General features: G+C 39.3%; 2 pseudogenes; both read right to left on the minus strand.

Annotated features, from left to right (window-relative positions):
- Positions 1-25,580: 25,580 nt before the first annotated feature.
- LOC147428088 (putative calcium-binding protein CML31) lies at positions 25,581-26,128 on the minus strand (annotated as a pseudogene).
- Positions 26,129-26,268: 140 nt separating this feature from the next.
- LOC147428089 (BURP domain-containing protein 3-like) lies at positions 26,269-27,030 on the minus strand (annotated as a pseudogene).
- Between the last annotated feature and the right edge of the window lie 45,059 nt (positions 27,031-72,089).

A 72,089-nucleotide genomic window follows, 5' to 3' on the forward strand; every position in this document is an offset into this window, starting at 1 on the left:
GTTTTTTTCTTGTGAGGTGTTGTGGTGTAATTTACTCAGGCTATGTTGAAAAAATACTAATCTCACTTTGATTGGTCATGACAGATTTGTAAGAAGGCATTAGTGCAACAAGCACCCCCTTCCCCCTTCTCTCTCTTTCTTACATATATATATTTATGTTTGCTTGATCATTAACGATACACTTCAAAGCATCCCGAGCACCATCTCTCTCTCTCTCTCTCTCTCTCTCTCTCTCTCTCTCTCTCTCTCTCTCTCTCTCTCTCTCGTGTTTTAGTGTATGAGAGTGTTCCATTGGTGTTAGGGTTAGTGTAAATTCCTTGCTTGTTTGTGGGTTGCTCTAACGATTCTCCTCTTTTGCGTCCTAGTTCGCTCTTAAACTAGGTGGTGCCCCTTGTGTAGTTGGGATTTGGCTGGGGGTTTGTTGTTTTGGTTTGTGTTGTGTTGTGCCCCAGCTCCATTGAGCAGCACGGGAGCCTTGAAGGGTGTCTAGAGGTTGCTCTTCTTGTTGCCCGACCTGGACCGCCTCAGCAGCTATGAAGTTCCTCTTGTGCAAATTTAGCAATTTATATGTAGTTGAAACATTCACTTTTGAGGTAGATGTACACTCAACATTCATAAGCATTATGGTGATGAACCTTTTAAGAAAGAGCTCCTATCTGCTCTTGGGTAATTTGATTGCATATATTGTGTTGCGTATGGCTTCAACGAAGGTTGTTTGTGACGTGGGCATTTCAAGGTCTCCAAGAGAAGGATGATTGGCAAACTTGCACAAAATATCTGAGCGTGATGCAACATCGAGGGCCTTTGTACGCTGATTGAAGAGTATAACAAGGTCATTGCAAAGTATTTGACACTTTGCATCATCATCACCATTTTGATCATTATCTTCCTCACGTGCTACCTCCTCAAGCTTGTTCTTAGCACACTGCTCCCTCTTTCTCCTAGAATGATATTCCTTGACCGCATCAACAACATACCTAGCACACAGTTCACAGTGAGGCTGAGAGCAGTCACATACAGTGTGAGATTCTTGCTCCATGCTAGAGAGGGAGAGATTGAGCGAGGTGATAGGCCTATAGAGAGCAAGAGAAGTATATGACAGCAGCAGATGTGTGATAGGCCTACAAAGTAAAACAACAATCTATGCTCCTACACAGAGAGTTAGAGAGAGACAAGAAAACGAGAGAGCGGGAAGACAAAGAGATGGCTGACGCGCATAGTTAAGAGCTATAGAGCCGTCTTCTATATTTGAAAGAGAGGTGTGGAAATAGTAATGGTGTAAAGAGCTGGCTGACGTGCATAGTTAAGAGGTACAGAGCCATCTTCTATATTTAACAAAAAGCTGTGGAAATTCTATATTTAATTAAAAATTTGTTTAAAAGAATATATCGAATTGAACTAATATAGATGGTTTTATGTACCGGTTATAAAACCTCCATCCAAGACAAGGTTTTTGGTCCACCTATTGATGCATCCACCCCTATCTCAATTGAGGAACATACCACATACATCAAAGTCTATATGATGCACCACTAGGTAATAACATACATACTTCTCCCACTCCCACAATTGATGAACATACCACACATATCAAAGTTTATGTGTTGGACCACTGAGATCAAGCTCTATCTCAATCGAGGAATGTACCACACCTATCAAACTACATATGATGCACCACTAGGTAATAACATACATACATCTCCTACTCCTACAATGTCCACTGGTCAAGTTCACTTGACCAAAACTCCCACTAGAGAAAGTGCTAAACCACTCATGACATGTTGTGATGTGGAAGACTGCATAATCATCTAGAAACCACCAAAAAGATGTGCCACTTGAACCATACATATAAGCATGAGAAATGCTAAAGACAAACGTGCCATCTCTACCACTAGCATATTGATCCACCACTTGCACCATACATATAAGCATGAGAAATGCTAAAGAAAAACGTGCCATCTCTACCACTAGCATATTGATCCACCTCTTTAGTCTTTGTAAAAACCTTCTCTGTATCTCGCATATATCACTAGCATTGCCTTGTATGTTGGAAGCAATGATGCCTAATGTGCCCCATGTAACCAAAATGGAAACAACAAGAGTATCGGCATGAACGAGTCATCACTGGTGACTTTGAAGTATCACAGATGTTGGATGCCATAGCAGTGAATAACGTATATATATAAAAGGTATATGGTGATAAAAAAAAACTATGATGAGAAATACTATGAGAAATTTGACAATCTTCCCTCTATAATACTGAAAAAAAACTCAATCAAAATCTCAACCATAAACTGTGTCAAAGATACCAAAGCGGGACATCAACTTGAACACTACACAATCATAATCATCATGAATGCATATGCAATATGTAGCTAAGCATGGCTCTACCAAACAATCCTCTTCCAAAACTAGTGGAAAAATATCCATAACTCAAGCACTAAGTGATAATGAAAGCACACCAAGTAGCAAAAAATCAAGATGGGATAAATATCTCTCAATTGAGCAATAAATGCATGACCACATGCATAAGAAGATAGCAAATGTAATGGTAACTATGCATCCCCCTTAAAACTGCCTACAAAATTTGACAACTATGTAAACTTGTAGCTCTAAATATGTAGACCCTCTAATGTGTGACTGCCTGTAATCTATAGCCACAATCAGTATACATAAATCTCACTCCTACAAGAGTGGATACAAGAACACCAATCTGTGTCCAAAATTGAAATTTAACCTTTCAATAGTGAGAGTCAAGTAGCACTTGACCACTACACCATCAGAGAGTAAACTTCGAATACATAAAAAATATGGCAAGAGCTTGAAGCTGGATTGTTAAATGCATGGGTTGTAACTTGAAGCTAAAAAACTAGATAAAACCAATATCAAAATCTCATGAGCAATCCAAAAGTGTCATACATCATGCTAGCATTCCTATGGCAATACAAAATTGCTCTTTGTGGTGCAGAGAGGTCATGATAACACTTGTGTGCAAGCAATGTGCAAACAATATCCCTATGAGTGTAGACTCCAACTTTGATGTTGATACAAAAAACTACACCTCGGTCAAAAGTGATCATCAATTGGAATTCCAATGCATTATAGCTGTGCTGTCGATGTTGAATCTCAATCTCTAGATAGAGTGATCAAGAAATTGTTTTGCAAGAGACTCATGAAGAGCTATGGATGTGCTCTTCTCAATCATTCCCATCGTGATGTGGGGCAGTCAAAAGGTGTCAATGATGAAGGTGGTCAAAGATAAGCTCAAATATGGAAGTTGACGGTGAGACTACAGTGCAGCCAAAAATTGGATGCCAAAAATGCTAATGCCATATTTTGCTGCAATTGAATGAAAGTGCTAAAAGCTCCAATACTGATGCAAAATTTGATGGGATGCTGGAGAGAGTCCGTTGGAGAAAAACAACTCTGCATAAATGTTGGAGAAGAGATGATGGCAAGGCTATGTTGGAGGAGAGGTAGATCACTCTTTCCACTCTTGCTATGTCAAAGCCAATGAGAGCTATGTGCCATCGAAGATCTATGCTCTTCTCTGTGTGTGTGTGTGTGTGTGTGTAGAGAGTGCCAAATCATCGATGCTAAAGCACATAACAAGTTGATGCTAAAGCCGAAGAGGAGAGATTCTGATCCACACTCTAGTTATCCATATGTGAAAGGATGCCAAAGGGATGCTATAATTCCTATCTGATGTATATGTGTGTGTGAGTAATAAACATACATGCAATCTCTGATTCTCAAAAATTGGTTTGTGTGTGTGTGTGCGTGTGGGGACTTTCCCAAGCTTTCAAACTCCATCAATGAAGAGGCAAAAGAGCCAATCTGTCAATGTTGCATTGCTTTAGTCTCTCATGGTAAATTCAAGGCTGCCTACATCTTCCTTTTGATGCAATTGCAAAACATGATTCCCAAAAAACTAAAATTCTAGCTAATGCTACTCTTTTCAATTTTGAGCAACGTGTATTGCTATAACATGAGGCTTTTTGGTCCCCCACACTACTTTAAGAAACTATTCATATAACGTGTGTTCAAAGGGTATTAAAAAAACCCCTTTACTTACATGCTTAAGGTAATTAAATGACCCCTTTTTTTAAAAACTTATGAATTTCTTTCTAAAATTAATTAAAAACCCCTTCTATTAATATAATCTTGTTAAAATTTTTAAATTGTGGCAATTGAAAACCCCATTCATTTGAACTCACATGGTAACCTACATGTCTAAGAGGTCAACCCTTTGAGACCCCACACCAATGTTCATAGAAAACTGACATTTAGTGTATTTTTGACAGACAAATCATAAAATCTATGCTAAGTTATGATTTTTTTCTTGAAGGTAATCAGTAAAATTTGACGACTTTCAATGTAAAAACTAGCAAATCCTTCAAAATTTGACCTAAAAACGGAAAGGGTTTTAAGTATGCCCTTTTTCTCTTTGGCTAGAAAAAATGTTTTTGGTGAGCCATTGTTTGGCCAATAAAACTTAGGGGCACCCTCCTAGTTGGGGACAAATGTTTTAAAGCCAAATCTTGATATATTGTACTTTATTTTTTGGGAACATTGTACATGAGCCATGTAAATTTGGATCCATGAGTTACAAATTTCATAGATGTAATGTCCGATTATGTACTCAAGCCCCATAATAGTTGAACATCTGCCATTTTGAATGCCCTAGATATAAAGGTCAAAATATCCAGTTTGAAAAGACTTGATCATTCTTTTGGAGAAAAGAGAGATCTCTTTTACATGCACTTCCCACCTGAGATTTGTAATCAACTTTTCTCATGATTAGGTATTCCTATTTCAAATCCAAAAATTGCATTGTGTTCCTAGTCTCTTGCGCTTTCATTCAAGTGTAAGCATTTCAAGTTTTGTTGTGGTTTGTGACTTTGAGTCTATGAACCTTATCTTCATTTTTGAGTGCTTAAATCATTGTTTTTTGTCATTTTGGCCATAGGAGAGTGCTACTAGACCTTAGAAAGACTTGTTTGAATAGTTGTGTTCTAATTTTTATGACATGGTAAATGACGGATCAAGATTTTGGTACCTTGTTAGATTGATATTGAAGTTTGTAGACTTGTCTCCTTAGACCTAATACAACTTCCCTTGAAATTTCATAGCTATCCGAGTCGGTTTAGTCATTGAAATGGTGTGATGATGGAGAGTGGTGAGATGGGACATAGGCATATTTGTCGATCTGGGAGTTGGTGATTTTCTTATAAAAATTGATATGTTTGATTGTTAGATTCACTTCTTGAGGATTTAGACCCTCAAAGAGTCTTCGTGCCCCATTTGAGTCACTTTCTTAAGTATTGACATAAGTATGCTAGTGCCAGATAGCTATGTTATAGACATCTGTTGTGATGACCCGCTAACATTGGTGCCATTACTGGGAAATGATCCTTAGGTGGTGAGTGATCTAGTGCATATTTAAAGGTTTTTTTATCTAGAGAATCATCATCCATTCCACACACATTAGCAGTAAAGAAACTAGACCTATTTTTAGTGCTTGATAGAGTCTAGAGTCAAGGGACTGGCTAGATATGTTCTTGACGAGTAAAGAGAGTTGTGAGTGAGAAAGAAAAAGCATTTCATTCTTCAAAATTTATCACGTACTTGGCGATATCCCGACCGCAAGTCTATCTTTGTAAAAGTAAGAGCATGAGTGAGCTTGTCAAACAGTTCATCCATGCGTGGTAATGGATACTTGTTCTTAACAGTTACCGCATTTATACCCCGATATTCTACACGCATACCATCCTTTTTCTTCACGAGTATGATAGGATAAGCCCATGGTGAAGCCTACTCGGTTGAATAAACCCTCTGCTAAGATAGTCAACAAACTAATGTTCCACCTCAGGAGCCTCAAAATGACTCATTTTGTAGAGTGGTTTACTAACTGGTTTACTGCTTGCAAGCACGTCTATTCCGTGTTGCATAGATCGTGTCGGCGGTATTCTTGATGGTAAATCATTAGGAAAACCATCTTGAAATTCCATTAATAAATCTTTTAACTGACTAGCAACCTTTGCTTGTTGAGAAGAAAGAGAAGTAGCCATTGGTGGAAGAGAAGGGAGAGAAGCATGCGGCATTGAGGAATGTTCAACATATTCAAGGTTTGAAAGAACATGACACAATGAGTAACATAAGAAAAAATATTCTATTTCATTATCAGAAGTGAGCTTCATAAGCTCTGTTGTACATATCAATGGGTGAGGAATGCACATCCTTCACTCCTAACAACAACACATGTGTGCCATGGGATTCAAACATCAAATTGTTGTGCTCATAGCTATGATTCAGTGATGGTCCTAGGCTATGCAACCATTCTCTACCAAGTACCACATCTTCCCTCTCCATGTTCTTAACTTGGAAATCCAAGGATGTGGAATAGCCTTGAATTTCCAATGGTATAGCTCTCACTTGATTATCCTATACTTCGGCATCATAGCCGTTGATCATTGCTACCTTGTAGCGGTGGGAACTTGGAGTTTGGGGCAATTTGAGCCTTTTCACTAATCCGTAGTTAATGAAATTATGCGTAGCATGGTCATCTACCAAGATATGCACCTTCTATCCTTGAATAGATTCCTGCATACACTAGCTCATGTGGACCGAATGCCTATTGCCACATGGAAGCTATGATACAGCATTCATGCACCACCTTAGTGTGTGTTACCTCCACCTTGGAGAAACGTGAGGAAGACTCAAGAGGCAGCAGCTGCACTGTGTCCACTATTTTCTCCATGCCTTGAGGAACAGATTCCCCCTTCGGACAATCCTTTTTGCCATGGCCGCTTCCCAAGCATTGAAAACATAACTTCTCTTTTTTAGCCTTCTCAAATTCCTCAAGAGAGAGAGGTCCTCGAGACCCCTTGGTTTTCTTAGACGCTTTAAAGTTTGCTACTATTAATTTTCTTTTATTGTGCCCATGCTGTGTGTGTGTATTACCAAGTGTATAAGCAGGCATGTGAGTACTATGTGATTTATTCATATGGATCATCATGAATGTGAGCTTTCACTATGGCCTCCTCAAGTGTTTTAGGGTCTTGAGCCTTCTCAAATTCCTCAAGAGAGAGAGAGGCCCTCGATGCTTTAGAGTTGGCTACTATTAATTTTCTTTTATTATGCCCATGCTGAGTGCATGTATTAAACCAAGTGTATTAGCAGGCATGTGAGTACTATGTGATTTCTTCATCTAGATAATCATGAATGTGAGCTTTCACTATGGCCTCCTCAAGTGTTTTAGGGTCTTGAGTCTTGACGTGCTTCTTAAGCTCTAACGTTAGATCACGGATAAAACCACGTACTTGTTGAAGGGTGTCTAACCCTTCCAGCTTGTGGATAACATCCCAATAGTCGGAGATATATTCAAGCAGTGATGGGTGTTGGCGCATAGAACAAGTGTTCCAAGCCGTCCAATTTCTATCTCCCTCATTTGTGGGCAAGAACTCTTTTCTAAACATAGCCTCAAAATATGTCCAAATCTATGGTATGATGTTCTTCTCCTTGAGAGACATCCACCATTTATAGGCCTTGACTTCTAGAGTCAGACTTGTCTGCAGTGCCTTGACTGCATCCTGAGTACTCTGTAAGGCGTGACTTCTGTCCCACTTGCTGAGAAAGATAATTACTGCATTCTTATTGCCCTCTCGGTCTTCTCCCTTAAAAGTTGGTGGCTTTGTACTTTTCAACAACTCGTCCACCTCCTTCGCAGTAGGCGAGTGCTGAGAATCGGGAGGGGGACCTTGTCCTTGACCAAGAGGACCCTACCCCTGATCGGCTACGTGCTCATGCATGTGTGTGTGAAGAGGACCCTTGGCCTATTGTTGCATAAATTGTACCATTAAAGTGGATAATTTACTGACATTTTCATTTAGTGATGCAAAATTTGTATCTATCATTGACATGCATGCTTGAAGTGCTCAAAATTCTTGAATATCAAGCAATTTGTAAGTGTCATCTCCTCTCGTAGCTTCACGAGTATCCTCCTTGAGAGTATCCAACCATGAGCCATTAGGGAAAATTTGGACTCTCAAAGGGGCCCTATAAGGAGATTTGAATTTGCCTCCCTTGTCCAAAGTGGGCAACCCGGTGAAGTACATAAATGCTTTGTCAAAACCCCATCAACCAACATATCATTGGAAAGATCTTATAAAGTAGGTTCTAAATCCCCAAACTCTGACAAATTTGGAGCTGATTTGTAGAAGTTGTGGCCTCTGCACTGATGTTGAAATGTGGGGAGAGATTCTATTTATAAGACGGATTCGTCCCATAAAAAAAATGGAATCTTCTAGAATATAAGGAATCTGAAGTCATGCTATATATCAATGGATGGATCTCAATGAGTACATTCTAAATCCAAAAGTTTCGACAAGTTTTGATTTTATTTGTAAAAATCTTAATGTGTGTCCATTTTGAACAAGAGGGAGAAAGTCAAAGTCCTTATAGGGCCCATTTGAGAGTTCAAAATTTCCCTAATGCATCATTGGGATGATCAGGTGTATGGTGCTCGAAATCAAAAGTCATGCTGATATCTGAATCCATGGGACAATGTGTAGTGCTAGTATGAGCAAGAAGAATAACTTGATTCCAAAAAAATTCGTCCCCATAGTATGCACTGTCGTCGTCGATAATTAGCCGTGATAATTACACCTTCAAATTGTAAAAAGTTATCGGAAGAAACCATAATGGATTCAGTTTGATATTGGAAAACTTCCCTTGATGTGTAGGTGGTTGGATATATCCAAAACTGCTGGTGGTTGATGCCAAAGCGGAATTTTGATAGATGTCCGACACCTCAACTATTGGTAGATTTTTCGAGTTTGCAAAAAAGAAAAAGACTGGTTTTTCTTAGATGCCTTGAATTTGAGTTCATGATTTTTTACACCTTGAATGGAGCTCAACCGAATACAATGGACTAATATAGAGGAGTTGGGGGGTTTTTGTGGGCACCCGCCCTTGTTTTTTTGTAAAAAATGAAACCCTAAAGGGTTGCATTCTCACATAAGACCGATGGTGAGGGCTGTGGCCCCTTCTCTGTAGAGAAAGCCAGGGGGGCAGAGGCTAGTGTGATGCTCCATGGCCTGTGACTGTGTGATGGACCTTGTACCTCACTGTAGCACGACCTCAACGTTCTCCTCAATGCATCCCCGATAGTTGCTTGACTTGCCCTCCTTCCCCAACATTAGGGTGTTTGCATGTGCGTGGCATCGGCCTTGGATCCTTCCACCTATGAAGAGAGCTTGCATGCATTTCCTCCTTGCTTTTCTTAGCAAGCGGCCTTGCATGCACTCCTTTGCATGAACATGCAATGAAAGAGTGGCTCCACGCCTTCTTCCCAAAATAGACCATGCGCTGATACCAGTATAATTCCCAGAGTATTTCCTTGTCCTGATTCACCACCCAACTCCCCATATATATCCCTTGGTCCTTGAATCCCCATTCCACATTGGAAGCCAGCCACCTGGCCCGGGTCCATGACCCCCCTTGGGTATGCCCTTGGCATGATAGTGATCAATACTTTGACAATGAGGGAGGTATGTATTCTATTATGTAAAATCCCTATATTGTGGAAAAATGACGAATGATAGCCACAAAAGACAAAGTTGATGTAGAGCTCGAAGATAAGCCACCTAAGTTAGATAAGACGAATGTCAAACAAAGGCGAGTGAATAAGCCAAAAAAAGTCAACATGGACAACGCCTATGTGGGGTTGTAGAAATACGACATTGGTGATCAAATGCACTATTGCAAGTGTGATGATCCTACATAGGAGAGTTGTTAGAGCACAAGAGATTGTATGTCTCTACATACATCGAGGGAAGAGATACCCACAGAATCATGCTTGACAAGTATGTACAAAGGTATTTGGTAGTAGATTGGAGAGAGCTTGAGAGGTATACATATTTTTCAAGTCCACTCTATCGATATTATATCACTCCTAGTACCACAAGACCTATTATATCAAAAACCAAACTAGAAGCGAGAAGGTTGAGTCCATAGACATCGAGAATGGCTGACTCAATGAGCCAACAACATTTTTTAGTGCTTAGACAGATGTGATCCTTGGGTTCCAAGGTTCCTATAACTACTTATAGGGGCAATGAAGATCCTCATAAAATACATATTTTTCAAGTCCACTCTATCGATATTATATCACTCCTAGTACCACAAGACCTATTATATCAAAAACCAAACTAGAAGCGAGAAGGTTGAGTCCATAGAGATTGAGAATGGCTGACTCAATGAGCCAGCAACAATTTTTAGTGCTTAGACCGATGTGATCCTTGGGTTCCAAGGTTCCTATAACTACTTATAGGGGCAATGAAGCTCCTCATAAAATGCATACTGCAAGAGAACCTTTTACCTTGAAAGAAGCAAGAGATATGCATCCTAAGGAGAGAGCCACAGAGAGAACTCCAACTAGTGTTCCTAGTGGGGGTCATGAGACCAGAGATATCCTAGTACGAAAGCCAGGAGTAGTGAGAATGCTTGCAAAAACATGATATATGTGAACATTTTAGGTAGCTAAGCATGTTTCCAAAAAGTACAATGGATCAAGAGATCCATATGCACATGTTTCACTCTTCAAATAGGTTTTGAGAGCTAAACAAGTGGTGGATTTCCACACTCAATACAAAGGATTTGGGTTGACATTGGAAGGAATAGCTTGACATGGTTCTATCTTTTGAAAGGAGAAAAATTTCCAAACATAGAGCAACTTGTGTACAACTTTGCTAAGGAATTCTCTAAAAGGGGAATCAAGCATAACATTGTGCCAAAAAACTATGCTTTCAAACAAAAAAAGAATGAGAAAGTGAAGGAAGCATTGCTTCTCTTTAGATAGTACAAAGAAAGGCGTCCTATGAGAGAGTTACCACAAGATGAGAGGTTATCAATTCTCTTCATATAGGGTTTGAGGAATGAAACTCTCAAGAAGGACCTGCATTTGAAAGCATGCACAATGTTTGAGCAAGTAACTAGAGAAACTCTATATCTAGTAGACAATTGTAAGGCTTATGGTTGTGAGGAAAGATGTAGACAATGCTACCAGTAGTGCCTCTTCTATGATGAGTGAATCTATGAAGAAGAAAAATGTTCAAACTTTAACCATGCCGAGCATTGATGAATTGGCCGATGAAGTGACTAGGAGGACAAATCAAGGCAATAGACAAAACCTAAATGTAAGACAACAATCCACAAGGAGGTGTGACACTTGTGAACGGGATCAATCCACCCCATAGTGTAACACTCAGCCAAGTCTAACAATTGAAAACATGCAATGTGTCTTAAATTGAGAAAAAGTGGACCAAAACATGAAACAAGTGAGTCTTTTTATAACAAGAACTATGTGAAGGAAAGGCCATATGGACCTCCGGGGGTACAACCATTGCCAACACCACTAAGATATCGAATAGGCCCTAACAACACATCCCAATGAGGAGACAAGCCTCAATGAGTGTTGGGCCAGCAACCCTCTTTACCTCAAGAAAATCCAACGATTGTGAGATACACCTAGCCTATAGAAACACTTGCAAGCCAAAGAATGTTGCCACTGAGTTCATACTATGAAGACCCAATCAAAGCTTACGAGAGAGGACCTGATAGTATTTCTTATGTTGACAAAGTTCATCCTTTTTGGGATAGTGAAAATGATGTTGTAGAACCATTATATGTTACTCAACCAAGAAAAAATGTTATACAATGGACGAGAATACGCTCATCAAACCAAAACTATAAACCTTGAGGTTATCCTCCTAGGTTAGGTTAGCAAATGGGGGCTCCACAAGTATTCCAAAATGTAGGTTAGTTCTATGAATGTGGACGTGATCATTGGGCTGGGAGTTGTCCACACAAGGTTAAATGTAAAAAAATATTTTGGGTTCTGTGATGGATGTACAGTTGATCATGTTCTTTTGGACTCTTAAAAAATTGCTAATAATAGTGGAAAAGCAACAATGAATATCATTGGGATTTTGCCATGCTTCAGTGGATCAAAAATTGACCCTACAATTCCAGAAAATGTTGGCTCAAGAAGCTTCCAAAAACACACCCTTTGAGGATGAACACAAACTGCTCATTCAAACAAAATTCAAGAGCTTATTAGTGAGGACTCAAAGAAAATCATGGAAGTAAAAAATGAGACAAAATGAAATAAAAAAGGCTAAAAGAGGAAAATGCATTAGAAATGCAATTGGAAGGAGCCAAAGAGCAACTAAAACATGAAAATGAAAACAAAGAGCAAAAAAAAAAGAGAGCAGTGTCCTCGAAGATATCATCGGGAGGTTCAATCTTGGTGGACAAAGTTATAGAATCCTTAGAGGCTCTATTACAAGCTTATATGGCTAGACTAAAAACGAATCACACATTGAAACATAGATGATTGACATATCCACATTTCGAGATTGAGAATCAGAGACTACAAATGTGTAAAAGGCTCATAGAGACAACTAGCTTTAATTGAGCTAGAAAAACAAAACATCCCCAAACAAGAAGTATTAATCCACAAAAGGGACGGGGAAATTAAGAACAAATGAGACAAAACAAATGATCACATGAGACTAGAGACATAAACACCATTGGGAAATAGGACAGTGTCTAATACCACAGATGAGTCAAAATCACAAGTGATGATGCCAATTCTTGAAGTGGATGAGCCATGGCCACAAGACTTATGGGAAACAATAAGGAATAAGAAGCATATTAGTGTAAATTTTAAGTTTGCACTATCACTGAGCTCAACATGGATCAACGTTTTATCTAAAGACTTAAAATCTCTATAAGGGGACATAGGAATTGAAGCATCTGCAAAGAGTAAACCTGAAACATGGAAGACTTTTCCATCTTTCGTAAGATAAAATGAAACAAAATCAAAGTTCAAGGTAGTTCCCTCACAATGGAAGCCAATTGCAAAGATGATGGACACTACAAGAGGTTGTGTGCTCTTGTGACGCTTTTAGCGACGGAAATACACTGGGTTTGTATAACCACCGACGTCGATAAGAGCGTCAGTATGAGCATCAAGACGGAAACGTCGCTATACGCATCGCTATGGTAGTAGCTATAAGCGTTACTATATAGCGACGGCTATAGAGACGGCTATAGCGACGCTGCAAGGCCATCAATAGCGACGTTGTAGAGCCTAATATAGCGACAGTCATAGCGACGCCCGAGATGAAAAACATTTGGTGGCAGGGCATTGAATGCCCTACCACCCATCAACCATATTGAATGTTTCATTTGTCTATTTACCTTTGAAAGAAAGTGCAAAGGTAAATATAGATCCAAAATAGTCACCCACAAGACAATATAATCATTAACTCCATCATCCATAGTAAGTATTGTTTGCAAAATAAAGATACAAAAATGACAAGCGTGAATTGATGAAAGTAAATCAATGACAATTGTACACATAGGCAAAATCACTTGATTGTTAATCATTGCAAATGTAATAGTTACAAACCATTGTCATTATTTAAAAAATATACATGGTTTTCAAAAAGACGTATAAAAGTCGTCTCATGATACATAATGTATGAAAAAAAGAAACTAATGCGATCTAGCTATCGCTAAGCTGACGTCGTCTAATCAGACGTCTCATCGCGTCGAAGCGCCGTATCTGTCAAATTCTGCAAATAAAAACAATAAGATAGCTTTTTGTAAGTATAAACATATAGCGACGTTTATAAAACAATACAATAATTAGAAAAGAATAAAACCTAATACTAACCATGCTGCTACGAGAACTCAGGATGTCTATAAGGGCGTTTAAGCCCTTCCTGCCTGTGTACTCACGCTCGTACGGTGTGGGATCACGTCCTATAAATGACCACTATCAAAACATACAAAGAATCCATTATGTTAGAATTTCAAATCTCATAAAGCCTAAACCATCAAACATAGATGCGAAAACACTTACAAAATCGGCCTCAAATGATGCCCACCCGCCGCTCCCCAAGTGGTGCGAGCTCCCTGCCTCTACTCGCGCTCTGGCTACCTCATTTTGTTGCTTCCACTTGTCGGGATTCTCGCGCGCTTCTTTCTTTGCATGCTTCCAATCTTCTTTGGCCAGCCAATCTGGTCTGCTCCACCCATGCTTGATTGCTTTTTGCACTTCGGAACCCTTATTGCTTGCAGTATTCGTGCATTCGAACCTTCATCACATCTTCATTGAAGCGGTCATTTCGTGTTGGAACGGGAAACTCGTCATGAAGCATGCTGATGACTCTGCCTTTTAATTCATTCGTTACTTCACTCCAGGTGTTTAGTATGTAGTATCTAAACACCTGAGAGCAAAGAACGCGCATGCGCGAAATCACCTTCTTGCCTTCATCATCCAAGATGATGCCGCCGCTGAACTCGACGGAGTAAGGCAAGCCCTCTCGCCACTAACGCGTGAACCTGGGTGTCTCGGCAGGGGTCTCTAGCGACGTGTCAACGGGGGTACGGAAGCCAGGTGTCTCCACTGGAGTCTGAGCCGCGAAGCGAGGAGTGTCCGCACTGGAGTGACTCCTGGAAGAATGGTAGTCAGCCACGCAAAACTTGGTGTCGATGGCCATGCTGTGGCTGGTGTCGAGATGGGCAAAGAAGGGGAGGGTAAAGAGCCTCGTCAAACACGAGGCGATGTCGAAGAATCGGTGGCGCCACCCCCAGAACAACCGCCACCGCCACCACTAGAGCATTGGTGCCTAGACGAGTGTGAAGATCGTCTCGTCGACACCGAAGCTTCCGAGCGCGCTGAGGACTCCGAAATAGAGGGAGATGCGGATGGAGTAGGAACGCGCTATGGTGCGCCAGAGCAATGACGCTCCACATACCACTGTCTCTGCTGGGGTGACAAAGAAGAAAGAAACTCCTCATCATCCATACCTGCATTAAACACACGAACATTTAAACTTAATATTGAATGAATGGAGTAGAAAACATGGACAAGTAGATAGATAGAGAAAGAGAGAGAGAGAGAGAGAGAGAGAGAGAGAGAGAGGGAGAGAGAGAGAGAGAGGGAGAGAGAGAGAGAGAGAGAGAGAGAGAGAGAGAGAGAGAGAGAGAGAGAGAGAGAGAGAGAGAGAGAGAGGAGGAGGTGCTCGTCGTATCTGCTTATGAGAACATACCTAGAGCATAGGTACCTGGAGTGGACGCAAAGACCATTAAATAGAATGACGCAAATACTTAAAGAGCCAGAGTTTTTACAAAACGGAGAATCGTACAAGAACTTGAATGTGCTTGTAGCTTTGGAATGTTCAAAGGCTAGCAGCAACAGAAAGCGTTCTTCTTCTATTCAACTTGAGTGATGGAAGAGGCAAGTGCATAACTCTGAATTTACAAAACGGAGCAAAATTGTTCAAATACAATATTTATGGCTTTAAGAGATATCTCTCTCATCCTCGCATAGCTCATCATAACTTCCTATATCTATATAGAGCTCTCCATTTAAACAGATGTCCTCTGTTTCATTTTGTAGATCCTTTGCATGCACCCCATAGAGAGTAGCAGCTTGATGTTCGTCTGGCACCACCTCCACGCTTCTGACTGAGAATCTTCTCTGATCTCCTCCATTGATGCCGTTGTGATTGGCACATGGTAGCCTTCATACGTCCGTGCACTACGAGGGGCTACCTCTATGTTTGATGCAGACTTTGTAGGATGAAATATCACCTGCCAGAGCCACATAACTTACATGAGAGCTTCCAAGCACATAAATTCTAAAATGGGATGTTAACTATTTACATACTTACTTGTTCACAATGCACGGGTAGTACAAAAGTGTCTCTTAGGTCAGTCCATTTCTTAGTTGAATCCACCTCAAGAAAACCAGACTCTCCTCTACGCACAGTAGCGTTGCGACCCTCCATGATTATCTTGAACCATGGCACGTCGAACAAGTCGATAAAAAATGCTCTATAATCGATCCTCAAAATCTCTTGTAGCGTGCCGAAGTAAGTGAGTTCCACCACCACAGGATCTGCATCAGAGGACCATCGTTGACTAGACTGTTCAAATTTTGCCATGATTCCACAATCTTGAGTAAAACGTTTTTTGTCGATCCGTTCCACCCTAAAATGTCGACCTTCACACCATGCTGCTGTGTATGACTTATACTACAACCAACAAAGATTATGAGTGGCAATTCAAACATCTAGAAAGTTACTAGTCGTACATTGCAAACTTACCTTGGTCGCGCAACCCCTAGAGTACTCCCACTCTTCCTCAGTCACTTCTTCACCGCATTGTTGTGCGCTTTTCAATTGGTTGTGCAACCATCTTAAGCTCATGAATGTTGGTAGGCTCTCCAGACCCATCATATAGTGCATCAGTGGTCGTCTTCCCCGTCTCCACTCGATTCTTGCCCTTTCTCGCTCTTGCTTTGCATCCTCATATTGTGAAATCCACTTCTGCATGACTGGATTGTGAAGCATGCAGAATTGGTTGATTTTAGCCTCTAGATCTTCTGTCATCTTCTTCTCAACACCGAGATTGCACATGACAATTCCAGATATCCGCTCATCATCTATGGTTCACCATAGCGTGTCCCGGGCTTTATCAAAAACGTCTAGCCACTCTCCAATGTACACTAGGGACTCTGATACCAGCCAACCTTCTGTCATGCTACCCTCCGGACGTTCCTTCTAACGCACATATCCCTTGAGCGTTTTCATGAAACGTTCTAAAAAGAACATCCATCTGGAATGCGCTATGCCAGCTATTTCCACCTCATCAACTATGTGAACAAGAAGATGCACCTGAACGGCTAGCATGGTAGTAGGAAAATGTTTCTCAAACATGCACACAACCTCGGCAGCGTTTAGTTTGGCGAATGGTATGGAGTCTACGTTGATCTCCTTTTGTGAGATCCATTGCACCAACTTCACAAGTTTGTAGATTGTGTTACGGACGTGAAGAGACAAACATATCTCAATGGAAACCGGTCAAATAAACTGCAAAACACGTGCAGCAATGATATTAAAGTCTACACACAAATTTTTTACACAGTTCCCGCTGTGATATACTCCACTATGAACATACCTGATACGTTTTATGCCAGTCGTGTGACTTCAAACCGGTAAGCTTTCCTTCTTTAGTAAAACACGTCCGGAGTGAGTGCATTACGCCAGTGGGACATTAGGACATTAGGACAAGCATGGATTGAATTGTAATCCATCCCCAAGTTTCGAAAAATCTTTTTTGCTTCCTCTCAGGAATCTGGCATCACATTATCAGCTGGTAGCATGTGCTCTTTGAGCAATCTACACAACATAAAAATACGGTACAATTGTGTAAAAATCTATCAGATCATTATACATTTAGAGTTTTATTAAAGTAAACTAATTATAATAGATCACCTGAAAAGCGTTGTGACGCTAGTGTCACTCCATCCAAACTTTGTCTGCATGTTGAGAAGAACTAGGAGCGCTTTCAATCTAGACACACGTGCTCCATGATAAAATGGCGTATCGGCTTCACTTTTCATATCATCATAGACAAGCCTTTCTGAATCCATGATCGTCTCTATCATTTCATCAATCTCGGGTTCAAACATTGCCTCGTTGGGAATGTGGTCTGCATGATCATCCCCCGAGCTGTCAGAGGATACATCTTGTGGCCTCACATATGCTACTTGACCAAAGTGCCTGCGAACACGTCTATTGGGTTGCAAGATTCCTGCATGTTGGCCAGTGTCAGAGTCCGATGAGTTATACTTGGCAACAACTCGTTCTATAATAGATGGATCGTACTCGCCAAATTCGCGAACGTGCTGCAAAGAAACGCGTCTTGTCCATCGCACATCATGCTTGCAATGGTTACAAGGACATAAGATCCTCGTTGAGAGATAGGTGTTTTGGTTGGACGGCCCCACATCCTCGTCAGTACTCATAATGAGGGTAAAAACCTTATAACCTAGACAACAAATGTAATTTTCTATTGGCATCCTCTATCATTTATCTCTCTCTCTCTTTCTCTCTCTCTCTCTCTCTCTCTCTCTCTCTCTCTCTCTCTCTCTCTCTCTCTCTCTCTCTCTCTCTCTCTCTCTCTTTCTTCACATTGTAAACTACCTCACATTCTCTAGTCATGTCCAATCCCCGCACACCTCAGTCTAGAGGTGCACAGAGATCAGAACCACCGGGTTATAATCTCGTCTTTATTGTTCAATGCCTATATTTGTGGGTACAAGAAATCTACACACCCACGTCTACATGATACTGCATGTGGTGGACAAAACCCCTTTGCCTCTTCTCTAGCTGTAGCATTTCACAGCATCTTAACAGCTTTTCACAGTAGATCTTTGTTTGTAGCATGCAGGTACGCCATTCTTGCAATGTAGCTGATGTGGGCTCAAGGCACTTAATTCTTACTCTAGCTTTGACAGGATGTGGTGTGTGTGTGTGACCCTTGGAATCGTCATCTTGCATCACTAATTTTTGTGTAGACTCAATTTGCTCTTCCATTAGCTGAACATGACGGCTTATTGTATGGTAGTAGCAGTCGAACATGCAGGTGGAATTGCTGGTCCGCATGGACTGTCGAGGCTGTGAGCGCAGGAAATTTTCTCGCCATTTCTTCTAACCTTATCTTAAACGATAAAAAGAAAAAAATGGTATAACCTTTCTATCACCCAAGTGTGGTAGATTTGTTATGCCAATTCCCTCTTCAATAACAGGTAAATAACCTAAATCTAATCTAATATAACGTAAATAAACCTAAATCTAATCTAATATAACGTAATCTAAATCTAACGTAAATAAACCTAAATCTAATCAAACGTAAATCTAACTAAAAATAAACCTAAATCTAATCTAATTTAACTTAAATAAACCTGAATCTAATTTAACGTAAGTCTACATCTAACCTAATCTTTAAAGTCTTTTGGGATAGTTTCCTACGACGTTAAAACTCTCTTCTTCTTGTGTGTGTGCGTGTGTGTGTGTGTGTGTGTGGATGTGTGTGTGCCAATAAAAAGAGAAAAATGGTATAACCTTTCTATCACCCAAGTGTGGTAGATTGGTTTTGCCATTTTCCCTCTTCAATAATAGGTAAATAACCTAAATCTAATATATTATAACATAATTAAACCTAAATTAATAAACCTAAATCTAATCTAATTTAACTTAAATAAACCTAAATCTAATTTAACGTAAGTCTACATCTAACCTAATCTTTAACGTTTTTTGGGATAGTTTCCTACGACATTAAAACTCTCTTCTTCTTGTGTGTGTGTGTGTGTGATAATAAAAAGAGAAAAATGGCATAACCTTTCTATCACCCAAGTGTGGTACATTGGTTATGCCATTTTCCTCTTGAATAACAGGTCTTGAGTTCAACTCCTCGTCGACTAGATTTTTAGGTCTCTTTAATTAGTTTCCTACGATGTTAAATTAAACTCTCTTCTTCTCGGGTGTGTGTGTGGGTGCGTGTGCAGGCCAATAAAAAAAGGAGAAAAATGGTATAACTTTTCTATCACCGAAGTGTGATAGATTGGTTATGCCATTTGCCTTATGAATAACAGGTCTTGAGTTCAACTCCTGTCGACTAGATCTTTAAGGTCTCTTGGGATAGTTTCCTACAATGTTAAAACTCTCTTCTTCTTCTTCTTCTTGTTCTCTCTCTCTCTCTCTCTCTCTCTCTCTCTGTCTCTCTCTGTCTCTCTCTTTTCCTCTCTCAATGTGTGTGTGCATTCTTTGTTTATGCATGTGTGTGTGCGTTTTTGGTTTATGCATGCTCTCTCTCTCTCTTCCTCTCTCAATGTGTGTGTGCGTTTTTTGTTTATGCTTGTGCTCTCTCTCTCTCTCTCTTGTTCTATCTCTCTCTCTCTCTCTCTCTCTCTCTCTCTCTCTCTCTCTCTCTCTCTCTCTCTCTCTCTCAAAAACACAATGTGTGTGTGTGTGTGTGCGTGTGTGTGTGTGTGTGTGTGAGAGAGAGAGAGAGAGAGAGAGAGAGGGAGAGAGAAAAAGGGGAGAGGACTATGAGAGTGAGGAGTGGGAAGGAGCATACTTGGCTCTCCTTCCTCTCCTCGTGTGTGTGTGTGTGGAGAAGAAAGAGAGAGGGAGAGTGTTACCTTGCTTGCTTGAGCGAACGTTGAAAACTCAGATCTGAGATCTGAGTTTTCGGACGCTCTCGGTTATTTTTTTAAGCCCTAGCGGCGTCGCTGTAGGCGTCTCTATGTTACTTGTAACATAGCGACGCCTATAGAGACGTCGTGCTTTTTCATGTTTGAGCGTCGCACTACGAGCGTCGCTACTATTAAGCACGTCTTGTAGTGGGATACCAAAAGCCTACAAGAACTGATGTCAACTCCTACACAATGCATGATAAATCTCTTCAAGTTGTTATGGATTAGACCACATCTATGGGGTGAAGTGGGTAGGAATTTAGAGAAGATGGGATTGAAAATTCGTCTTCAAGACATTCTCTTAGACGGTCAAACGGGCAGAACAACACAAAACAAACCAAAGGTGAAACCAATACTTGTGAAACAAGATGAAACAGGTAGAACAACATAAACAAACCAAAGGTGAAACAGGTAAAATGACACAAAACAAACCAAAGGTGAAACCAATACCCATGAATAAGATAGGTGATTTTTGTGAAGGAGAAAAAGAGAATACCACCTTACCAGTGGAATACAAAGAAATCAAACCAATTTCTATACTTGATAGTGGTGGTTGAGTGACAATTTCCACTAAAGAGATATGGGATAAATGGGGAAGACCAGCTCTCAAGAAAACAAGAATGAAATTACAACTTGCAGATGGTTACGATGAGAGACCAATAGGTATGTTGGAATAGATTATAGTATCTCTTGTGGGATAGAGTATAGTCATACCTTTGTAATAGTATATTTTGGCAAGAGCAACAACTTTGATGTCATTTTAAGGAAACCCTTTATGCATCAACTTAAAATGGTACAAGATTGGGGCTATGACAACATCTACTTGAGGAACAAAGAGATTACTATGAGGATCAATGTAAAGGACCATAGCTACAGAGATATCAGTCAATATCTTGTACAAGAATTTGACTCAGCAACGCTCAATGAACAAGAGATACCTACATGGTTACAAACTAAAGCGCATCTTTGGATGTGTGGAGCTTCTAAGTGTGAGATCTTGGTGAGAGAAGATTGCAGAGACTAGTAGAAGACAAAGATTATATTTGAAAACCATTTCTCAAGAAATGGTTCAAACCTTTTGGCTAAAATCATATACTAGCTACTCTAGACATACGTGTGAATGAGTTAACCCCAACGAGATTTTGTGACGAAGAGGGATATGGTATAATACCCATCCAAATGGTGAGTGTTATCATGGAATCAAGGTTAGAGATCAAGGACCTAGATACACTAGAAACGGTTGAGTGTAAACACATAGCTGAGGAGATTTCTATCAAAGACCTGAGTGACAAAAAAGAGGAAGAATTCCAAGATTCACAAGATGATGAACTTCCAAAGATCTATGCACAGGATGACATATTTGATAGCTCTAAAAAAAAAACAAAACCAAAATAAAAAGAGGCAATCTTCTATGATCCCCCAAACCAGAAATCCAAAAGACAAGAAAGGTATCATGCAAAAAAAAAAGAGAAAACAAAGGAAAACCTATGCTTCTTATGAGGAATAAAACGCACTATCTGTTGCTTATAGGAGCAACAGATTGTGTCAAAGACAAAATCACATGGGGATACATGAAACTTGCTTCAACAAAGACAAATCCAAAGAAACTAAGCAAGGAAAAAATCAAAGATACAATTGAGACGTTATCAAGAATGACAAAAACTAAGTGTAAATGGGAATATGAAAAATTGAAGCAAACCTTGAAGGAGGGTTGGACAATCAAGATGTAAAGTAAAGGGAGCTTAGATTGATCAATTCGACACACCTTCTCACTATAAGAGATATACGATACATGATTGAAAGATCACGATTCAGTAATCGATGCGGGATTTTAAAGAACCAAGGACATCTTATGATGGACCTGAGAAAGCCAAGCGCATAGACTTAACTGAATCTGGAGAGGAACTAAAGTCGGCGTACATTGTCATTGACCTCATAAAGGAGAAAGAGCAAGAATATAGAGATGTGTTTTCATGGTGATACAAAGACCTTAAGGGTGTTGATCCATATATTTGTCAACACACGATACCCCATAAGAGTGATGCAAAGGCTTGCAGACAACGTCATTATACATATAATGAAACTTTTGCAAAGAAGATCACGGAGGATATAAACAAGCTTAAAGTGGCAGAGTTTATCTATGAGATTGAACACATGCATTGCATTTTACCAATTGTGGTAGTACCCAAGAAAAATGGGATATTGCAAAGTGAATCTCAAATAGTTAAACATAGCTACTGTAAGAGAAAATTTCCCCAGCCTATTATATATCATGTGATAGAATGAGTTGCATAAAAGGAAGCTTATAACTTTCTTGATGGATTTTCAAGCTATAACCAGATTCCCATAAAGCTAGAGGATCAACATAAGACAACCTTTGTTACAGAATGGGACATATTTTCTTACAAAGTAATTATGTCACTTGGCTTAACCAATGCACCATACACATTCCAAAGGCTAATGAATCATGGTTTTAAGGAATATCTAAGATAATTATTAGAGATTTACATGAATGAATCATGCGTGCATTCTCTCTTGAGAAATGAGCACATAGAACACTTGAAAAAGATCTTTGAGAAGTGTAAAACATATCATATCCGCTTAAATCCAAAGAAACGTGTCTTCATAGTAAGAGAAGGAGAAATTCTACGGCACACTATGTCCAAGAACAAAATTTCTATGAATCTTGAGAAGATTGAAGTAATTGTTGCTCTACCAAGGCGCACAAAAGTTAGGGAGGTATAAGACTTTATAGGCAATTGCAGATATCATTGTCGATTCATCTATATATATGCCATTATTGCGAAACCTCTCTGAGTGGATTGATTAATGTGAGAAAGTATTCGAGACATTGAAGCAAGGATTATTTTTTTGATCCAATTTTAAAAGCTCTTGATTGGACATAGATTTTCCATGTCCACATTGATGCATCAGCTTATGCTATAGGATGCATAAGCTTATGCTATACAATGCATTCTAGCACAACTTGGAGAAAACAACATGTATTTTCCTATATGTTACTCCAATGGGAAGTTGAATAGTGTGGAGAAGAACTACATGACCATGGAAAGAGAAGGGTTAGTAATGATTTATGTGGTAAAGAAGTTTAGACACTACCTTCACAAACAAATTTGTAGTCTTTGTGGATCATAAGACACTATTTTACTTGATGAACAAACCATGCAATACAAGCTGTATTGTTAGATGGTTCATTATATTGCTTGAGTTTGATTTCAAAGTGGTGGTGGTGAAGAAAGGAACAACACATCAAAGGGATGATCATTATCAAGATTGACTCATGAAGAAGCAGCTATTGGGATAGATGATGACTTGCATGACTCATACCTTTTGAGATGGTACCAAGGTGGAGGAAACAGGTTATAGCTTTTCTCACCATTGGATCATTACAAATTGAAAGTCAACCATCCATCATTAAGGAGACTAGAAAACTTTTGATATTAGTTGGAAGGCTATATAATTAGGAAATGGATGGAATATTAAGGCTATGTATAGAGCCAGACGAGTGATACATGTATTTGATCTAGGCTCATGTACAAACAACAATGATCCACAATGGGAAAGCACAAACATACGAAAGACTGAGAAGACTAGATGTATATTGATCTCAAATGAAAAAAATTGTTTCTGAATACATTAGTCACTGTGACATTTGTGCAACTAAGGCACCTATAGAACGTTCAATATTGTTCAAGATCACGGTAGCACCTAAATAGAGCTCATACATTTTGGATTACCTCATGAAGGGAACCTTGTTAGAGGGTTTGAGCAAAGCAAGGAATTACATGTTGATTGAAAATGATTTCTAAAAGAGAGGAAAGGATGATCAACTATAGATGTGTACCACAGAAGGTGAATACATTCCAATTCTCGAGAAAGCTCATGCTGGACAAGCAGGTGGATATTTTTCTACTAATAAAATTGCAAAAGCAATTCTTGTTGCGGACATTTGGTGGTCTATCTTGTTCATGGATGTTTAAGGTTATGTAAAGAGATGTGATGATTGCCAGCAAACAAAGGTACCTATGTGGAGAGATGAGATGCCTCTACAACCAATGGTGGAGGCTAGAGAATTTGCCAAATGGCGTGTAAAATTTATATTGCCTCCATGCTCAGTACATCATAGTGGCCACATACTATTTGACTGGATGGGTCAAAGCAAAGGCAGCACAAAAGAATGATGCTAAATTGATAGCACAATTCTTGTGTGGGAATATATTTACAAGATATGCACTACCGATTGCGGGATGAGAATGAAGGGACCTTTTGATCGGAGCTTTGGAGAGAGGCTTTTTTAGATTTTTTGCTCAGGTAAGTAATTACAAAAAATGCTAGCTTCGCTCCAAAATCAATTTTTGGAGCAAGGTTTTTTCTTGATCCCTCTCTCTTATACAAATATATATGTATGTATATATATATATATATCTATTATATATATACATATATTTCATGTATATTTTATGGAGATTTGTTACCGAAGTCGTCTTTCTCTCCTATCTCAATTCCAAAAATGTGAATTGCAAACCATCAGATGCTTACATCAAGATGCAAGTAGCCAAGATTGACAAAAGTTAGGGTTATCCAGAGCTTGGCTTAGATGGTAGTGCATTTAGTCTTCTATACTCTTGATCATTTGGATTTCTACCTTCACAATTTCTTACACAAAGGATGAAGTTACCTCCTTCCAGGACACCATCTCGTGGTAGTCCGTGCATTTTCTCAGTGACTATTGCATTACACTGTACGTTCAACATCGGCTTGATCATTGACAGCCGTAGAGTCCTTGGGAGATCCATTCACTCCAACCATCATTCGGCGGTTGCGTACTCAAGAGGAAGTGATGACTTGTGGTTTTCTATGGACACACCTATGCACTCATCAAAGGAGTGAACACAAGATATGGCCATGCCATCTTGGGTAGCCAACTCAGATGTCTCCATAGTTTGCTTCATCAAATCATCTCTCGTTCTTCCTCTTTCTAAATTGATGTCCACCAGTCTCTGTGCTATAGTAACCTTATCAATCTCATACCTCAGATTACTTTGCATCTTCTCCCCATTCGTTCTTATTCTTTCAACCTCATGCTGCATCAAAGAAATCTTGTATTCTTATGCATTTTGGATGTCAGTCATGATATTTTTCAAGATAGCTTCTTGCATCATTTCATTCTTTTGCATCTCAAGCTTGGATACAAAGTTTCGTGAGACATTATCCATGCTGTCATTAAGCACTTCAATAATAGGTGTCGTTATAGTTTCTGCTTTCTTTGGAGTCAAACCCTAAGACTCGAGCCTACGGATGACTCATGTTTGCACAGAGATGAAGCACTTTCATCAACAATGGAAAGGACAATGCTAGCTAGCTAAGGAACCATGATGTGGAACCATCAAGCAACTCCATGTAGTTGTGCAAGCCATCTGCTATTAAAAACCTACAAAGTTTCCTACTGTATAGACATCATGGTGCAAAACTTTTGGAAGTCCACAAAGCTATCGTCATCCGTGTCCACAGCATTAATCATGTGACCACACTCTTCCATAGTGAATGCCTCCTTGAGGCGACTTAGAACATTGTGCACCTCCTCTACAAAAATCTTCCCAGCTGCATCCGTGTCAAAAACAAGAATTAAATCTTTCTACAAATCCTCTATTCTTGTCGCAAAAGCTGCAGCATTCAATAAGATAAACTCTTGTAGGACAATGAACCCAATATCACCATCTATGTCCACCTCCTTCACCATGAGCACAAGCTCGTCATCGCTTGACCGGTTGTCACCCACCAAAAATCGTAGCACGGCACCAAGCTTTGAAGTAAAAATCTTATCATCATGATTAGTATCAAACCACATGATTAAAGTTTCTTCGAGTTTTTTGTGCCGATCAAATGACGTTAGTTTCGGGACTGCACATGGGCTCTCTCACCTTTCCATGTGTCTTCTTGCATGACAATGATCTCTTCCATGGAAAAGACTTGCTGAGCTTGAATAACCATAGTTTCATGGAATCTTGTCAAATGGTTGTGAGGGAGATTTGCAGTCGCCGTGTCGTTGTCCCTTTTGCTGCACGCACCCTCGCTTGTTCAACATCACCATACTCAAATCTCTCTTCCTCATCAACGCTAGGTTTCTCCTCTTACGATGCTAGACTTTTCCTTCGTAGCTTGTCTCTCCTTTGAAAGGAAGCAAGAAGGTGTCCGGGCTTGATGTTGAGCTTGCACATGGCCGGGTAGTTGGGACTGAAGCCGTTGGTGTCCAGGTAGCAATAAACGCTTGACATCTTGTCGTTGACACTGGCTAACATCTTGTAGATTGTGGCAGTACTGTGTCGTGAAGGAAAAGGGCATGGTGTGGCAGGAGTACTCCTTGGTGCCAGTGGGGCTGACCAGATCTAGGCTTAGGATGGTGAGTGGCTGGGCCATGATGATGGCGTCATAGAAGAGCTCCATGGCCTTGCTAGGCGTGCTGGTGCCCAGCCTGTTGGTAACAAAGGAGGTGAGGTGCTGCAGGGAAACCGAGCAGGTGCAATCATTGGGATCCTTGTCGGTACACATTTTCAGGTTCGTGGCCATGGCAATGTCCATGTTGGATGTGGAGGCGACTTCCAGTGTGCTCAGCATGCTGGGCAGCTTGCTGATGGACATGGGAAGCAGGTCAGAGATGGGCTTGGGCAGGAAGGACCTGGAGCTGTGGAGAGACGCGACCCTAGCAACTCGGGCTCAGTGACTGTGATTGCATTGCCAGGATGCATATCACTGAAGCGGGTGAAGAAGAGCTCTAGGGTGGTCACGGCTTCCGCCGTATGCCTGTAACGCTCTCTCTCTCTCTCTCTCTCTCTCTCATGAGAGAGAGAGAGAGAGAGGGAGAGGAGGGAGCCTTCAGGGCTAGAAAAATACATTGTGCCTACTAACGGAGAAAAATAAAGGCAAACTAAATTCTACCCGTTATTAGGTCAAAATTCGAAGCGCTTGCTAGTAGTTACACTAAAACCTGTGTGATTTTCTTCAATGCGCCAAGCTCAAAATCTAACCAAGATTTTATGATTTTAGCCTGTTAAAGTACATCGTACCCTAGTTTTTTCCTCACATCCATTTGAAAAGATTCCATAGAACTATCGTCAACACCCTCTTTCTCTCTCTTTCTATCTCTCTCTCTCTCTCACATGTACATGTGGGCGCTAGCGGCCACATGTACATGAGAGAGAGAGAGAGGGGGGGGGGGGGGGGGGGGGGGGGGGGAGGAGCCTTGAGGGCTAGAAAAATACATTTTTCCTAATCGAAGAAATTAAGGGCAAACTTGAAATCCTAACGGTTTTTAGGTCAAAATTTGAAGCTTTTGCCGGTATTGACACTAAAACTTGTGTAAATTAATCTATTGTCTTCTAGGCAAGCTCAAAATCTAAGAGGGATTTTATGATTTTAGCCGGTTAAAATACACCATACCCCGGTTTTTTTCTAACAATGGGAGGGTAATACCATGGGGGGAGAGAGAGAGAGAGAGAGAGAGAGAGAGAGAGAGAGAAGGGGGAGCGAGGAATATATATATATATATATAAAGTCTCCTCAATCTTGAAAAATTAAAACTCCTTTCAAAACATCTAGAGTGCATAAGGGAAGGGTGAGCTTAGGAAATGAAAAGACCATTGAGTTGGAAAGTCAAAAGTCTTTTTGTGACAATAGAAATAGAGATGGTGGAATGCACCAAATACATTTGCGTTTTTCTTCTTAATTTTCTTTCCTCTAGCGTGTTCAAACCATTAGAGCCATCAAGAAAGCCTTTTTTTTTGAGCCGTTAGGAAAGGTTTTTATATCCTAATATATACAATGTATACATACATACATACATACATACATACATATATATATATATATATATATATATATATATATATATATATATATATATATATATATATATATATATATATATATAGAGAGAGAGAGAGAGAGAGAGAGAGAGAGAGAGAGATTAATATAAAAAGCTCTCTCCAAAAAGCTCGCTCCAAAACCTAATTTTGGAGCAAAGGAAGCCTTTTCTTTAAAATTGCTGGGTTGAGCAAAACTCTAAACAAATATTTCTCCAAAGCTCCCTCCAAAAGCTGTCTTCATACCTCAACTTGATTGATAATTAGCGATAGAAGACTCACATTATAAATGAAGTGATAGAATTCCTGCTAGATGAACTCATGGTAGTTCATCGCAAATCAGCATCTTATTACCCTCAAGCTAATGGACAGGCTGAGAGCACAAACAAAATCTTATGCATGGTGCTCATGAAGACAATAAATAGGTCAAGAGCACATTGGGACCAAAAGTTCCATTCAACTTTATGAGCTTATAAAGTAGCATATAAAACTCAATTGGAACAATGCCTTTTAACATGGTGTTTGTTCTTAATTCCATATTGCTAGTAGATTTCTTGATTCCCATGATTATAGTAGCCAAAAACCCTAGAAAAGACACATGAAGGAGTTTCATGATCAACATGTTATCACTAAGGAGTTCAAAATGAGAGACTATGTGTTGGTCTACACCTTGAAACAACACTCCAAGAAACTAAAGCAAGGTAATGGTCTATTTGTGATTCATGACATCGCATCAAGTGGAGCCATAAAACTTGCTACATTAAAGGGAGAATAGATTCTCAATTGGATTAGTGATTGTAGGTTGAAGAAGTATCACTTACCACTAACCATCAAAATAGTGGAGAATATTCACAAAGCAAATTAAAGGAAGAAAAAATATTTGGATAATAAAGAAAAGGCTAAGGATGAAATTACTTTGCGGATTTTAAAGCTCAATGAACACTAAAACAATTTGCAAGTTATGCCTCAACCAATAATTGCACCTCCTCAAATTGAACAAATTTAGATAGAGCGTAATTGGCTTGGAGGCCAGTATGGATGTACACATCAATATATAACTTCTAGAGAGATAAACCAAGCAAGCACTCTGTGGACACATGAGCTAGAGCTTATGTCGTCAAATATTCGACATCCATGAAGATTACATATGTACCACTATTGACAAATTAGATAGAGCTAAAGGTTGCAAATCAAGGGAAGATTTTCAACCTAGGCAAAGTTAAAATATTCAATAAATATCGATGGCCATCAATGCCCACTATCATTACAACAGTCATCCTAGGTGTCCCTTGGATGTGGACATACAAAGCAATTTTCAATTGGTAAGAGGATGCATTAAAGTTCATACTTGGCAATAACTCTTACGTCACTCACTACAGCAAAGAGTGATCATTAGTGGGAAGTACATACAATTGTTGTAGATCCCTAGAAGGAGATGACACCTACACATATACGACATTCAAACAATCTATCAACAACCGAACAGGTATGGGTGAAAAAGTCAATTATGGCCAACAAACCTAAGAAAATATGGATACCCAAGGTAGCAATTGACAAAGCAAAACCCACAACAAAACAATACTTCTATCTAAAAATCAAAATCCACTACAAGACCACCCAAGTATCAATGGATCCATTCCAAAGAAACCTCAAACCCAACCCCAACCATTGAGAATAACTTGGCAATGGAGACTGAAACTACCAACTTGACAACAACTAGCTCAGTAGTCTCCACCAACCAGAACAACCAAGTACAAGTGGGTACCAAAGAAGCCAAAGACAATGGAAATCATGACACAAGTACTTCAACACCCACAATCAAAGAAAGAGCATGACATCTCCAAGAACTTTTATTCGGACAACATAGTATAGATGGAGCCTTGATAGCAAAGACCACTAAACAAACAGTTTAGTACCCACATTTTGTACAACATATTGTTACCCTTTGCATTTCTTCCATTGGCATAATAGTTTCACATTGCATGGACTTGCATAGACATAGCCTTAATGCCCATGCACACTGCATAATCTTTTGTCCTAGACAAATCAAAATGGGAAGGGGAGAGTAGCAGCATATGGCTACTGCAAGATGATAGGAATTCATGTTTACAATGTATAAAGTGTGTATTGTTTCTTAATTTAATCTTTTTCTAGATTTTTATTTGTTTTTATTTGATTTTTACCTCTTATCAAGCTTAATAATGAGCCATATTGACAAATTTCAACAATCATGATGCCTAGATTGAGAGTATGTATATATAAGTGTAAGGATAATTGACTAATTTTTTGCCAAATAATAGTAAAGTTCATTATTTTTCTTTAATTCTTAGCTATTACGGATCAAACATTGATAAAACTACCCAAGAGAGTCAAAATCAAGTTTTGAAAGCAAACGTCGAATCAAAGAGCAAGAGCTTCAAGCATGGAAAGTTTCCAAAGAATTGGTGAAAATCAAATTTTTGGCCAACTTACGGATGGTCGAATTTGCATAATCAAGGGCAAACAACAACATGTTTTCCAAATAACGAGCCGTTTGAGCCTCAAGTGATGTGAAGGGATAATCAAGGTAAAGAAGGTAAGAATACACTTGGTGTTCCCATTAAGCCATCCAAGTAGGGCAAAACAGGCCTTATTTGCATTTGCTAGTGTTAGAGAGAGAGAGAGAGAGAGAGAGAGAGAGAGAGAGAGAGAGAGAGAGAGAGAGAGAGAGAGAGAGAGAGAGAGAGAGAGAGAGAGCTAAAGCTTCCTTGTGACATAGAGTGTATACCAATGGTTTGCCTGCTACAAGCACTTGGGGATACTTTTCTTCACCGGATTCAATAAGTATGGTATAGATACCTCCCTTGACATGTCTGTTTGAGTGGCATAACACAAAAAACACCACACAGTTCACACAAATCAAAATCATACCAAATATTTTGCAAACAATTCAAGGCTAGGAGAGGGATCAAAAAATGCCCCAAACTCAAAAAGATTTGGGAAAAACCCTTAACAAGTCAAGTGCTTCAAGGCTCCATCATCAAAGTTAAATTTGATTGTGGAACATGTATTGCAATCCATGTTTCCTAGCACTCAAACTTAGAAAGAACTCTCTAGGAGATTTCCATAACCAATGCCAACACACTACTAAAAAATAGTAATAAAGAGTGTTGCAGAGTGGATCACAATCCATGACTCCTACAATCTTAGAATTGGACCAAAAGTTTCCAACAGATAGATCATAGTCTTGGGAGATCATCCTTCAACACTATAAGAGGTTGTGTGCACTTGTGACGCTGCTAGAAACGAAAATACATTGGGTTTTTATAATCCCTGACGTCGCTAAGATCGTCACTAATAGCGTCGATACGGGAACGTTTCTATATGTGTCACTATAGATGTCACTATATAGTGACGTCTATAGCGACGTTTACAGGCCACCTATAGTGACATTCATAGCGATGTTGCAGAGCTTTATATAGCGACGCTTATAGCAACGCCCGAGAGATTTTTCTTTTGGTGGCAGGATCAACCATATTGAATGTTTCAAATATATAGTAAACCTAAATGAATCCAAGATAAGCCTAGATTCACCTTTGAAAGAAAGTGCAAGCTTAGATATAGACCCAGAGTAGTCACCCACAAGAAAATATAACCATTAACTCCATCATCCATAGTATTGTTTGCAGAATAAAGATACAAAACTGACAAAGTAAATTGATGAAAGTAAATCAATGAAAATTATAAACATCATAGGCAAAATCCCTTGATTGTTAAACTTTGCAAATGTAATAGTTACAACACCATTGTCATTATTGAAAAAATATACATGGTTTTCCAATAGTTACAAAAAGACGTATAAACATCATCTCATGATACATTTGCTATGACAAAAGGAAACTAATGCTATCTAGCTACGACTACACTGACGTCATCTAATCAGACGTCTCATCGCGTCCAAGCGACGTATTTGTCCGATTCTGCAAAAAAAAACAATAGGACAACTTTTTGTAAGTATAAACATATAATTTATAAAACAATACAACAAATAGAAAAGAGTAAATCCGAATACTAACCATGCCACCGCGAGAACTCAAAATGTCCATCAGGGCGTTTAAGCCCTTCTTGCCTGCGTACTCGCGCTCGTACGGTGTGGGGTCACATCCTGTCTCATCGACCATTGTCAACATACAAAGAATCCACTATGTTAGAATTTAAAAACCCCTAAACCCTAAACTATCATACCTAAAGAGCAATGCAAAAACATTTACAAAATCGGCCTCAAATGATGCCCACCCGTCGCTCCCCAAGTGGTGCGAGCTCCCTGCCTCTCCTCGCACTTTGGCTGCCTCCTTTTGTTGCTTCCACTTGTCGGGATTCTCGCGTGCTGCTTTCTTTGCATTCTTCTAATCTTCTTTGGCCAGCCAATCTAGCCTGTTCCACCCATGATTAATTGATTTTTGCACTTCGAAACGCTTGTGCTTGCAATATTCGCGCATTCGAACCTTCATCAGGTCTTCATTCAAGCGGTCATCCTGTGTTAAAACGGGGAACTCGTCATGTAGTATACTGATGACTCTGTCTTTTAAATCAGTTGGTACTTCATTCTAGGTGTTTAGTATGTAGTGTATAAACCCCTGAGAGCAAAGACCACGCATGCACAAGATCACCTTCTTGCCTTCATCATCCAAGATGATGTCGCCGCTGAAGTCGATGGAGTAAGGCAAGCCCTCTCGCTGGTGACGCATGAACCTGGGTGTCCCGATAGGGGTCTCTAGCAACGTGTCGATGGGGGTACGGACGTCAGGTGTCTCCACTGGATTCTAGGCCCCAAAGCGAGGAGTGTTGATTGAAGTGACTCCTGGAGGAGTAGCTAGTGGTGTGTAGCTTCTAGGAATAGTTGTCACAATATTTATGGCTTTAATAGGTCTCTCTCTCATCCTCGCAAAGCTCAGCATAACTTCCTATATCTATATAGAGCTCTCTGTTTAACCATATGTCCCTCCGTTTCATTTTGTAGATCCTCTTCATGCACCCCATAGAAAGTAGCAGCTTGATGCTCGTCTGGCAGCACCTCAGCGGCTTCTGACTCAGCATCTTCTCCGATCTCCTCCATTGATGCCACTGTGATTGGCACATGGTAGCCTTCATACCTCCGTGCACTACGAGGGGCTACGTCTGTGACGTACCACTAGTTTGATGTAGACTTTGTAGGATGAAATATCACCTGCTAGAGGCACATAACTTACATGAGAGCTTCCAAGCACATAGCTTCTAAAATTGGATGTTAACTATTTACATACTTACTTGTTCAGAATGCTCGGATAGTACAAAAGCATCTCTTAGGTTAGTCTATTTATTAGTTGAATCCACCTCAAGAAAACCGGACTCTCCTCTACACACAGTAGCGTTAGACCCTCCATGATTATCTTGAACCATTGCACGTCGAACAAGTCGTCAAAAAATCCTCTATAATCGATCCTCAAAATCACTTGTAGCGTGCCAAAATAAGTGAGTGCTGCCACCACAGGATCTGCATCAGAGGACCGTCATCCACTAGACTATTCAAATTTTGCCATGATTCCACAATCTTGAGTAAAACGCTTTTTGTCGATCTGTTCCACCCTAAAATGTTGACCTTTACACCATGCTGTTGTCTATGACTTATACTACAACCAACAAAGATTATGAATGGCTGTTCAAACATCTAGAAAGTCACTAGTCATACATTGCAAACTTACCTTGGTCGCGCAACCCAAGAGTACTCCCACTCCTCCTCAGTCACTTCTTCACCGCACTGTTGTGTGCTTTTCAATTGGTTGTGCAACCATCTTAAGCTCATGAATGTTGCTAGGCTCTCTAGACCTGTCGGATAGTGCATCGGTGGTCGTCTTCCCCGTCTCCACTCGATTCGTGCCCTTTGTCACTCTTGCTTTGCATCCTCATATTGTGAAATCCACTTTTGCATCACTGGATTGTGAAGCATGCAAAATCGATTGATTTTAGCCTCTAGATCTTCCATCATCTTCTTCTCAACACCGAGATTGCACATGACAATCCCACATATGCGCTCATCATCTATGGTTTTCTATAGCGTGTCTTGGGCTTTATCAAATCCTTCTAGCCACTCTCCAATGTACACTAGGGACTCTGATACCAGCCAACCTTCTGCCATGCTACCCTACGGACGTGCCTTCTGACGCACATATCCCTTGAGCATTTTCATGAAACGTTCTAAAAAGAACATCCATCTGGAATGTACTGTGCTAGCTATTTCCACCTCATCAACTATGTGAACAAGAAGATGCAACTGAATGATTAGCATAGTAGTAGGAAAGTGTTTCTCAAACATGCACACAACCTCCATAGCGTTTAGTTTGGAAAATGGTATGGAGTCTACATTGATCTCCTTTTGTGAGATCCATTGCACCAACTTCGCGAGTTTGTAGATTGTGTTACGGACATCAAGAGACAAACATCTCTCAATGGCCACCGGTAAAATAAACTGCAAAACACGTGCAACAATGATATTAAAGTCCACACACAAATTTGCTACACAATTCCCACTATATTGATATATTCCAGTATAAACATACCTGACACATTTTATGCCAGTTGTGTGACTTCAAACCGGTAAGCTTTCCTTCTTTAGTAAACCACGCTCGAAGTGAGTGCATTATGCCAGTGGGGGTCCGCACAGATCAAATGGTCTCTTTTACTTTGTGTTCTTGGGCTCCATTGAAAATCCATGGCGCTTTAGGGAGTTTTATAGATCCATTTGATGCTGTCTGCGGACAATATTGCTCCATAAGATCCACATTTCTAAGGTCAACCCTGGCTCCCAAAGTATCTTTCTTGTCGGTCAGATGGTCCCATAGAAGATTACCCACATTCTTGAATATGTGCAGCAAGTGATTGATCATTAGTCGGGGCCAATATGGTAACTCGTACCATAGAGAGAGTATCTTCATCCTTGGGGACAAACCATCATCACACATCTCCTTCTGCTCTAACCATGCTTGTGTAGACATCCTCGGTGGCTCTCTTCCCAAAAAGCCATTGCGTAACACATGATTCTCTAGAAGATACGCTTGATGACCTTCGTAGATTTGCTTCTTCAATGCGGGCGCCCGACGTGCATTCAATCTAGGTCCACATGTGACACATGCTCTGCATTCGCTTGTTTGAAGCCCTGCATGTATACACATGATAATAGATAAGCTTGAGAAAAACCAAGATTTACAGTGTTTGAGTTTAAGTGTAAATCACCTGAGCATTCTTTTAGTCCGGGATAGTCATGCATGGTCCACATTAGAATGCCTCTGATCAAAGCATTCCGTCGACCTGTGTGTCGGCTCATATCCACCACTTCTATGCCAATCCACAATTGTTGTAGCTCTTCCAATAGTGGACAAAGATACACATCCATATTCTTCATTTTATACCGCCCCGCTACAATCAAGCTTAGCCACAGGTGCCCCTTCTTCGTAGTCAACCACGGGGGAATGTTGTAGTTGACGATGACAACGGACCATACACTCTAAGATGTTGATCTTTCACGAAATGGATTTACGCCATCCACAGCCAGGCCTAGGCGCAAATTTTGAGCTTCCCTGGAAAAATCCGACCATGTTTCATCTATATGTTTCCAGGCTGCGCAATCTGCAGGAATCCGTAGCACACCATCCGAAGATTTATTCTTCTCATGCCATGATGCTAGGGCGGCCATGGACTTACATTCAGAGAAATGCTTGATGCGAGGAAGCAGAGGAAAATGTCGCAACACCTTTTGTGGAATTTTTGTTCTGTGGAGATCTACTCAATATCTCTCGTTATCACATTTCAGACACTTCTCCATGTCTATGTATTCCCCTCTGAAAAGAGTGCAGTCGTTAGGACAAGCGTGGATCGAATTGTAATCCATCCCCAAGTTTTGCAAGATCTTTCTTGCTTCCTCTCTGAAATCCATCATCACATTATCAACTGGCAGTATGTGCTCTTTGAGAAATCTACATAGAAAAAAAAATACGGTACAATTCTGTAAAAATCTATAAGATCATTATACATCTAGAGTTTTTTTATTAAAGTAAACACACTGTAATAGATCACTTGAAAAGTGTTGTGACGCTAGTGTCACTCCATCCAAACTTTGTCTTCATGTTGAGAAGAACCAGGAGAGCCTTCAATCTAGACACACGTGCTCCATCATACAATGGCGTATCGGCTTCACTTTTCATATCATCATAGATAAGCCTTTCTGAATCCATGATTATCTCGATCATTTCATCGATCTCGGGCTCAAACATTGCCTCGTTGGGAATGTGGCCCGCATGATCATCCCTCGAGCTGTCAGAGGCTACATCTTGTGGTCTCACATATGTTGCTTGACCAAAGTGCCTATGAACACGTCTACTTGGTTGCAAGATTGCTACCTGTTGGTCAACGTCAGAGTTCGACGAGTTATGATTGGCAACAACTCGATCTATAATATATGGATCGAACTCGCCAAATTCGCAAAGGTGCTGCAAAGAAACGTGTCTTGTCCATCGCACAACATGCTCGCATTGATTACAAGGACATAAGATCCTCGTTGAGAGATAGGTGTTTTGGTTGGACGGCCCCACATCCTCGTCACTACTCATAATGAGGGTAAAAACCTTATAACCTAGACAACAAATGTAATTTTCTATTGGCATCCTCTATCATTTATCTCTCTCTCTCTTTCTCTCTCTCTCTCTCTCTCTCTCTCTCTCTCTCTCTCTCTCTCTCTCTCTCTCTCTCTCTCTCTTTCTTCACATTGTAAACTACCTCACATTCTCTAGTCATGTCCAATCCCCGCACACCTCAGTCTAGAGGTGCACGGAGATCAGAACCATCGGGTTATAATCTCTTCTTTATTCGTCAATGCCTATATTTGTGGGTACAAGAAATCTACACACCCACATCTACATGATAGTGCATGTAGTGGACAAAACCCCTTTTCCTCTTCTCTAGCTGTAGCACTTCACAGCATCTTAACATCTTTTCACAGTAGATCTTTGTTCGAAGGATTACATAGCACATTACATGTTGGCCTCCAATCTGAGTATCAGGCCGTTGAAAGCTTTTCAGCTTAATGTCGCATCCATAGACAAGAAGAGAGGGATCACCGTTCGTCTAACTCTGATTTTTTTACCGTAATCTCAAAGGTAGACTCTAATATAAAAACTCAATCCAAAATCTAATCTTAAATCTAACCTAATTGAACATGTGGTGATTCGTGACTAATTGAATATGGTTAGTATGTGAGTTAATAGGTGCCAGATTCTGATGGGAATATACATATTGTTGTGTAACTAGTGTTTGCTCTTTGGGCAACGTGCACCTTCATTGGCATGCACTAAAATCTAGCCTAAATCTAAAAAACGCTAGTCCATCAAACATAAATCTAGATCTAGTTTAATCTTAAACTCAAAATAAACCTAAATCTAATGTAAATCGAATCTAATGTAAATAAACCTAAACCTAATCTAACATAAATCTAACTCAAAATAAACTTAAATCTAATCTAATCTAACCTAATCGAAAACTCAAAATAAACCTAAATCTAATCTAATCTAATGTAAAATAAATCTAAATCTAGTATAACGTATTAAATCTAATCTAATGTAAGTCTAACTCAAAATAAACTTAAATCTAATATAATCTAACCTAAATAAACCTAAATCTAATTTAACGTAAATCTGAATCTAACCTAATCTTAAACTCAACATAAAAATAAATCTAAATGTAATCTAACCTAATCTAATTTACATTTTAACCTAATCTCTTTGTCTCTTTGTTTTCTCCCCTTACCTCTCCCTTTCGTTTTCTCCCCCTCTCTCTCTCTTTGGTTTTTTATTCTCTCTCTTTTTCTCCTCGTTATATATCTTTCTCTCTCTCTCTCTCTCTCTCTCTCTCTCTCTCTCTCTCTCTCTCTCTCTCTCTCTCTTTGTTTTATATATTTCTCTGTCTCTCTCTCTCTCTCTCTCTCTCTCAATGTGTGTGTATGCATTCTTTGTTTATGCATGTGTGTGTGTGTTTGTTTGTTTATGCATGTGCTCTCTCTCTCTTTCTCTCTCTCTCTCTCTCTCTCTCTCTCTCTCTCTCTCTCTCTCTCTCTCAAAAACACAATGTGTGTGTGTGTGTGAGAGAGAGAGACAGAGAGACAAAGAGAGGGAGAGAGAGAGAAAGAGGGGAAGGAAACATGAGAGAGAGGAGAGGGAAGGAGCATACCTGGCTCTCCTTCCTCTCCTCATGTGTGTGTTTGTGTGTGTGTGTGTGTGTGGAGAAGAAAGAGAGAGAGAGAGAGAGAGAGCGAGAGTGCGGATTACCTCTTTGCTTGAGCGTCGAAAACTCAGATCTGAGATCTGAGTTTTCGGGCGCTCTTGGTTTATTTTTTACCCCTATCGGCATCGCTATGGTCGTCGCTATGAGCGTAGCTATGTTACAAATAAACTAGCGACGCTGATAGTGATGCTGATAGCAACACCATGAATTTTCACTTTTAAGCATCGCACTGTGAGCGTTGCTAATGTGAAGTACCTCTTGTAGTGCAAATTTGGGTAAATTTGAACATGGTTTGGCCCAAATTCTCAGATATCATACCCTAAATGGTCATTTTGACCTAGATCAAGGAAAAATGGTGCAAAACCCCAAAAGTTGGTGATCAATTACTATAGAAACATGCTAAGATGCTATCCTACAAATTTTGTATCATTTAGCTTCCAAACATGGATCGCGATCCATGTCCCCCTGATGTCAACGAAATCAGGTTTTTGGTCCACATGTGTCTTAGAGTACTAAAGACATAAAAAAAGTGAGGAAACTATATAACATTGGACAAAATCCAAGAATTAGCACTTCTAGGGTCTCTAGGTACCAAAAGTTAGGGTTTTTAGAAGAAAATCTTAATTTGAGAAATTGTGAAGTATTTGCGTGCTCAAAAAGATAAATTGTAAGAGGAAAATGCTTGAAAGAAGCACAAGTTTTGACAGCAAGGGTAGAAGGACCCATCACACTTGGGTGTTATTCAACATCAAAGCATTGGATCAAGAAAAACTAGCACTTACTAACCACATGATTGCAACATAGAGGGATCCAAGAAACAATTTTGGTCAAAGTCGAGAAAATAGGGCCATAAACTAGGAATTCAAAATAACTTACTAGATTTAGATCTAAATTTGCGAAGATTTCATCAGTGTGCTAGGATTAGCTATTAGGACACACTCTCAAAGTATTAACTCAATTTGTGACCAAACATGGATTATTCTAGATTTTTGAACCAGTCCCAAGCCATCTTGACTCACATGCCATTTGTATCCCAGTCCAAAGTTTTCAAGTCATTTGAAAACCTAAAATCCTTATGAGAATCCCAAATTTCTCCAAGTTCACAAAAAAAAGCAAAACTTGACTTGATGTTCCAACTAAGAGTCAAAATTTAAAACGTTTTCTACCATAGCATCTCTTAATCATGTTGAATCAGATGGTATAAAGAAAACATAATTTGGCTACCAAACATGGATCATGATCCATGTACCTCCAACCTAGAACTGACTTGAACCAATTTTTCCAAGTGCATGTAGTTTTCTTAGACACATTGGTGAAGTTTGATCAAATTTGGATCTCTTTTGCTTAAGTTAGGCTCATTTTTCAATTAATGGTCAAGTTTGTGAAAAAGAGGATTTTTCAACAAGTTTTTAACCAATTTCTTGACACTAAACTACTAAATGTTGTTAGCAAGATGCCTCGCATCAAATGCGCACCAAGAGATTGAGGAGTTTCTCCATATGAAGTTGTCGACATAATGAGAAATCTCATGTAAAGTATGAAGATTTGGAGAAAATCCCTGCAAACATATTCATCAAAAAGTTTCAAATAGCATCCAAAACTCAAATGAAGGCAGCATTTTCCCTAAAGAGTCGTGGACAATACACCAAAAGACAAAGGTGATGGATAGTTCTAGATGCTTGCAATTGGGAATCTTTTTCTATCTACAACCATGGGGCACTCACTTCCAAAGAGCTCTAGAGTTACTATCGACGACCATTCAGTACATTGGAGAAGCAACTCCCATAGACAAGGATGGGACTATAGTGCAAGTCAAAATAACCATTGATATTATTTGCTAGGAACTCCACTTGCTAGCTGGCCATCACAACCTATTGTTCAAGACAAAAGAAACTCTTAACAACAAGGCCTTCATCAAGCAGCAGGGCCATAAGCTCCCATACAAGTATTTTATGTACTTTATCTTAGCACCAAGCTAGCATGAGCTAAGAGGAGATGAAAAACACTTTTGTAAATTGTAATTTTTGGTAGTCCTACATTGTAAAACTACATTCTTGGTATAATCTGGAAGCTGATTTTTCCTAAAAATGTAGAATTATTTTGTAAATTAGAGCCAAGGCTATATGATTCCAAGTTGTATCCATTTTACTCCGTCACTAAGGAGTTAAGTGAGACAAGTTTTGACCTAAAACCTTGGCTATGGTATATAAGCCACTTTTACAAAGTCCTTTGTAAGTTTTGGATAATGAAAAATAGTATGTGTTGTTGCCATGTTCTCTTCACTATCTCTTTGAAGCTGTATCTCCCTTGTGGAATGTATGTTTGTTCGTGAACCATCTACGCCATTGCATTCCTAGGTGAAAGATATATGCAACAAGGTAAGCCATTGCTGCTATTTCAAAGCATTTTTTGTCGCCAACCCTCGTCCTAAAATAGCACATAACTCAAGATTTAGGCATAGGACTAGAAAAATAATCATAGGAGAGGTGTTAGGACTTCATTGCTAATCTTTCACATGCATTTTTAACCAAAAAAGTTAGGTAAAATCTTCCATACTATAAATAATTGCACTTTTTGCAAGTGGTAGAAAGATGGAACTGAGACCATAGATGCCTACAGTATCTAGGTCATGTCTACTTGTCCTAGCAATTTGGTGATGGGAACTCATGAAACGAGCACATATAGCTCACCGATTAGTGACTAGCTTTTGACGATTGATGTTCATCTGAGTGTAGCTTCTTAGTTGAGATAGTTGATATGTGTTTTGGGAGATTGAAACTCTCTCATAGCCTCCATCCACTAGTCGATTCAGCTTCATCCCATGGATTGACAATTATGTTCATGGTTCTTGCTATGTCTACAATAAGGCAAGTGTGAGGCTTGGTAGCCCACCCACATTTGGCACCGTTGACACGGAGTGAACTAACCTAAACTAGGGAAAACAAGAGTACATAGTGAAAATTGTCCTTGACTTCCTCTAGATTACCTAGAGTACAAAATTTCACTTTCAAACCGCAAGTTGAGGAGTGTCGTCCTTAGGTGTGCAGAGGTAACTTGGAAGTAGATGTACTTGTTGAAAGCATTCTAGGATTAGATTAACTTAAATGAAGTTAGAGTCAAAGCTCATAAAACTTCAAGAAAATAAGAAAACAGTGCAAGTGGACACTTTCCACTACCTCTAAATAACCACCATTAGGAGCAGGTTAAGTAGATTCTAAGACGGATTCCTAATCTAATTCATAATCCAAAAGAGTTATCCATGAGATTGTTTTTGTGGATTTAGAGTTTTAGATTTTGCAGGCCTAGCAACAACTAGTTTCTCATCAAACATGAGGTTTATGTTAGAGATTGTGGTTAAGCAAGCCATATGAACCCCTAAGTAAGCTGGAATGTACACTTAAAGACAATTTTCAAAAGTTTGCAAAAACATTTGTGGTAGACTGTAAGAGGTGAAAGTAGAAAAAATTGTCCAAACTAACCTACAAGAAAATAATAGTGATTATTTCTATTGGTCAATTTCAATGACTTTTGCTAAGTTTGAGTCTTGCACTAGGGAATACATGCCTATGTGAGTAGTTTGTGTGATTTTGATCATATTTTCACTTAAAAATTGTATCAGATCTGACTTGGTCATAAGCATATTGGTGGTATTGTAATACTTAGCAAAAGTGGTCCAAACAAGTGGAAAATTCACCATAATCTTGAAACAAGGTGTATTCATAGGTAGTACAAGCCAAGATAAGTTCAAATTTCAATTTTGGTCTCATTTGAATTAGTGAAGTGAAAACTATGTCCAATTTTCTCTAACTCTAATATGCCAAGTAGAATAGGTTGTAAACTTTAGCAAATTTGTCCAAATTGAGTGAAAATTGGCCAACAGGCTTATTAGCTAGGGCAAGAACTACCAAGTTTATATCACAAAGTAGGAAAAATCACCAAATTGGAGCAAAAGAAAATAATCACAATTATGTTCCTATGCTATCTAAAGACAAGGTTTGGGTACACTTTGGATATACAGAGAGAGAACAAGTGCTTAGAAGAACCCTTGTCAAGTTTGAACTTGTTTGTGCTCAAGAAACTGCCTAAAAATTAAACTTTTCTAACACTCTTACTGTTGTAAATTGGCAACTAATCTCTGTTCATAGCTGGTAAACATTGAGGAAAATTGAAACTGTGATAATGAAGCTGGCTTGTCCAAATGAAAGAACTCTCAATTTTTGTTGAGGTCTACTATTTAAAATTCTAGACTTGACAGGTGAAAGAGGTTTGCAGAAAAGGAGATTGGGGAGATAATCTATCCAACCAAAAGTCTAAAATCTTGGGAGCATGATCTGTAAGTGTCTCTAGGGACAAGTAAGTCAATCAATCAAGAACTAGAAAGTCTTTATGAATATTAAATCGAGAAGAGTAATAGAAAATCATGGGATTATAGGAGAGACTACAAGTAGAGTGTCTATTGAGGAGAGTGTAAACCAAGGTGATCCTTTAGGAACAATCTTTTAGGAAGTACCAGTCACCTACGCAAACTCTACATCCGATATGTCTTCCTGTTCTACTCAATTGGGAGTTGGAACTTCAATACATTATAAGCACATATTGACTTTCTATGAGTCCAATGTCCATGGGGCTCAGTTTACCTAGACCCTAATGAAGAGTATGTTGTTTGCATTGATGATCACAACATTGTGTTTGAGGAAAAAGTAAGAATGAACAAGCAAGGAAACATAAATATGGATAAAAATGGTATGCAATAAACAAAAGCTATAAATACCGAGGCGATAGACAAGTGGGGATTAGTGATTGACACTAAAATTTTGGATATGACCACCAAAGAGGGACCACATGTCTTAGAATTTGAGGGATATGAACAAGTGGATGTAAAAACACTTAAACGGATCAAAACGGACAACCCTCAACATGGAGTCTATTGTTGGTAGGATGGCAATGCTAAGGATTTTTTGTGGACCTTCCACACAAAGCCCAAAAAACTAATGCCTCTCAAGATAGTATACATCTTCAAGATCAAAGAGAAGGGACTTGCAGATCTCCCTCCTTGTCTCTTTAGGGATTTTTATAGCAACAATTTTGTAATGATGACTCCCACTAAGGTTGAGCAGACCAAATACCAAGGGTATGCATTTAGAGATTGGATCCTGGGCATGGAACATGAAGTAAACCAAGAAGGAGATGAACCAAGACACTCTTTTGGGAGTAGAACCCACATCAGACGAAAGGGATCTGATTGAAAACAAAGAAAATTGAGTGACACCAAGGTCACTACAGGGTTACATGAGTCACTATTTCACTAACTGGTTTGAAGGACTTGAACCAAAACCTACCACATGTAGGACTTGGCATGAACCTAGTAGAAGAGTCAAACCAATACCTGTTCAAAAATGGTTCAAGAAATACAATGTATTTGTGGATCCATATCACCACTTAACAAGCTTCAAGCAGGTGCTAAGAGTTGAAAGGATCACAGTTTGAGCATTTTGAAATGACATTGGAAGAAAAATCTATGACCTGGTTCTAGAATATTCCTCCTAGAAATATCATTGATTTGACCACATTGGCAAAATATTTGTAGTAGCTTATTCCAAAACGATAATCAAGCATGACATAGTAGCTCAAATCTATAGTTTCAAACAAAAACAAGGAGAATCAGTAAGGGATTGTGCTAGTCGTATGGTGCTGGCATTGCTATAGCAACAAAAGCTGTTTGGGAGTCTTGGGAAAAACTTGCGATTAGAAAAACTAGAGTGAAGTTGCAATTGGTTGATGGCCAGATTGAATGACCACTTGGATTGCTAGAGAAGGTAATAGTTAGTTCCTGCGAGATCGACTATCAACATACTTTTGCAATTGTGGATTTTTGGAAAGAATTTGAACTATGAATCATTTTAGATAGACCATTTATGAGACAAGTTCAGCTAGTCCAAGATTGGGGTAATAATTACTTTTATCTAAAACAAGTTGGATGGATTACAGGAGTAAATTTAAAGGATCACTCTTATAGAGATGTCTTGGAAACACCAATTCAAGAGTTTGATTATGTCTCATAAACTGAATCTAAACTTTGGACTTGTGTCAATGAGGATACTCCTATTTGGATGTGCGGAGCTTTAGAGCAGGGAAGCCTAAAATGAGATGGCATAAAATCTAATATCTAACTAACCCAAATGATTTTTTCATATTAAAATGATCATTTTTAATGTGGGATAATTTTCGTGAACATGAGTTTCTTTAATTCCTAGAATAACCGTGAACAAGAGTTTCCTTAATTCCGCTATTCTCAATGTTCATAGGCCCATTGGTATTAGAGCTATTGGTTTCTCTTTTCTTGCTTAAGAAGAGAGGTCCTTAAGTTGTCTAGGAAAGGCTGGACCTATTCATTGCAAGAGGGTAACTAGGCCAAGAATCTATTACCTTGGTTGAAAAGGACTTGGTTTGAGGTACACCGTTGGTTCAAGGTACAAGGATCTATTATCTTGGTTGGAAAGGACTTAGTTTAAGGTACACCATTGAGAACTATAGACTTAATAATGAAGTCTCTCGGGGGCTGCCTTTGTCTTAACCATTATTGAGCTACTAGCAAGATCAACATGAACCATAACTAGCTGAGCAATGTTAGACCCTCTCCACTATCCTTTGGAATCAACAGTCTCTAAACCACGGGTGTGGTTACTTGAGAGCTAATTTCAAAGGTAAAGAAGAGTAGAAACTAGAGTTTTTTGAGGGTACCAATGTCAAAGAGTCTCTAAATGATGCTAATGTTTTAGCAAAACAAAGTGGTAAAAATCAAGAAGAATCAGACTTGTCTAATTTTCTAAATGGATTCGAAGATGTATTTATCGATGATATCCCTATGGAGCTACCTCCAAATTGAGGGGATGATGACCATATGATAGAGATTCTACCCAGGAGCTCACGCCTAATAAACCTCCTTATGATTGATCAAGCTCAACAAGAGGAGATTATGATGCAAGTGCATGAGGTGGCAATGTGAACAAAAGAGACGGATGAAGAGCTTGATATAATGGCCACCATAGCTACACACAAAAACATGATTGCCAACTACCTTTCCTCACTCTTTCACCTTCAATCAAACTTCTCTCTCTCTCTCTCTCTCTCTCTCTCTCTCTCTCTCTCTCTCTCTCTCTCTCTCTCTCTCTCTCTCTCTCTCTCTCTCTCTCTCTCTCTCTCTCTCTCTCTCTGTGCAACACCTTTATAGGATTCATTGTATTTGTTAGAAATCCCTGACCCAAATTTGACAAGGAAAGGAAAATAAATCCATTTTTCAGGAGAAAATGGTTCATAGAAGATGAAGGTGAAGAGAAAGTAGCAAAAAGAGGGTGAAGAAGGTGGTGGGAGGAAGAGAAAGGTGGGCATAGGAGGGAAAAAAAGCCATGAGAAGATTCAAAAAAATATTTTTCGTTGATGAAAGAGAGCTTCTTGAGGTAAAAATACCATGTAATTAAAAGTTGCTTTGAATTGTGGCTCAAAGAGAATTCATTTTAGAAAATAAAGAAAATGAAGGTTTTGTAATAGAGGCCCTTCTCTCATTGTCTTAGAGCACTCTCTCTCTCTCTCTCTCTCTCTCTCTCTCTCTAAACACTACAAGGAAAAAAATTGACCTCGAACTTCCCCTAATGATGTCCTCCTTACTTGGAGGTTTTTCTAAGTACAAAATCCCTCTCTAAATTTTATTAAATAAGTATAGCAAGTGCTACACTGATGCTTAGTGCTATATGTCCTACTTATTTTGAGGCTTTCCTAAGTATCATTAAGGCTTTTATCTCTTTTTTAGTAGTTATTGTTGGTGTTGTACATTTTTGAATATATCTCTTTGCAAGTGATTATCTAACTCGCACTTTGATGTATGAAGGACATGTGAATAATAGTTGAGTTCTTGTTCTACTCAAACTCTATGCATTTCAATATTCAATGTGAAATTGTATGAAACATTTGATAATTTCTTGATTCTTGGGCTTTGACTGTTTAGTGTAACAATTTGGATGTACATAGTGGTCGACTCATTTTGATCTAAGTACGAGTTTTCCTTCAACTAGGGTGATGTATCATGTTTTTCTATATCCAATGCTGAGTATATGTGTATTTGATGAATTAGAAAAGCCTGTCATGGAGAAAAAAAAATCTTTTGATAATCCTTTATAGTTTTGCACAGCTCTCTTATATTAATTAGTGGGGAAAATGTTGGGGCTAGGTGGATGTGCCTTTGCCCTAGGCCAAATGTTTGATGGTATCTAACTACCCACCAACCTCTTATTCTTATATGCCAATATAAGGAGTGAGGCTCTTTTCCATCATACTCCACCACACATAGTGTCTACCTCTTTTTATTCTCCTTCATTGCACGGTTCATGCGGTGTCATTGCATCTTTCCAATTGTATCAAAGCACGACAATGGATACCCCTCCCCTTATGTATGAGTTTTGTGTGAAGCAAACCTTAGGACCTTTGAGAAATTAAGTGCTCAAGATCTTGATGCTTTTGGGCAAGAAAACCTTAGAAAAATCATTATGATAAGGTGCAAAAGTAGGCAACAAATCAAGGTAGCAACGTATTTAAATAAGCGAGCAATGTTTCTTAGAATTGCAAAGCACATAAAGCATTGTAGGTAATCATACATTAAAGGAGAAGAAAAATGAGCCATCCAAGGAGAATCAAAGGTTGAATTTTCACTGTAAAGTGGGGGAGTAAGGTTTTTAGCAGGTCAGCACAATGGACATCTCTGGCATAGTTATCTAGTACTAACATATGTCAATAGTCATGGAAGTGACTCGGATGGGGCACAAAGCCTCTATGAGGGTGTCAATATTCAAGAAGTGAAGCTAACAAGAAAAAACATTAGTTTCTATAAGAAAATCACCAACTCGTAGATCGAAAAATCTAAATATGTCCTATCTTGCCTCTCTTAGTCATCACACCATTTCAATGAATAAACGGACTCTGATACCCACAAAAATTTAAGAAAATCTATGTTAGGTCTAAGGGGAGAAGTGTACAAACTCTAGAAGAAATCTAACAAGGTACCAAAATCTCAATCCATCATTTACTAGGTCATAAAACGTGGTACACGTCATGGACAAGGCCAAGGAAGAGGCAACCACCAAGCACAAAAACAAAACAACAATCATGGTCAGAACACGGGTGGTGGTTGAGGAAACTTTTGAGGTGGAGTAGTCCAAGAGTTTATGGAAATGCACAACGCAATAATGCAAGTCAGCACAAAAATGTAGTATCTTGGGTATGTGGACGACATGGTCACTTTCAATGTGATTGTCCAGACAGGAGGCAAAAAAACAATTATGCAACTACTAGCAAGAATGCAATGATCCCGAGAGGCTATTTGTGGTGCATCACATACTGAATACTATGTCTACTAATGTGGAAAAATCCAGTGACAATGTATGGTATGTGGATTCTGGTGCATCAAATTACATGACCAGCCATGGTGAATGGTTTAAGAAAATGCAGACTTTACAAAGTCCTGGTTATGTAGAAATTGGGGATGATACTACACATCCTATCATGCATACAAGAAATTTGCTATTGTCTATGAAAGATTCTAAAGTGAAGTACCTAGATGATGCACTACATGTACAAAGCATTAAAAGAATGTGGTTTCTATTGGGTTAATGGTTAAGCAGGCTTTACAAAGTCAGGTCTAACTTTGATGATCTCTTTGTCAAAGAGCACAAGAAGGATGGAAGGATCGTTGCGCAAGGAAAGGAAGTGGATAGAATGTTTACTTTGGATGTAAATGTGCCCAAGGTGCAGGTGTTGTTCCAGATACATAGATTTGGCACAAATTTATTGGTCATGTAAATTTGCAAAGACTAAAAATGATGCAAACTAAAGAGATGGTTATAGGTCTACCTATGTTTCAAGTTGGTGAAAAGCAAAAAGTATGTGAATCTTGTCAATTTCGAAAGCATGCAAAAGCATACTTTCCTCGTGATAAGCATGTAAGCAGGAATGCATTGGACTATGGGGTCCGACAAAGACCGCATTTAAGGGTGGATGTAGATACTATGTGAGTTTCATTGTGAGGAAGGTATGGGTCTACTTCATGAAGTAGAGAAATGAGGTGTCTATGCATTTTCATAATTTTAAAGTTATGGTTGGAGAACAGATTGAAAAACATGTAAAGTACCTATGGTCATATGGAGGAGGAATATACATCTCCAATGAATTAAATGGTTTTTTGAAAAAGCATGGAATTCAATGGAAATTTTCATGTGGGTATACTCCACAAAAGAATAGTGCTCCTAAGCGGAAGAACATGCACATTGCAGAAGTGGCTAGAGCATTGATGAATGAGAAGAACATGCCTCATTGCTATTGGGCTTAGGTTGTTGTTACAGCTGTCTACATTATGAAAAAGACCCCTACTACTGTAGCACATGATATGACACTTGAAGAAAATTTTAGTGGTGGAAAACCAGATGTATCAGATTTTAAAGTGTTCAGATGTATTTCTTATGTGCATGTGTCGGATGAGCTAAGAAGTAAGATTGATCCAAAAGCAAAAAAATGTGTGTTTGTTGGCTATTCCATTGAACAGAAAGGGTACAAATGTTATAATCATTTCATGGGTAAAGTCAGGGTGAGCAAGGATGTCCTTCTTTATGAAATGAAAAGTTGGTATGCTGATGTAAAGGATGATTTTGGGGCTGATGTATGAGAGAATGTGGTTGCAAAAAATACAAGTGCACAGTCACAAGTTTTGAGTGGGATGCAAGGGTCCTCTAGTTCAAGTCATGGTGAGAATCCATGGAGTGGTAGGTTACGTGAAAGAGTGAGTCATGCAAACTCTTAAAATGGATCAAGGAAAGGAAAGGAAAAAGTTGGTGATGCCCCTAAGCTGCCAAGTTTGAGTGCTAGTTATGATGGCAATAGCAGTGGCTCTAGGAAAAGTTTGGATGAGGAGTTTGGCATACCCTCTGTGACGACTCCAGGTACAAGAAGAATGCAAGCAAGGAATAGGGCACCTAGAAGTGATCCTAGACCACAAAAATAAAAAAGATAAAGAAATCCTATGTAGTGATTGACATATGACAGTTATGTGGCTTGTCATTGTGCATTGTGGCTTGTCATTGTGCATTGAATTTAAAAGTTGTCCTTTGATTACTTTCTTAGAAGGTTTGAATTCCTTAAACTTCCAAATAAAGAGGCCCTCCTAGACCCCATTCTCTTCCTAATGTGTTAGTGCGGAGACAGTATGATGAACTAAAGTGGCAGTACGAGAAATTGCAGAAGCATTTGGACCAGTAAAAACATCTTCACTTTGAACAATTGCATGATCAGTATGATACTGCATTGTTGGATAAAATTGAAATTGAAGTTCATATATAGTCAACTGAAGGTGCAGTTACAGTTAGAGTTATAGATGAAGTGGCAGATGATGCAAGTGAACAACAACACCTTCAAGATCTAGTACTGACTATTGTTGAGGATATACTTAGTTAGTGCCTAATGTGTTAGGATACTTACCTTTTTTGTTGTAACTAATGTCTTAGTTTTAAACCTTAGGGGCATGTTTACACAAGTTCCTAATGCCTAGGTAGTTTTAAATACCCGAGTTGTCTCATGGCGTGTAGCAATTTTTGGTATAACAATCGAGCAGTTGGTAGCTATTCCTACAGTCGTACTGCTTTCTTGGGTCTGTAGTCTAATGATGATGATGGATATACAGTGAAGCAGTACCTTCTTTCTCTCAATTATGGTGTCTATTGTTCATATGCTTTGCAGTTTTGTGACATAATGTGCACTCTATTGTCGTCTCTTTCCCCTGCACTGTATGTCTCTCTTATTGAATCTTTGTTAGAGCTATGAGCCCCTAACAACTTCAAGGCTTGGATGAATGTGGTCACCACTAAATGATTTGGCATAGTGTAGCAAGTGGAGTTTTTCACCATAATGAGGTGTTCTAACTCTGTACAACTCAGGTTTGGGGTGTTGGTCAATTTTTGGCCTCCTAGAAAATAATCGTGATTATTTTCTTTTGAAGATTTTTGACATTTTTTCCATCACATCTATTGACCAACATGTTGTAGACCTCCATGGGGTGACTTTTGGCTATTGTGAACAATTTTACTTGGACTTGGGCACAAATAGGATCTTTGAGTAGACTTGATGCGTTTTTTGATATTGGGAGCTCAAAAAGTGACAAAATTAGATGCTATGAGGATAGATGAAGTAATAGAGGTATGACAAAATCACATTAAAACTTGATTTCTATGGTCTAGACATGTTCACTACGTCCTATTTCCCCTTTGTGATCACTTTGGTGTCATAATTGCTTCATGTTGGTCTCTTTGACTTTCACATAGCTTTGATAGTACCAAATGTTGCCACAAACTTGGTCATGTGAAGAACTTCAAGGTCTTGGGCTTATGGACTTGTTTCATACATAGCCTAAGCCCATGTGACACTACAACAAAAAAGGGGGTTATCGACATATATAGCAATGCTTAACATCGTTATACGCGTCGATATATGCGTCCCTGTGAAACTGTCGCAAAGAGCATCGATATACGCGTGGAAAGGCTTTATTAGCGACACAGATAGCGACGCATATATCGACGCTGGTATAGATGAGTATAGCGATGCGTATATCGAGGACCATAACAGTAAAAAAATTTCTTGGACAGAGGGCAGGTAGCCTGGCCTGTGCCCAATGAAAAGATGGACACAGGCACCACAGCCAGACTTCCTGCCCTCTGCCCAAGAAAGCGAGCAGCACCAAAATCAACCGTGCTCCCGCAGAAATTTCGGCAGAGTTCCCTTCATTTTTACATAAACTTTTCAAAAAAAATATATCATGTATACGCATCCTACATGCTATCCATGTAGGATCTCACATGAGATTTAAGTCCAATGACCATAACGAACCATAACCATAACTTAAAAGCATAACCATAACTGACCAATATAACCACTTTGATCATAACCAGAAACAAAATTAACAATAACCATAAGCATAACCAGAAAGTTAAACATAACCATAAACAAAACCTGAACCATAACTATGTCTATACAAGAATAGGAGAAATAACCATGTCTATACAATGACAATGACAATAACCATAACCATAAGGAAAACAATAACTGTCTGAACAATAATCATAACCATACATATATGTCTATACAAAAGGAGACACAGCTAAATATGGGTTTTTCTAGCACAACATACATGTAATTAAATCATAGTAACCGCAATGTCCCATAAAAGCTTGAACTTCCTTGTGGCCTTGGAAGCTTGGAAATGATAGCGACATTGTCCATGTCAGTAGCTATGCTATTTTTTGACACTATATGTCCAAAGATCTTACCTTGTCTAACAATGAAGACACATTTCTCAGCGTTAAGCAAATCCTATAAAATCTACACTTTTCAAAGACCTTTCTGAAGTATTCAAAATGATTTGCTCTTTGAGATGAATGAACACATAAGTTATCCATGTACACTTCCAAGAAAATCCTTAGATATTATTTGAAGGCATGGCTCATCAACCTTTGAAAAGTTCTTGGAGCATTGGTCAATTTAAAAGGCATTACCCTAAAAGAAAATATACCCCATTTAGTTGCAAATGTAGTTTTATGATGGTCCCTAGGATGTATTTCTAACTGGTTATACCATGAGAATCCATCCAAGAAGCTATAAGCTTCTTTTATGCAGTTTTATGATAGTCCCTAGGATGTATTGCTAATTGGTTATACCCTGAGAATCCATCCAAGAAGCTATAAGATTCTTTTCTAGACACTCTCTCTAAGACATGCTCTATGACAGAAAGAGGATAGTTTTCTTTGATGGTAGCTGCATTTGCCTTCTAAGATTAACATATGCTCTCAATTTTCCATTCTTTTTAGGTACCACCACTATCAGTGACACCCAATTAGTATGTTAAATTTGGTAGATAAACTTAGCTTCCTTAAGCTTTTCTATCTCTTCCTTAATTCTCTTGGAAAATATCTCATTGTATGTGTATGGCCTTTATCTGCTTGGTTTTGCATCATCTCTCATGAGTATGGTATGTTGGCAAATTTTTGGATTAGCACCCTTGAGATCTTTGTATGACCAAGAAAAGACATCTCCATACTCTCTGAGTAATTTTAGAAGAAGCTCTTCTTCTTTTGGGCTCAAATCATTGGCAATATATGATGGCTTGGGTTCTTCTCCAAGTTCAGCTAGGTAATTTCTTTTAGCGGTTTCTAGACCCTCGTATGACTCACTTGGTTTTTCCATTTGTCAAATAGGTTTCTCAATTATAGTTCTTTGATATTGAAGAGTATACTTCTTATACTGACAAGTAAAAGTATTTCTCCTCTTCCCCTTTCAAGAGTAGCTTGGCCCTAACATGTTCTTTTTCTAAATTCTTATCTTCAAAGGTCAATGTTTCCTCCTCAAACTCATCAGGGGAATCATAATAATGATAAAAAAAGATTTGTTGTGCTACCAATAAGTTAGGTGGTTCCTATTCCTCTTAATCCAATTGCACAATGGTTACCATGCGGATTGGAACTATATTGTATCCCTCTTCATTGCAAAATCTAGTGGGTATAGACTCATTGACGTATATATCCATTGTAGCTAAAATTTGAGTCCATTAAAATGGTTCAAATAGGTGTTCAAGAAATGGATCTAGGATATAGGCTGCATCATCACAATCTCGTTCTAGAATGCAGTCTTCTCATGTAATGGAAAGGACTATGAACATTGAGAATAGCGGAATTAAGGAAACTGTAGTAAGCATTTTTTTGAGAATAATTTGAAAAAATAGAGGGTGAACTTGATTAGAGGTAGCAACATAACCATTATACTTAAGTAGCTTGGCATGAACAATACTTTGCAAGAGAGAGAATAACAGAACTAGACAATAGTTGAGAACTGGATTTATGTGGAGCTAGTCCCCCCTCCAAAATTCTTTTGTATTATAGTTTCTCTCATAAAGCAAGAATTGGTACAATACAAGAAATGAAGATAGAGAGATTCATGCACCACAATAATGCCCGTAACTTAGCTAAATGAAATCGTTAACTTGTCCCCGGCCTCAATCACAAGACTTCAAACACCTTTGAAGGTGGAGAAAGCTAGTAAGGAATGAGGGTAGGTAAGAGGAAGAAGAAGTATTCTTACGAGAAATAAGTAGTGTCCTCTCATACCATTACTACTCATAGAGCATAACATAGTAGCATAGTAATGCATGGAGATGAAGAAGATGTCTATCATAGCATTGAACCATGGCTCTTGGTTGGATTTGCATTCCATAGCCAAGAGTTGTTGGTGTAGGCTCTCAAATTCTCAATCTTGGATAAGGACATGGTGTTCTTCAACGACACACTATGAGATTGAGAGTGTGTATGATTGAATGAGAGAGGGTGTATGGTCAAGCACCCATCCTCCTTGCTTGGGTCAACCCCCTCTTCTAGCTCTAGCTTGTGGAGATGATTGGACGTCCTCAAGCCTAGCCAATGAGAATCTTTATGTATAACAAGCAACAAGGGTAGCATTAGTACAAGTGTCTTCATTACCCCTTTGTGCGAGAGTACTTGATAAGCTTTAAAAATTAATTAATTCAACTAAATTCTCGTTAGACCTCTTTCAAAGGCATCCAGTAGGCTTTAGGCACTACTATGGGGGCAACCTGGCTGGGGCCTTGACATGTGTCCTATTTGCTTCTTTGAGCAAGGGGTGTCCCATGGGTGAGCGAAAGATCATTCAACCCCGTTCCCTACTCTTGGGGTTCGCCCCCTCCTTTGTAGGCCTTGCTTTGACTTCAAGTACCTCAAGCATCTTGGCCCCCAAGTACCTTGAGCATTTCAAGAACCTTAATCATCAAGCATGATAAGCACTTTAAGCACCTTAGTCATAAAGCATGACAAGCACCTCAAGCACCTTAGCCAGCAAGCAGGACAAGCATATCAACCACCTTAGTCATCAATCACGAAAAGAACCTCAATCTTGGGCCGGGTTTCCACCTCAATCTCAGCCCTAGCTTGCATAAGGTCCTAGGTCTAAGGACTTCTAACACTAACCATTGGAGGTATTTATTAACGAAGCTAACCCTAAGGTCTTTCAAGCTCCATTAGCTAGCATCTCTCTTTGATAGACCATCTCTCATTTGGACCCATTGACTTTGGTCCTGTGCTGAGATAGATCAATAAGCACATGTCTATATTCTAACTCTTGTTCCCGTATATTCTCCCACATTAAATGATCAGTTTAATATGAGAAAATTGTTTGGGTTAGTTAGATATAAGATTTTATGACATTACCTTTCTCTTGCAATCATAGTTGTCCTCAACTATGAGGTAGAGGAGATAAAGCCTTGGTCATTAGTCTATGTTTCTTAGCGGGTAGAGGATCCCTTTTTACCCTACGACATCATTCCAAGATGGATAACTAATCCATTTGGGGCTTGGGAGACTAGCTACCACAAGCATGTCTACTCTTGAATCCATTTCATTCTCCCTAAGTAGAGTAACAAATTCTACTTGGTGTTTGAGAGATGTCTTCATCACAAACATGATTCTAAGCATGCATACTAATGTATCATTGTAAGCATTGACAAGGTTCATACTATCCTTAAGCTATGTTACTTGCATCCATCTAGCATCTTCAAAAGGATAATTTTTTAACTTAATAAGATACCGTTGTGGATAATATTACTATGTCTTAGTACCTTGTCTTCATGTCAAAGAATCAATTTGAGGTAAAGCACCTCTTCTTGATCTTCGATCTTGGGTGGGTCCTCAATGATTGGTTCTTGTGGTGGCTCTCTTTTGTAAGGCTTAAGTAGGCTCACATGGAAAGCATTGTGAATTATCCAATGGTTGGGCAACTTGAGTTGATAGGCCATCTCATTATTGGTTTTAGAATTTGAAAAGAACCATAGTATCTTTTTGCTAATTTAGCATAATACTTTTAATTTGCCTCAATTGAGCCTTGGAAAATTTGAGTAGGACCCAATCATTTTCCTTGAAAGGTAAGGCCCTTATGTGCTTGTTAGCAATAGCCTTTTGCCTTTGTTTTTGCAAGATGGTATAGCCTCCTTAATCTTTTGGAAAGATTCTTGTAGCTCTTGGCTATACTTGTCGGCAATGAAGATCTTCCCATGTACCTTAAGTAGTAGCAAGGTACTTTTAGGTCTTTCTTCAATGATTTCAAAAGGTGCTTTCCCTGTAGTACTATGGACAGTGTTATTGTACGCATACTCTACATGTGGCAGATACTTTTCCCATTATGAGTGTTGATCTACTTTTGTAATGTAAGTCTTTAGTAATTCAAGAATCTTAAGGTTAGCTATCTCACTTTTGCTATCAGTTTGTGGGTGATAGGCCGAAGACAAATTCAACCTTGTACCTAAATTTTCAAACAGACCTTTCCAAAAATTACTGGTCATTCTAGGATCTCTATTTGACATGATGGATGTTGGCAATCCATGGTGTTTGAAAACATGAGATATAAAGAGGGTTTCCATTTGCTGTGTCTTAATAGTCTTTTTGACAGGGATAAAGTGTGCTTGCTTGCTAAACTTGTCGACTATTTTCCATATTCCTATATTCCCATGGATAGACTCGGGTAATCCAAAGATAAATTACATGGATATACTCTCCCATGGTGAATTAGGGATTGGTAATGACTGGAGTAATCCAGGTTGTTTCCCTCTCATACTTGGTCTTTAGGCATACCACAGTTTTGGAAACATAATCTTGTGTGTCCACTTTCATGGTGGGCCAATAAAAATATGTCTCTATTCCTCAAATATTAGGTTGAATCCCTCTATGCCCTGCATAGGCAAGAGCATGGCATTCACACATCACTTTCTCATGAAGGGAGTGAGTAACACATAGCGTGTTTCCATGAAGAAGATAACCATCTTGCAAGGTGAATGGTTCATCTTTCTTGCCTAAGGCAAGGGCTGACATTAATGTCTTTAAAATCAGGGGGAGTAGCATAATCATCTATCATGGAAGATAGATCACTGTGAGTTGTTATAGACACCACATTTTCTCTCGATCATCATGATAGTGCATCGGCCACTTGATTATGTTTACTAGCTGCTATGAGCAATATGAAAATTGAATTGCAAAAGGAAATTTTTCCACCTCATCTGTTTGTCGGAGAGCTTGGTTTGTGTCATGAAGTACTTGAGACTTTGGTGGTCCATTCGTAAGATGAATGGAGTCCCCAATAGATAGTTCTTCCAAGTCTCTAGGGCATGTAGGACAACTAGTAGCTCCTTCTCGTAGATGCCCAATACTCTCTCATTGGGAATTGAGTCTTAGACTCTCATATGCTATGAATGTCCTTCTTGAAGAAACACTGCACCAAGGCAATCTCTACAAGCATGACATTAGACCTCAAATGGTTTAGAGAGATTTGACAATGTAAGCACGGGTTGATAAGTAAGCTTTTCTTTATTTTTTTCAAAAGTAATTTCTCTTTAGTAGTCCATATGTATTTAACGTTTTTCTTGGTCAAGTCATGTAGTGGTCCTCCTATTTGGGAGAATTTATCTATGAAGAGTCTATAGTATGCACACATACCAATAAATCTTTGTAGCTCATGTAGATTTCTTGGATTATGCCCTCCTTTTATTACCTCAAGCTTCACTATCCATATGATACCATCTTGAGAGATAATATGACCTAATTATTGAATCTCCTGGAGGAAAAAATCACTCTTCTTTTGGTTAATGAAAAGTTTATTCTCCATCGCCATTGAACTTGCGATAGGGTCTAAATTTTTTTCTCCATTAGACGATTAAACGTGACTGGAGCATTTGTCAAACCAAAATGCATGACAAGATATTCATAAAGACCAAATGTTGTACGGAACGCCCTCTTTACGATATCTTAATTCACTATACTTATTTGATGATAGACACTTTTAAGGTCAATCCTATTGAAGTAGGTCAAACCTTGTAGCTTATCAAACAGGTCTTATACCCACGGTACGAGACATCTATTTTTGATAGTGATATGATTTAGTGCTCGATAGTCCACACATGTGCGGTATATGCCTTCTTTCTTTTGCACTTAAAAGACTGGAGAACAAAAAGGAGAGGAGCTAGGCTTCACCATCCCCTTGTCTTGCATTGTGCCCATCCTATTTATCAGCAACCTTACCACACAATACAACATGGGTCTATTCCATTTAGATCTTTGCTCAGATTTTAGTTTGTTCAAAAAATATCACTTGGGCTATGGTAAGACTCTATATTATTAGAATGCTAAGTACAAACCTCTTTCCCTCAAGCGTAAAGAAATGGTAGCCAATGAAGTGTATCATTGTGTTAGCAGCAAGCTAACCCATGTAACATTTTTCGGAAGTTTTTATTGTAAAAACACTTATTCTTTTGATAAATCGAGAATTTTGTAGCTCCTATTTTCCACATGGATATTGTAATCGATGAGCCCGGGCTATAAGCTTCCAGATTGTATCAATTTATCCTTAGTTAGAGCTCCCAGATTATTATTTTTTGACCAAATAAACCTTGGCTAAAGTATGAAAGCCAATTTTTGTAAGTTATTGTTAAGTTTTGGATAAGTAATACACAATGTGAGCTAACAATGCTCACTTCTCTCCTTCTCATGCTTCCTACTCCCTTGTCGGTTATCACATTGCAGTGCCATCTGTTGCATTGCAACCACAGGTAAGGGCTCTACGCATTGACGTAAACATATCATGGTAAACTGTAGCTTTTGGCGTCACGAACCTGCGGCCTAATTTCATCATAAGTAGGAATTTAAGCCAAGTTATCACAAAGTAGGCATAGGCGGGATATTGGGGCATCATTGCTAAGCATTTAGATGCATTCGGGGTCAAAAAAGACTAGGTCAAAAACTCCCTGCTGTTTATAATCGCGTTTTTTGCACTTCATCAAAAGTGAGGTTTGAGACCATAACCATGGGTGCTTAGGTCTTATATACTTATCCTAGAAGTTTCGTAACATTTGGATGTCATCTGATGCTGTAGCGCTCATGTTTTGATTACCGATTAATGACTAGCTTTTGATGACATTGGTCATTTGAGTGTCGCTTGTGTTAGATGCAAGTTGTCTATTGTTTTCCAAGATATTGACACCCTCTTGTAGCCTCTATGTACTAGTCGAGTCAGCTTGATGCCATGGATTGATTATGTTCATGATTCTCACTATGTCTGCAATAAGATAGGAGTGAGGTTAGAAACCCATCCCACATTTGGTCCAGCTGCCGGGGACAAATAGATCTAAACTAGGGAAAAACAAGAGAGTCTTGTGTAGTTTTCCTTTAACTTCCTCTAGGATCACCTAGAGTAAAACTTTCTTTTTAAAACCGCTTAGCTTAAGAATGTCGTCTTTTGTTGTGTAGATGTAGCTCGGAAGTAGATTGCACTTGCTAAGTATCTTGTAGGATTGTAGGATTAGGTTAGATTTTTGATAATGATTGATGGACAAGACAAGCCTTAATATTAGGGCTCAGAAACCGTAAAAGACAAGAAAACAAGTGTTTGTGAACACTTTCCACAACCCAACTGCAGAAGAATTTCGGAGTAGGGTAAGTAGAATCCGAGGTGGGATCTCAAATCATTGCTCACTCCAAAAGAATCATTTGTGAGTTGTTATGTGAAGTTGCAGAATTTCAGGTCTACGAGTTGAAACATCACCAAAACACTATCAACCACTGAATCCGGTTGGAGATTTTTCTCTTAAAAGTTGTCTTAAAAAAGTGTTTGAGGTAAATTTTCAAGAGTTTACAAAAACTCAATTATTTATCTTTTCTTGAGACTTGACTCATAGGCTTAAAAAATCTCATAAAAAGATTGACCAGTGAAGAAATTGCAAAAAGTGTTCATTTTAGGCCAAAAGTAAATAATCGCAATTATTTACTTTCAGCTCAAAATTGACCAAGGTTGTTACTAGAGACTCTATGCATGATTACAAACATCTTTTGTGAAGGCTCATAGAATTTGGATAAAAAAATAGACCAAAAACTTGATAAAAACTAAAATCTGTAATGATTGTCGACGAGAAATTGAGTTTGACTTGCTAAATCTTGTTCAAATTTGGTGAAACTTGACTCAAAGGCTTAGTTTGAAATATTGAGCATGTGTGAATTCTTAGTTGATAAAAAATATACAAAAATTTACCAAAAGTAAATAATCACCAGTTCTATCGTGTTGTATTGAGCACTCACAGTAAATTTGATAAGATTTGGATATTTAAAGTGAAAATTGTGGCCAGATTTGTAAAGTCAGTATGCAGACTCAAAACTGTTGACAAATTGAGCAGAGTTTATCCAAAATTAATGAAACTTGTCTAGGGAGATTAAATTGAGTTACTTAACCTGTTTGTATCAACATTTTGGCAAAAAGTTGTCAAAAAGTCCCAGAAGTAAATAATTGCAATTATTTACATCTGTTCCAGAATTGAACATTTTTGCACAATTGAGTATAGCAACAGGTCAATCATATCAAGTAGACTTCACAAATCAAATTTGGTGAAATTTGAATCACAAAAGTGAGACTTAAGCTAGATTCTTGAAAACTGAGTCTGCGGCACTAAACTATGGATAACTTGGACAAATCTTGTTCAAATTCAGTGAAACTTGTCCACAGTCTACAACAAGGTGTTTATATGGCAAAACAAGCCTAGAAAGTGAGAAAAACTAAGAAAAGTAAATAATCATATTATTTATTTTTTAGTCCCAGAGACAAGATTTTGGACTTTCGAGCTTGTACAGGGTTAGAACAACATAATACAGGGCCACTGGTCAAGTTTGGGTTCCATTGGATCCAAGTTGGTATATGTTAATTCAATTTCTAGGTTGCAGATTAGTCCTTTATCTCTTTGCAGGGGTCACATCTGAAAGTCTCAATTGCTGACTCACTTAGCTCAGATTGAAGTGATATACACAAACCACACACAATAGTTAGCAAAAATTGTATAGTCTTTGTGAGAAAATTGCTAACTTGGTTAAAACTGACACAGGAACTAGGTTGCAAGCAACAAATTGAGAGCTTGATAGCAGTTGCATTCACGTCAAGTTGAAAAGCGTCCAATGATAAGTACTCTATCTGGGGCTTAACAGTATATATGAACCTTAGATCTGGTCATATACTAGCAAATCAAGGCATATTTGGAGAGACTGCTAGTAGGGTATCCACTGAAGAGAGTGCGAATCGAGGTGATCCCTTGGGAACTATCCTTGAAGAAGTCTCAGACACTTATTGAGACTCAACATCTGAAATGTCTTCCTATTCGACTCAATCAGGAACCGGAACGATAGTGCAATATAAGCACATACTCACCATTTATAAGACTAATGGCCATGGAGCTGAGGTTTACGTGGATCCTAATGAGGAGTATGCCATTCGCATTCGTGACCATGACATAGTTTGAAGAGGAAATTAGAGCAAACAAACAAGAAAAAATGTATATGGATAAAAACGAGACTCAATATATAAAGGTTGAAAATCCTGATGTGATAGACAAATGGAAGCTAGAAGTGAATACCATAATTCTACATATGGCAGAAAAAGAAGGTCCATTGAATTTAAAAGTAAAGGGATACAATAAAGTTGATCTGAAACCTTTAAAATGTCTTAGCACGGATAATCCAAGGATCGGAGTCTATTGTTGGGACGATAGAAACATCAAGTATCTTTTATGGACCTCTCATGCCAAATCCGCGCAGTTAACACCCATGAAGATCATCTATATCTTCAAAATCAAAGACAAGGGTTTAGCAGATCTACCAACTTACCTATTTAGGGATTGATATAACATAACTTTGTTATGATGAGTTTTGAGGAGGTAGAACAAACCAAATACCAAGGGTACTCTATAAGAGATTGGATGTTGGGACAAGGACCATAAACTATTCCAAGAGAGGAACTCCGTGAGAGATCTTTTGGGAGAAATGTTAAAAAACCCGAACCTACCCCATCAGGAAGAAAACCGAAGGACATTAAAGCTAGTCTAGGGCTACATGAGTCACTATTTCCAACTGATTGGTTTGAAGGACTCGAGACAAGACCAACTGCGAGAAGAGTTGGACCTAAGCCAAACAGACTTGTCAGACCAATTGATTTTCAAAAATGGGTCAAAAAATACAATGGATCTGGGGATCCATATGACCACTTAGCTAGATTCAAGCAAGTGCTAGGAGCAGAATGCATATTTGATTTCCACACTCAAATTGAGGGATTTGGAATGACTTTAGAAGGAAAAGTTTTGACATGGTTCAAAAATATTCCACCAGGGTCAATCATGGATTTAAATACATTAGCTAAAGGATTTGTAGCCGCATATTCCAAAACTGGGATTAAAAATAATACGGTAGCTCAAATCTATAGCTTCAATTAGAAACAAGGTGAGTCTATTAGGGATTGTGAAACTAGGACGAAGTAATACATTACAAGATGCCCATAATTAGAAATACCAGTAGAAGAAAGATTAGTGTCACTATTTCTTGAAGGACTATTAAACAAACTGTATAGCAAGAAGCATATGACCCTAGAAGAGTGTGTATCGGATGCTATTGACATGGGAGACAGTTGTGATATTTTCAATGAAGAGATGTCCCCAAGGATACTTAGAGTGAGAAAACAGTATCCACAAAACCAACACAGGTAGGAACAACTGCTGCATCATCACTTAAAGCCATAGAATACATGCTCAAAAGGATAACCAAAATGGTGAATAATATGCAAAAAGCACCTATGAGAGGACCAGGGCAAGGGATACCTTAACAGGGGGAACCGATTATGCCACAAAAATGGTGTGCTATTGAGAGTAAGCGGACAAACCATGAGACCAATGAGTGCTATTACCCACCGAAGTATGATGGAAATTTTCAATATGTACCCATGAGTCCACAAGGAGAACCCATGTATAGATATCAGCCTAATATGGCCCCATCACAAAGACCGCCAACGGGTATGGAAACACCACAACCAGTGCTGGGTCAACAACCCTCATATCCTCGACATGATGCCGTGCATGTAAAGTTCATGCATTCATAAGGAGTCATGGATGAATAAGCACTAGTGTCTGTTACACCTTAAGTTGAGCCTAGTCCATCTACAATAATGATAGAAGGAGAGTGGTATAATTCACATCCACCTTCAATGGAAGAACCTGTGACTTATGCTACACCAGATCTTACACTGATGTACTATGTAGCTAACCAAGGTGTTAAACCTTCAATGGTAAGACCTATGATTAAGCCAAGGACTGGAAACTGTCATAATTGTAGTACAGACGATCATTGGAAAAATGAATGCCCAGAACCTGACAAGAACATCAAGGCAGTTGAAGCTTTTTGTACACACTGTTGCAAAAAGGGTGGACACTTTCTGAAAGACTGTCCAAAAAATCCATTAAATAAAGGAAAAGTAGTGGTAAATGTAGTCCAAGTGATGCCTAGTAGCTCTTCAGAGAGTGAACCTATAGTTCCAACCAAGGTAATCACTAGAGTCCAATCTAATAAAAAGAAACATAAATCCTTTGATGAATCAAAGAATACTAAAAATTCCTCTTAGAAGACCAAGAGAAGAAGAAGTCAAAGGTATGAGATGAGAAAACAAAAAGAAAAGGATGAAATTGAAGAAAAAGCCAAGAAACTATTCTAGGAAAAAGTGAAAGAAACTCGGAGTGAAATCAAAGAAACCACAATGAAATCTGGAGGATCAATTTTGGTAGACAAAATTTCTGAGCCAATTAATGCAGCCTTGGAAGCTTTCCAAGTGGGATTTAAAGCAGGACAAAACATGGAAAACAAATGGAAAAACTATCCTATTCCAGACATGGAAGCAGCTAAGCTTGAAGCTTATCAAAATTTGGTAAGAATTACTTAAGAAATGCTAGAAAAACAAAAACCCAAGCTTGAGAGTATAAAAAACCGGGAGGAGCTTGTGGTAGAAACCAATAAAGAGAAATCCAAAGTGGTGGTAGAATCCCACCTTGAGATGAAAGATCCAGCACTCATAGTGCCTATCAGTGAAGATGCTTTAGATGGAATTCCATTCGTGGAGAAATACTGGCCAAGACGTTTATCGGAAAAAGTAAGAGAGATTAATGATGGGAGCATAACTTTGAAGTCAGCTCCTCTAGAGGAAGTTTGGTTAGCCAATTTACCTCCTGATATGGACAATGATATCCAATCCTTGTATGGGGATTGTGGATCTAAAGCATAAAAAATGTCTCAACCATTGAATCTAGAAACACTACCCTCTTACTTAAGAGACAACGAAGATGAATCCTTAGTGTTGCAAAACCGCTTAGGTAAAAAGAGAAGGACAGACCCTAGAGGTGGAGAAAATCCATTCAATCATGTCAACAAACATTCAATATACTCTTACCTTGGGAGAACTGTTAAAAATCAGACCATATCTATGGAATGATTTATAGAAAAATCTTGAGAAGGTGGGGATAACAGGGCTAATAGCAAAAAAATTGGGGAAATTGAAACATGAATTGGATAACAAGGAGATTAGATCCGTCCCTATGAACAAAGTTGGAGAATATTACGAAGGGGAAGAAGGGAACACAACCCTTCGTGTGAGATATAATATTGTAGAAACCATGGCAATACTAGATAGTGGAGCTCGCATAGCCATAGGCACAAAAGCAATATGGGAATCATGGGAAAAACTAGCCATAAGACAAACTGGAATGAAATTGCAATTGGCAGATGGTCACATAGAAAGACCGCTAAGGCTGCTTGAAAAAGTGATAGCTAGTTCTTGTGGAATTGATTATCAACATACTTTTACAATAGTGGACTTTTGAAAGAAACTTAATTGTGAAATCATCTTGGGAAGGCCATTCATGTGGCAAGTACAACTCATTTAGGATTGCGAAAACAATTACCTATATTTGAAGCAAGTGGGATCAATTACAAGGGTTAATCTAAAAGATCACACTTATAGAGAAGTAATGAAAACACCCATTCAAGAATTTGACTCAGTCTCTTTGACTGAATCAAAGATTCCATCTTGGTTAAACAAAGATACACTTATTTGGATGTGTGGAGCCTCAAAAAATGCGAGTTTAAAACGAGAAGAATATATCTTAGAAAGGGATTGCACGGACAAAGCATATATACCTGAATCCTTTTCGGAGCATTTGTTTGAGCCATTTCAATGGACTCAAATTTTGGCAACAATGGATGTGTGTGTGAATACGTCTATGTCTACTCAATTTTGCAATGAAGATGGTTATGACATAATTCCCATACAAATGATCTCAACCCTTCACATTGAAGATGAAGTTCAAGAACCCAAGGAATTATTCCCAGGGAGGTCACCTAATAAAAATGTAACCTATCACATGAGTTCAAGAGAAGGGTATTTAAAGCTCTTGAAACTTACATAAATATATATACAGAAGGGAATTATATTAAAAGAATATACTAAATATACTGAAGAAAACTTACAGATTTTAAAAGAAAAGGGTACATTATATTCTTAACAAAAATCACATATAAGGGGTTTTACAAACATGTATTGAAAGCACGTGATATGGTAGTTTTACACATAGTGAACCCCCTGAGGACTTAATGAAAGCTCAACAAGCCTCTTTAGACCTCTATTATGATGCTACTGATGAGTTTGAAGAACATTCATTTACATTTGATGATTCTAGGTCAGAAAAAGAACATGTGAGAGCCCAACTACTCCAAAAAGGAGGAGAGGAAAAGTTTTTATATTTTTCAAATCAGAAAACAAGAAGGTAGAAATGGTATAGAAGAAAAAGAGACTCAAAAAACTTGAAATCTAAACCTATGCCATCAGTTTCTAGTAGAACACAATTTTTTATGCAGATAGATGCATATGATTGTGTCAAAGACAAAATCACTGGTAGATATCCTTTAGACAACAAACAAGGGACATCAAAAACATCAAGGAAAAGAAGAAAGGAAAATCAACCAAAACCTAAGCATTAGGATGATAAATCATGCATAACACAAGTTGAACAAAAGAAAAAATATCAAGAGTTGAAGAAAACTCTAAAGGAGATGTATACAACTAAAATGGAAACAACCAAGGAAGAGAGTAAAGATGTAATGACTGTTCCATTCCATTACAAGAAATATACTCTCCAAGGCCAAAAGATCATGGTCGAACAACCTGTAAGGGAACGAAGAAAATAGGGTAAGTCATATGAAGGACCTGAAATTGCAAAGAAAATAGATCTAGCTGACCAGGAGAAGAGCCTAGACCTGCCTACATTGCAAATGACTTGACAAAAGAAAAAGAAGAGATTTTGCTAAGCTTACTGAAAGAATACTGAGATATCTTTGCTTGGAGCCATGCTTTCAAAGAATATCTTAGGAATTTCTTGGAAGTATATATGGATGATTTATGTGTACATTCATCTATCCGAACTAATCATTTTGAGCATCTCAAAAAGAAATTCAAAAAATGTAGACTTTATAGGATTTTCTTAAATCTTGAAAAGTGCACTTTTATGGAAAGACAAGGAAAATTTCTTGGACATGTATTGTCTAAAAACAGCATAGCAATCGACATGGATAAACTTCATCTTATTGTTGAATTGAATAGAGCAACAAATATCGAAGGGTTCAAGCTTTCATGGGACATTGTGGATATTACAAACGATTCATTTACATGTATGCTATAATTGCAAAACCCATGTATGGTCTGATTACACTCTTTGTATGGACTGATGAGTGTGAGGAATCCTTCATGAAGCTTAAACAAGCTCTCACTTCATCCCCAATATTGAAAGCACCAGATTGGAATAAGATATTCTATATACATGTTGATGCTTCCAATTTTGCCATTGGGTGTATATTAGCTCAACTAGGAGACCAAAAATTAGATTATACCATTTCTTATGCTCGTAGACAGCTGAATGTGGCAGAGAAGAATTATACAACCATTGAAAGAGAAGGATTAGGGATGCCGTTGACGACCGGTTTTCGAAACCGCAATCGCGAGAACCAAACCCCAAGAAGAGGAGAGCATATTACCAAGAAAAAAAACAAATAAAAATGTTTTTTTTAAAACATTCACTACCCCTCTAGGCTTAACCACTGGAAGGACGCCACCAATTTGGCCACATCTCTCCATTATTTCCAGAAGATAGAGCCCTGTCTCTCCCTCCTGCTCGGCTCCGCCAACTCTTTCTCTCACTTACCTTGCCTCCGCATCGCCTTGCCCAATGGGCGCATAAAACAAAAACACTGCCACCGTCTATATTCCCTCGCGGGCCGCCACGTGTAAAGGTCTCTCTCTCTCTCTCTCTCTCTTTCATTATTCACAAGCTCTCTCTCTCTCTCTCTCTCTCTCTCTCTCTCTCTCTCTCTCTCTCTCTCTCTCTCTCTCTCTCTTTGCCTGTCCATACCCTGCCTAGCGGGCCGCCATTCCTCACCCCTCACTCTCCCCTCCATCTCTCCCCTCCTGTTTTCTTCCCACCGGCGGACCAACGCTCTCTGTTCCCCTATCTTCCCCTCCCTCAATTAGATCTCTCTCTCGCGCGCCCTTTGTGATCAGGCCCGAAGGCACCAAATACTGTGTGTTCTCTCTCTCACTCTCTTACACACACCCTCACACATTCCCTCTCTAACTCTTGCTTGCCATCACCGTCCCTCTCTCTCTCGTGCTCCCATTCACGCAGGTAGTGCAACTACAACTCTCTCTCTCACTCCTTATCAACTCACACACACACTACCCCCTCCATACCCGTCATCCCCTCCTCATCTCTGTCAAATACATGGCCGCTCTCTCTCTCTCTCTCTCTCTAACTAAACACACAAACACTCACACCCCCCCATGCCTTCCCACCCCTTCTCACACCCTCACGCACACACTCTCTCTCTTTCACTCATGCTCTGTGTAGATGCCGCCAGCACGTAATATTAATATATATATAAAAATATAAAAGTAAATATATAAAATTTCTCTTGCTCCCATTCACATGCACACTCTCGTTTACACACACACTTATACACACACACATGACCCCGAACCATACGCACACACACTCACAATACTTTTTATAATTAAAAAAACACACACACATTACATACGTAACTCACACTCACGCAATCACATATATATACACATGCCTATGTGCACTCCTTATCCACACATACACACGCACGCCATACTCACCCACCAATAATAAACCAATGAAGGAATCAGCATCAGACGGCCAAAAAGAAAGACGATCAAGTCGCCCGCCGCCAACACCAAAACAAGCAAAGACGTCCAAGGCATGCCCCAACCAACCTCGAAAATGACAAATGCCTACATCGACGCACTAGCTAGGCCACTATTCACCGGCATCGCATCAACGATTCCCTCTTCAGTAAAATCCGTAGGTTGTCGTCACTTTTCACAGTTTTAAACCAAATCTTTAAAAAAATTCCAATTTGTAAATTCTCATCTCTCTCTAGGTCACAAAGGCCCACCTAGAGGTTCTCCTTTATAATATTTCCCAATACATAGCAAGGGTCAACCATCCAGGGCCCACCACCTTGCTAGGTCACTATCAGGGGGGTGTGCAATTTTATCAGTGGTCAGCACTTGGTAGTATTTTGGTGGGAGGGATTGGCAACATTTGCATCATGAGAGAGGGGACTTAGTGTAGTGAATTTCTTTGGGAACTTGCACTATGTAAAGGAGCTATGTCTACATCTCAACTCCAATGGTCAACACACACACACTCATGTTAGCAAAGTCTCCGTGTTTGTGAGAGAACGTAGTAGTAGGCTCACTATCTCTATATCACCATGATGGCCACCTCGCCAAAAATAAGGTTCCTATAAATATTGCAAGAAAATAGTTCTCCCTCACACCCCGAGGGTTTTCATCACCTGTCATATTCTCTCTCTCTCTCTCTCTCTCTCTCTCTCTCTCTCTCTCTCTCTCTCTCTCTCTCTCTCTATGTGTAGAGTCTGTGATATTCCCAATCACCGTTGTCTGCATACTAGCTGCTCAAAGCTAGGTGGTGCCCCCTGTTCGCTTCACCGTGGTTGGCTCACGGCGTGCATCGGCTCGTGGCGTTTTCGAGGCCGTCAGGGTCTGTGTCACACATTGCGCTCGTCATTTGGTGCCCCCATGGAGGAGGGCTTCTTGGAAACCTCCACTTTACAATGCTGAAAACAACGCACATCATCAATCATGGACGAATGGCAGAAAGAATTCTCGAACTGGAGAACGGAAAAGGAGGAGACTAAAGAGGCACTAACCACCTTCATTGAAGTACTATTGCTAGGCTGTAGTGTCGTCAGTATTCAAGAGGTAAGCTCCCCATCTCGTGTTGCTCGTTCTAACTGCAAAATGAGAGCATTAGGTGGGAAGTCTATGAAGTGCCATCACTGCTGTCAACCAAAGCACATTGTCAATGAGTGCTAGCAACGAAGGTAGAGAGGGGGCTGAAATCTTCTACATAGACATTCACCGCGAGGAGGTCGTCCATATCAAGGGAGGAAAGAAAATGGTAAGGCCTCTCTTTCCTAAGAAAACTACAAGCAAAGGTATAACCTCTACTCCAAAATGGCCAAAAGGGGCTGCTCGAGCCAAAGCTAAGGAAGGGATTAGCCAGTCTGGAAACACAGACCCCAAAGGAAGAAACATCTGGCCACACGAGTACTTCAAGCTCAGAGATCCAGGTCGTACCCAGTTTGCCAAAAAGAAGGTCATTTGAGGCTAAGCGGCGGAGGGTTGCCTTTCTATTCACACGGCGTATGCGAGTACTGCCAGTCCATTTCAAAAATCCTGAAGCAGAAGTGGTAAGAAGGTTTCCATGCCCTAAGGAGCAGTGGTTCGGCTACTGCTCTCACTATTTTGGAGGACGAGTAGAGGGTCTTCCTTCTCTCCCCATACAGCTCATCCTGAAGAAGCTCTCCACCACGGGTGAAACCCAGTGGGCTGGAGAGGAGTTACAGTTGAATGGAGTGGAGTTCATGGAACGTGCCGACTACGATAATTACCTGTAGCAACTACTGCTAACAAAAAGGCTAGGAGTAGTCAAACGCATCGCCATTATCTCGTATGTGCTGAGCGACAAAGATAAAGTGGAATGGATGTGCCGACTCATCAACACTGGCACGGTAAGAGTATAAGTAAGTGCTCCACCCCCCCTTTAGATTTCTACAATCATGCATGTGAATATTTATGTATATAGGAAAATCTTCTACCAACAGAAGATTGTGTATCTGTTTGGTGCTACGGTGCTAGGAGAAATCCTTAGCTCCCTAAACCCTATCATTCTCGCCATATTGGATTACCACCACTCCGTCAATGTTTCCATCTTTATCCTGTTTTAAATCTATCCACCCAACCCTGTAAAAAGTAGCTATGAACCGCTAATGTCATTAATGATTTTTAAAAAAAGTTTGTAATTTCTTTAGTTACTACCATGGCAAGTTTTTCTTTCCCCACGTTCAGTGGAAAGAAGGGAGAAAACATCACCACCGACTTTCTAGATGATTTCGACATCGCTTGTGTGGTTTCCAACAAGGATGACGATGCCTCACGACTACGAATGTTTCCTCTACTTTCATCAGTAGAGGCCAAGTCTTGGTACAATGCTTTGTCCCAAGCTACCAAAAATGCATGGGATGTACTATGTGTTGCCTTTGTGAAGAGGTTTGGTGGAGGCACAACCTCAGAAAAGTTATGGCAGCTGCTGCTGACGGAATTAAAGCCGGGAGGTCTACTAGAGTATGCCACTTACGAGTCCAAGTTTGTGGATTTGTGGGAGCGATGGGTTGCCTCACTGGAGGAAGGTGAAGGAGCACCTAGTTTTTTGAAGAAGGACCGTTTCGTTGCTGGCCTGTGGTCGCCGCTTAAGGAGAAGGTGAAGGGGAGGTTCCCTGCAATGTATGAGTTGGCAGTGGAAGTAGCCCGCCTTAAAGACAAGAAGCTGCACATGCAAGAAAGAGTCAACGAGTGAGAGGAATCGAGCTCAGTCCGACCAACCCCAATGATTGCAATAGCCGTTCATAGAGCCCAACCACAAGAGGCATTAGAAGAGCAGCAAGATCTGCTAAGTCGCATCACTACCTAGCTCGAGATTTTCTCCGTGCATCTGGTGCAGCAAGGGCATGTACCTGTCATAAATCCAGAACAAGGGAGAGGACAACGAAGGCAAAACCAAGAGTACCACTGCTATAATTGCGGGGAAGACGGCCATGGCATGTACTACTACCCACATCCTAGAAGACAGAATTTCAATAGAGAGGGAAGACAGAATTAGATCTCTCCACCAAGCGCAAGACCACCACCACCCATGCAAACAGGGCTGATTCCATCGATCCAAATCCTTTGACCACCTGTACAACAACCACCACCACAACCTCTTATTCCACCGCTACCCCCACCACCTGCTGTAAACCAAGCTATGAGTGTTATTATCTTGGAAGCTAAAGGAAAGGCAAAGGTAGAAGAACCAGTTCGAGAGAAGCACAAAGGAAAATCAAAAGTAGAAGAAATGGATGCCATGGGAGTAAAGCGTGCCAGGCACGAAGAAGCCTCTCAAAAAGAAGAAAAAATGAAAGTAAAAGGCGAGTCTAACAAGCAGGCATCTAAGCCTCGACGGAAGATCAACATCGTGGATTTTTTACTAGGTGAGTATGCTAAACCATATGAATTAGTTCAGGATGTGTTGATGCAAGGCCCAAAGATAACTTGGCCCCAATTACTCCATCTTTGCACCAAGGATGAGGAGGTAATGGAAGAAGATGGTAAGTACAAGAAGATCAAGACCAAGGATAGTTGGGGCTATCTCTGGGAAGGACCTTCACGAAATCTTGCCAACCATGGATGGCCACATCAAGGGGCAATGTATCTCAAATGTCTACATAGATGGTGGTGCACAGATATGCGTCATGAGTGAGAAAAGGATGCACCATCTAGGCCTAGAGGTAAACAGGTCGGCACCCTGCCGAGCCAAAATGGAAAATAATGTAAGAGTGAAATGCGTAGGCATTGTGAATGTGGTCAAAGTAAAGGCATTCAATACAGAAGTGGAGGAAGACATTTTTGTCATTCCACACAAAGGGGAGGGCTACCCTATCATTCTTGGAAGACCCTGGCTCATGGCTATGGAAGCTAAGCAAAACTGGAGTATCAGAATGATTCAAATGAAGGATGCTAAAGGGAAGCCCATATTCTATGACATGAGGACTAGGAAGCAGCGCAACATGATCTTAGAGGCTTTGGAAGATGAGTCCACCAGTGACTACTCGTCCACCTCAGGAGAACAGACAACAACAACTGAAGAGAGTGATAGTAGCATCGAAGTGATGGGGGTCATCCTTAAAGACCCAAAAAGATTGACACAATCTGAAGCACCACCAACAAACCAAGAGGGACCATTAAGTACGCAATCCTCAGAGGATACAAGTAGGTTACATCGGATGCTCTCCAATGAGTTAATCGGTGAAGAGAGGAAGAAATATGTCTCCATGCTAGGTAAATTCACCACATTGTTCATTGATGGTCATGATAAGATCACAAGAATGATAGTAGTACAACACCGCATAAGACTCAATGAAGGAATTAAGCCCGTAGTGCAAAAGCTCAGAAGGCTTGGGGTAATCCAACAAGAGGCACTACTCAAAGAAGTGAGGAATTTGCTTCAAGCAGGTTTCATTTACCTTGTCAAAGACTTAGAATGGGTCTCTCTAGTAGTAGTCACACCAAAGAAGAATGGAAAGTGGAGTGTCTGTGTGGACTATAAACCTCTCAATGCAGCCACAAAGAGGGATCACTTTCCCCTCCCATTCCAAGATAAAATTCTCAATGATGTGGCAGGT

Source organism: Adiantum capillus-veneris, chromosome 23 (assembly GCF_014529385.1).
Source record: "Adiantum capillus-veneris isolate H3 chromosome 23, ASM1452938v2, whole genome shotgun sequence".
NCBI classification, from domain to species: domain Eukaryota; kingdom Viridiplantae; phylum Streptophyta; class Polypodiopsida; order Polypodiales; family Pteridaceae; genus Adiantum; species Adiantum capillus-veneris.